Raw genomic sequence first — 72,089 nt, 5'->3', positions numbered from 1 at the left:
TACATATTTTTGGATAGCATTTNGGAACCTCTGAAGTCTGATTTTCATGGGAATGAGAATTACTACCATTGGTTTCCATTGTCTTCAGAATGAACAACAATCACCTTCTAAACTATGGTTCTGTTCAAAAGCAAACAGTATAGAGGAAGAGACCATCTGACAGTCGATTCATAAACCCAAAAAAAAAAAAAAAAAAAAAAAATGATCGCATCTAATAAGGCAGTAAAAGGAGTATTTCATGCAATAAAACCTAACATGTTCTTAAGAGAAATATAATTGGAGATTGAATAAGATTATTTCCGAAACTTAAAATATTAATAGTCCCAAACTCATGATTTACTTATGATATCAAAAATGAAAAATTCAATGCTTGCAGCACCTTATTACCTCAAAAAAGGTTGAATTTGTCAAAGAGTTCTTCTGTCACATCTTCCGGGACATAATTTCCCTGAAAAATAAACTCACAGATATGATCAATTATTCCAAACTGCAGAAAATTTAGGTTTTGTTCATCATCAACATAGAGATCACTGGAATGAACAACTCATCTTCAGAATCCTAAGAGCCCAAGTTTACCAATCCTTAGCTACAGTTTTCCATGTAATTCTGCAGCAACTGGCACCATGTATTCTTCACACGAGAATACTATACCTTTATAAAAATAATTAATTGAATTAAACCATGACCTAAAATTTCTGTGCCGACAAAAGTTGCCAGCTACATAGCATATTAACTCAATATCAGCTACAAATTAACGTTCCACATTTTTTAAATTAAATCAACATATCACATTTCCCATTCTTTAGTACCAAAAATCCATCAAAGCAGTTAAGACTATGTCCTCCTTAATGATCCTAAATTCCTATACAATTGTTTACATATCCTTTTGCTAAATTCACACAGTAAAAACATGCCACACTAACATGAAAGCATGATAAAATACTACCATGACAAGCTCATGCGCCCGTTACACATAAAACTTTTCCATCAACATAACAATCTCACCATCAACAACAAATATCAATACAGTTATCCCACATTAGTTCAGCTCTCTTATGATATGAATATTTATTCTATACAAAGGCCCCTCACCTATAAGCTTATTTTCTCCTGCAGAAGTCTAATTAAATATCAGAGCCAAATTCTAAACATTTGAAACACCAATTGCTAAATTATATCACTGTTCATGAGAGTTAATGATTCCAAATTCATTTTGTTTTAGGTATGACACTTAACACTTTAGCAGTGCGGCTAGTCCCAATGCGTTAACTTAAATTTTTGGGTAGAAAATTTTGTTCAAACCCAACTGCTTACAAGCAGTAAACAACCAAATACAGAAACTTAACAATCTTAAGAGCATTACCAACAAACGTAAAGACCACAGTAACAAAAACTCCTCTAAAACTAAAACCCATATAGAAAAATCAAAACTTTCAATTAAAAGGGGAAAACAAGAGCGAAAGACTGTACCTTTGGCTTCAACTTCAGGATGAGAGAAGAAGACGAAATGGGTATGAGTTAAAAGATGGAAAAACAAGTAAAACAGATAGTTTGTTCAAGTATATTGAAAAGGGTTTAAAGATATCTTTTTGAAGATTCCAGAAATTGGATAAGGCGAAAAAAAGTTAGAATAGAAATGGGAGCAGAAAAAGAAATAAAGATTCTTGACGGAAAAGATCTTGAATCTTCAGCGGTGGACGCAAGAATTTGATGATCAGAGACTCGAGTAAAGTTAAACTTTGATGAGTTCGTTGTGGGCCAGAACGAGTGATCATTTGCATAATCCGCAGTTATTAAGAGTAGTTAAATACATTTTGGTCTTAAGGTTTGGCCTAGTTATGAAAGTCCAGTAGAATCGGATGGTAATATCCTTGTATGTGATGTGAGGCAGCAGCCTTTAATTTTTTTTTTTTTTTTTTTTTTTTTTTTTAAGTCTAAAGTACCCTCACCTTTTCTTGTATAAAATTTTTTCTCATGTAGATGAAATCAAAATATTAATAGAATTATAAAAAAAAAAAAATTAATGGCTGCTAATTGAGAATTCTGGTAAGAATTTAGAAAATTCAATTATTTATAAGAAAAATTTTTATTACCAAATTAAGGGTATTTTAGCCATTCCAAACATATTTAAAAAAACTTAGGAAAATAATAGACACCGGGAGTAGTGCACCGAATCTGTGCACTGAATGACGTGAAGAAATTCTGACCGTTGATTAATATTAAGTTATAATTAATCGATGGTCAGGATTGAGTCATGTCATTCGGTGTACAAATTTGGTGCACTACTCTCGATGATTGTAGCATTACCCAAAAACTTATACCTAACAACGACCATAATGTTACTATCAGATTCTACTGGAACCTATGTAGGCCATACCACGGGGACCAAAAGGATTTAACTCTGAGTAAATTTGGAATATTAGTTTATATTATTATTAATTAATTAGTTAATTAATATACTAATGTATAATTATAGTAAATTCATATTGCTTATCACATTATTACAGTATTAGATAATTAGTGTAGTATTGTCACGTGATCTAAAACTTAGATTTCAATTTTAAATTACTAATTTTAAATAGTAAATTAAAAAAATTGTAAAACAAATATTTTTAAGATATTGAAATACAACTTAAAGAAATCTAATTTAATATAAATTTTTATGTATCACGCTAAAACATTTTTATAGTGATACTTTATATAGGAATAACCAGTAATCATATAAAATTCTAGTCCTAACTTGAGATAGTTATAAATAAGAATAAACTCTGTATTATAATAAGTTATAATTTTTTTAATTCATGTCTTAAAAAAGTTGCCTGATTACAATAAAACTATACTTATAACTTTTTTATACAACTTTTTTATATAACCTTGATGTGTCAGCTCGTGATTGATCTCTCATTTAGACAAGCAAGACCCATTGCAAGTTGACCAATCACTAACTGCCACAGCAGATTGTATAAAAAAGTTGTAAATGTAGTGCTGCTTTAAAATTATATGTATATTGCAAAAAAAAAATGCATGTTATTTTACATTAAATGTTTAAGATGAAATAAAATATTTATATAAAGTTGTTTGGAACAATAATTTATGCCTTAGAGTTGTTACAATATCTTTTAACTTGCAGGTATGAAATTTTTTATCTTCTTGTTGAAACCAAAATATTTATATATTCTCAAACATGTTTAGAACTTCTTGACACGAAAATTTTTGTATGTAAATATTAACTTGTTAATTTACTTGTGAACAATTAATATGTGTTTATGTTAAAATTAACTTTATAATTCAAGAAAATTAATATTTGAGCAATCTAAACTTAGATGAAATCATAGTTAGGCAAAATGAGAACATGGAAATAAAATAAAAGCCTTGTAAATAGCTATACCTATTGTAACACCCACATTGAGATATATAATTCTATTTATGTTTTAATGCCTTTATGCCTTTATTCTAAGATGTATGCATGAAAATTGGCTTGAGAAAAGTTTTGCAGACTTCGCCGCGGCAAAGGAAGTTTGTTGCCTGGCATTGTACGTTTTGCCCAAATTCGTGGCAGAAAAATGTAGCTTCGCTGGGGCGAAGAACTCTCTGGAAATTTTGCTGAATTTGGGGAAAACTTCCTTAAGGGCAAAATGGTCACTCCACCCACAATTAGTTGTAAATGTGGGGAGTCAAAAGTAGTAGAATTTCATGGAGAATGTAATGGAAATAAGAGTATTTTTGTAATTGAATAAAGGACAAAGATGGAATTTCATAGAAAGTACAAGGGCAAAATGGGAAAGTATAAGTAATAAATGAGATATTAAGGGTGGGTTCAAGAATGAAAACCCTATCATTCTCTACTCCCTCACACGCCACTTTCATCCCCAAATTCTCTCAATTTCTTCATCAAATTTCCAAGGCAATTTAGAGGATTTTTGGTTGGATTTTGGTAGATATTCAATCCTAAGCATCCAAAGGGAAGAATTCTAGCAATAAGATGTGAGATTAATTTTTTAAAGTGTTGAATTCTTATAGTTTATATGCTTAGGGTTTAAGAAGAAGAGGAAGTCTACCAAAGAGAGAGATTCTAATGTGGAACTACCCAAACTCAAGGTAAGTAAATCCAACCCCAGCCCTTGATTTGATCAATATTGTGTGTAGAGAAAGTTTTATATATACTTTATGTGCTTGAGTGTTGAGATTTGATGATGAAATTGATGATGGAATTGATGATGATTCATGGTTAGAATTCCACCATTAGGAGTAATGATTGTGTTTATAGAATGGAAGTTTGTATGAGCTAAGAAAGAATTTGAGTAGAGTTATGGAGTGTATTTTCCTGGCCAAGTTTGGAGTTGTTTTTAGGGAGCTTTGCTCCAAAATTTTGGTGGTTAGAGATTGTTATGGAAGTGTAATCACTTTATGCTTTATTTGTGCATGCAAAGTGTTTGATGAAATTTCATAGAGAAGTGCATGTATCAGTATGTTGAATTTTTTTTATTTTTTTATTACGAGTTTGTAGATGGTAGAGGAAGGAGAGAATGACATGTTTACATGCCGTATTGCATCTTTGCATTTAATCATCAATAAGAAAAACCCATCTATATGCATAAATGCATATAAGAATATTAAAGAGCAAAGAAAGAAAAGAGAATGATTAAAGAAAAGAAATTGAATACTAATTTCTAAAAGAAAGTTAAAAGAAAAGAAGGTTGTTATGATGGGAAACCCGTGAGTGACAAGAAGAAGAATATTCCCACATGCACGCCGCCTTCAGTGAGCGGCCTAAGAATAAGAAGAAGAATTTGTACAGTCCGTAAGAGTATATATGGATGAGGACTGTACCTAGAAGAATATACCTACATGCACGACGCCTTTAGTGGGCGGTATAAGAAGAAGAAGAATTTGTATAGTAAGTAAGAATGCATGTAGATGAGGACTGTACTCACTCACCTGGCCAGGATTACGAATCCATGCCTCAATCGAGTCCGATTGACAAGAATAGAAATAAAAGAAGAGAATAAGAAAGCAAAGAAAAGAAAAGAAAACAATAGAAAGAGAAGACTAAGAAAGAAAAGAAAAGAATAGAAAGAGAAGAATAAGAACGAAAGAAAAGAATAGAAAGAGAGGAATAAGAAAGAAAGAAGAGAAATAGAAAAAAAGAAGCACATAGAAGAAAGAAAAACAGAATAAGAAATAGAAAAAGAAAAAGAAAAATGCATATCTTATGCATTTGTGCATTTGCATCATACTTAAGCATGACACCATGCCAACTATCATGAGTAGTGAAAAGTGAGAGATTAAAACAGAGAAACAATAGAGAAAAAGCAGAGAGAATAGAGAAATGTGATGTAAGGAAAGAAATTTAGAATATGAGCAACGGAGGTGGGAGAATAGCATAATGGATTTACTTATTGAGCAACTAGTGCTCACCCCATTGTTTTCTGTACGCCCCACTTGAGGTACGTAGTTAAATTGTGTTATATTGCTTGAATGTTTATTGATTTGTTCTCATTTGAGCTTGCATGTTGTTATTTTCAGTTGGTTGACCCTTAGTTGGATTGATGAGTTGGTTTGGTTAAGTGTTTGCCCTGATTTTGGTTGAGACTAGGTGAATTNTTTTTTTTTTTTTTGATAAGTAAGTAATCATATTAAAAAAAGAGAAGAATGTACAAAGGCCTAATAAAAGGCGACTAGCCTGTTTTGGGACATGCCCCAAAAATAGGAAACAAAAGAAACAAGCCTACAAACAGCCATCCGCTCTAGGGGTTTATCTAAAACCACAAAGGGAGATAAACACCAAGAAGAAAGGAAAGAGAACACCAAAAAATCCCACCTACCATAGGACACCACCATCCTTCAATTCTCACAAGCTTTCATTCAATTTTCCAACGATTTTTGGAGAGCTTTTGACTAGAAGTTGATACAAGTTGATCCTAAGCACTTAAAGGTAAGAATCCTTACTCTAGATGTGAATTTTTATTAGTGTAAGAGTAGGATCCTTACTAAGTTGGTGTTTAAGGTTTAAGAGAAAGCATCAAGCCATCAAGAGTAGAGAGCTTAAGTGGATTCTACTTGAGTATAAGGTAAGTAAATCCACCTAAGTTGTGATTTGCATGATTGAATGATGTATAGAGTGATTAATGCTTGAGTTTTTATGTTTGAAATGAGTTGATGGATTTATGAATGAGTTCAATGTTGATTTATTGAGAGATTTCCACCATGAGAAGGGTGGATTGTGTTGATAAAATTTGGTAGAAGTATGGATAGAATTAGAAGAATTTGAGAGGAATATTTGAAGTGTGTTTTCTTTGCAGGATGTGTGATGATTTGAAGGAGTTGAACTCCAATTTTGGATGGTTAAGAAAGAAGTAGAACTATAGTTAGAGTAAGGTTTATGTATGCACACATATTGTTTGATGAAATGCCTAAGAAAAGCATGAGTAGAAGTAGAGAACCTTACTTTATGCAACATAGCATATTTGCATTTCATGAGTGCATATAAGAAAGATTCTAGGCATGAGCCATCCATATGCATATGTTTATATGTGTAATCATCAAAGAAAGAAATATGAGTAATGAGAAAGAAACATTCTAAGAATAGAGATAAAGAAAAGAATAAATTCTCTTAGAATAAAAAGAAAGAAAAAATTAGCACTAGAGAATAAAATGAATAAAAAGTGCTAAAGAAGAGAAAAGATAATAGGTTGTGCGATGGGGAGTCTGTGAGTGTAGAAATTTCCTGCATGTAAACCGCCGTGAGAGAGCGGTCTTCGCCTTGAGAGAGCAGAATGAGAATGAGAATGAGAAAAAGAATTTGTATAGCTGAGAGAATACATGCGGATGAGAGCTATACACGAGAGAGAGTACACTCACATGGTCAAGGGTTCCGAATCCATGCATCGATCAAGACCGAATGAAAAAGAATAAGAATAAGAATGAATAAGACTAAGAATGAAAAATAAAAGAAAAGAAAGAAAATGCATTGCCTTGCATTAGTGCATATGCATCTCATCCGTACATGTTATCATGATATCTCTCATAGCTAATGAGAATAGAGAGAAAGAAAGAATAGAAAGAAAGAAAAGAACAGTAGAAACAGAGAAAGAATTGAAAAGTGATACACAGGGATAGCGGAGTAGAGGATTTACTTACCGAGCGTCTTTGTGCTCACCCCGTTGTTTTCTATGTTTTTGCAGGACATAGGTGAGGACGTGGTTGGATGGACGTCGGTAAGCGAGGAGACTTGATTACACTGTCCACTGTTTTGAGAGTCTTTTTGTACAAATGATACTGTACTATGTAAAGAATGTATATATTAAGTAAAGAAAATTTTTGGGCCCAACTATTTTGATAAGTATACTTGTGTTTTCATTAATATTTTATATGAATATGATAGTAGAAAGAAGTCGTTACATTTTCAATGTTTTTGCAGGAAATAGGTGAGAAGAGGTTGGATGGAACATCGAGAAGCGGAGGGAAATGACACTACTGTCCACTGTATTTTGAGATTATGTATATGATTATTTTGTTAATATAAAGAATTTTTTGGGCCCACTATGTTGTACTGAAATACATTTATATTTTCCATGATATATTTAGTGATTTCATATTATATTTCTCAAAGTATAGTAGCTAGAAAGAGTTATTACACCTATATGCAACCTAAGTTAATTAATTAAAGAGTGTAACTTAATAAGTCACCAAAATAAATGTTTAATAAATAAGATAATAAAAAATATAATATTTTATGACTATGAGTGATAGTATATATATAAATTCCATACAAAAAAAATAATAATAAAAAATAGAGCTCTGTCACTTTGTTATATACAAATTTTACCAGTGTAGTATTACCAAACACAAGTGTATGAAAATTTGAATCAACAATCCATGGATTTTTAAATCCCTCAATCCAAACGAGGCCTTAGTCATCTAAAGATGGGACATGTTTTTCCTTTAGCTGAAAGCTATTTATTATGAACATGAGGCTTGTTTATTTTCAAAAAAAAAAAAAAAGTTTGAATATTGTATTTTCATAAATTAAGAAATAACAATATTCATCCAACTTTCTTGAAAAAAAAAATTATTAAAAATATCTATCTAGGAGGGATTTTTAATAAAATTTTGAAAACATTTTGTGTCCATAGAATATATATGTAATAAATTGGTGCAAAAAAATTCTGTTACAATAGCCTAATCCTTTAGCTTAATTGAATTATAAGTTATTAAAGTGTATAAAAGCACAATCTAACAAATCCTTATAACTTATATTGGAATATTTGACAAGGTTACATGGACATTTTGATGTTTTATTAAATAATAAAATTCTTCTATCATTAGTGAGTCATTAAAAATTATATATTATGAGTTGATGAATATTTACCTAATTTCCTTCTAACCATATATTTTAATACTTAAAACTAAATAGAATGAAGATTTTTGTTATTTTAAAAATGTCAAGAAAAATTTTGTCAATTAGGGGGATTATTATCATTAATTTTATTTGACAAATACCCAGTTTGTTTCTGACTATATGAAATGACAAATAAAGACTTCAATATCAAGCTAGGCATCAATCAATACCTAACTTGAGAACCTTTTTTACCTTCATAAATTGTTAGAGAACAATTCAATGAAAAAAAAAAAAATAAAAAATAGAAGGATGTTTTATTATTCTTAGAAAGGGAGATTCTCTTATACTACCCTTAAGGTTTCAAAATTTATCATTTGGATGATAACTTTCGCACTTTTTATCATAGACTACCCTTAAAGTTTGAAACTGTATCTTAAATACCCCTTTTGTGTTATCAAATACTCTTAAAATTTAAATTTTTTATCACAAATATCCCTTTGTACTAACTTGTCATGTTGTTGTTAGGTTTACAAAATAGTTTCTTATAAAACCAAAGATACCATTTTATACTAGCCACTTTCTTATACTACCAAAGTTACTATTTTGCTCATCTGCCACAATTGACAACATAACGGAATTAAGACAAAGGGGTATATGTGATACAATTTCAAACTTCGAGAGTAGTTTTGATAAAAATGTGAGAAAGTTATCATATGAATGATAAATTTAGAAACCTTAAGCGTAGTTTATGATATTCTCCCTATTAGAAATACTGTAATTATCTAAACCCTCAGGTTTCTTGAACGTACTAAACTCTATGTAGAATTGGTATTGACTCTAATCCCCTTCCCCTTTTAAGATTCACATCTCAGAAAAGGACAATAATGTTTATATTATTACAATGACAAAAAAGGACACTATGGAAACCACTTTTAAGATTGGTTAAAAATGTCTTTTTCAATGTTTCTTCTTATCTATTTATTATTTAGTATTTTTAATGTCACAAAGGACAATCACGGGTTCTCAAGTTTCTACTATCCAATTTGGATTTGATAACATCATAAGATTTATATCGATTATGGCCCATCTACAAAAGGCCCATAAAGTACCAATTTGGAATCGCCAAGCCCAATCAAAATCCTTTTTTCTTTATTTCTTTTTCAATTAATTTAAAGTCAACTGAACCTTATCTCAATTAATTAAAATTTATATACAGTAATTAGTTTAACTAAACATAATTTATTTAATAAAACATGTCCTTTTTATATAAGGACATATATTTTCGACAAGATCAAGACTTTTTGTTCTTCGTATGGAGAGAAATAGAATCGAAGTAATTAAAAATGAAATAAAAAATTGATTAAAATGATCTTATTTTGTGTCCTAACCATCAAACAAATTTATATATTGTACATAAAATCTAGAGATTGTGGCCCAAGTATGAGTAAATGACATCTTCCCACCCAAGGTTCGGCGAAATCCCATGTTCCCACCCATGGTTTTATAAATTCCAAATTCTTACCCTTAAATTAACAGAAATCGATTAAACTAACAATTAAAAGATAAAATGGTCATTTTATTCTTGAAACCAAAAGGTGGGCGGCTAGCACATTAGCAAAAGTCATTGCCCGCGTTTTTAGCATTTTTCCAGCTACCTTTCCTCCTAAAACAACCCCCTCCCTCTTCCTTGCTTCCTCCTCACATTTCCCCACCCTCATCCCACACTGGAGCACCTTCTATTCACCAAAAAACGGTGACCATTCGACTTTGCAAACCTCATCTTTACAACCATTTTTCGATCGCCTCACTCATCGGAAATTCACCCAACCACCTCCATTCGAACCCCCATTCTCCCCTCTTCAAAACCCACCCTAACATCAGCTTCCTCATTAACCCTTTTTGGTCCACCGGCCTTTCTTTTGTGCCCAGTGGGGGCGTTCAACTTTGCAAACCTCCATCTTTGCAGCCATTTTCAAATCGTCTCACTTATCAGAAATTCACCTAACCACCTCCATTAGACCCCCCATTCTCCCCTCTTCAAAACCCATCCCCACATCAGCTCCACTCACTCACCATTTGCCGTCCACCAGCCTTCCTTTTGCACCCAATGGGTGGGGCGTTTCATTGAGCACTTGGTATGCATTTGGGCGAGAAAGCAACTTGAATGAGCTAGGAATGACAAAAATTCCAGAAATTTGCATCAATAAATCACAATCAATCTAAACCTCTCAAAGCTACACACAATCAATTATCAACATTCCCCAAATCTCCAAAATCTACCAATAAAAGCAACTCCACAATTAAACAAACCAAGCTTCTCCAAACTTGCGGTTAGGACGGCGACGGAGGTGATGGTGGGTGAATTCACGGGAAGAGGGTGAGGTTTTGGTGGTTGATGGTGTTGAGGAAGGCCACTGGCTCCAAGAAACGACCAAATCGGCTTGAAAATCTAGGGTTTAAAAAATAATTTTAATTTATTTTTAATGGTAGTTTGGTAATAACAGTATCTATATTGTTATCTAATTCAAAAATCATAAACGGAGATAATTTAAGGGTAGTAATTTGAAATTTATGAAACTAGAGGTGGGAACCTTGAGGTTAGCTAAACTTTGGGTGGGAACATTGATGCGTGTTTACCACAACATGCAATATATAACAAATATACTAGTCGCACAAGTAATAGAGTGATGAGTGAGTATCGTTCCCACGAGGATTGGTTGCTAAGCACTAAGTTTTTCTACTGTTTTCAAGTTGGAGCAATCAAATTGTTTGGATTTATGGGAGAATTTTAAACTGAACTAAATCAAAATTTCTAAATATTCAAAACTAAATTATGAAAGCAAGATTTAAAACACAGATAAAATCAATTCAAACAAACAGGTAGGGTTTTGACTTCATTCGAACTCTCTAGGTTAAACCTAAGGATTATGCTAATTCCATATTCACATGCATTGATTGTAAATCGAACTCTCTAAAGTATAAAATATACCTTCTCAGGCTATATTTCCTTACTCTTCCCTATTAAGCTTCCGTACCCAACAAATTGAAGACTAATAGTTCAAAGTTCATTAAACACAAAGAACCCTAGATTGATTTCATTGATTCTTAAATCTATCTCTAGCATTTAATACTACAATGGTGATTACCCAAGAAGCTTAACATGAATTATTTCTCAATCTCATCATGTTCATCACATAAAAACAATAACTTCAGAATAATCACACAATCAAAGCAAAATCATATGAAAATAATAATCATCAATTACTTAACCCATTAGAATTCGAACTACATCAAAACCCTAACCCAAAATGGGTTAGTTCATAGCTAAATCAACAACACAAACAAAAGAAACGAAAAACTCAATGTTCAACATAATGAAAATAAGAGAAAAGACAAGAAATCTCCCAAAGATGACGAATCCACTGGTTTCAATCTCCATTCTTCACTCTTTCCAATCAAAATTCGCCCAAATTAAACCTAAGAGAATGAAAATAGCTGCTCTCTCTCTATCCATGAACCTCTACAAAAATGACTAAGTTTTTCTTTTATACTTAGCCCAAAAACCTAGGAAAATGCCTAAATGAAACTGTGGATTTTTTGGAATTCGCAGACTTCACCGCGGCGAAGGAAGAAATGAATTAATCCCTCGTGTGCAACTTACTTCGCCACGGCGAACCTTCATGTGGAATTCTAAATTTATAGAATTGCCTTCCGCTTGCTTCTTTACTTAAATCTTCGATCTTCGTCACTCTCCTTATGGAAACAAGCTTCGTAGTGCATCCACTCTGCTTCAGAACTTTCCCAACTTCTGAGATCCGCTCACTTCTGAGTCCAAAAACTCCAATTCACTCCTTATTTGCATAAAATGCCCATTTTAGCCTGAAACACAAAATATAAAGAATTAAGTAGCAATTAAGGTCAAAATGAACTAAGAAGTATCTGAAATCCGACTAAAAAGTCTAATAAAAACATATAATCCACGGATTATCAAACATGTCGTTCACTCCCCAAGTATTAATAAAAGAGAAGGTCCAATTGCAATATATTTAATATGGACCCTTTAAATCATTTACAAAAGGTCTCTTAATTAAGTGTCGGTGGAACAACTATTTATATTCCCATTTTTCAATCATTTGATTTCTTAAATTAGGCTTGTATTAATGACACTAATCCTCTTGTGCCTGATTTAATCAGCATCCAAAGCCTAATTTAATCAAATACTTTAGCATCTAATGATCAATCTAACCAACGTTTAAAAGAACTACAACAAATCTCTCTTTTTTAAAAGAACTACAACAAATCTCTCTTTTCTCTTTATTAAATTTATGTATATAAATGATCAATTTTTATAATAAAAAATTCCCTAGTTAGGATCGGCCTAATATTTCGTGCTTAAATTCTGTTGAATTCACTAATTGAATTGAAATGACATTGTACATATAAGAATCCAACGATAATTATATTAGGCTAGTCCTGACTTGAGAACTACTGTTTTTTATAGTTGTCGATATTGTTAAGATTTTCATAATATCGTGTGAATCTTTTGTAATCAGGTAAATATTATGTAATCTTTTAGTTATGTTAGGTATACGATCTCAAAATATTCTAGAGATTATGTAGTGATTTTTACTACAAGATTTGGGTTATCAGCATAATCAACAAATCCAATTCTATTGTGACAATAAAACAATATGTGACATTGCTCACAATCTAGTTCAACATGATCGTACGAAGCACGTTGAAGTAGATAGATTTTTCATCAAAGAAAAACTGGATGAAAAGATTATTGAACTACCCAAGATTCGATCAGAGCATCAATTGGCCGATTTTCTTACCAAGGCTATCTCCAAACGTATTTTCTCATAAGTGTTAGACAAGTTAGACATGTGTGACATCTACGCACCAACTTGAGGGTGAGTGTTAAGATTTTCATAATATTGTGTAAATCTTAACAGATATTGGTTTAAATATATTTTATGAACAAAATTGAAACATTAATTTACATTTTCAATTTCTTTCTCATTTAACTGGAATTGTTGTCGGATTCAAGCCTTTTGAATGATCCAATAATAATGAAGTAACAACTTTTTTGGACTATTGTTTGTATTAAAATTAGATACTATACTTTAATGCCACCACCTCTTTTATTTATTTATTTATTTGATCAATTTGATGTTATTTATTTAATGGCTGTTCCATCAAAGAGAGATGCGTAAACATATCAGGGGTTCCCCCTAGGAATGACTTGGCTCATCAAAAGCTCGCACTCGACTCGCAGCCAGTCGAGTCGAACGCGAGATCGAGTGGCTCGTCAAAGGGATCGAGCCGAGTTTGATCTGGGCTAAGGTCGGCTCATAGCTCGCGAGCTCGGAGGACTAATTTACAAGTTTTGAAACTTCATTTTATTTTCAAGTTTTGAAAATGAGAAACAACACCCTTTCACACAATAAACTCAAAATCGATTTGGGATTTTTCATTGTAAACCCTAACATCGCAAATCAAACCTCTCCCCAGAAATTGATCATGCCGTCATGGAGTGCATTGTCAAGTGTCTACCCTTTTGTAGTTGTGTTTGTGCAAGAAATGCATATTACATCCAACAAATGGATCAAACAATTGTAATGCATATTTCATCCAAGAACTTTAAACTTGTCATTTCATTGTTGTTTGGGAAGATTGTTGGTGTTGGAAATGGAAGATTGTGTTGAATTATGGGTGAGTTTGGCCTTGAGAGATGCAGCTTCTTTTAGGTTCATGAGCAGCCATCGAGCTCAAGTACACCTCAAGACTCGTGAGCCCAAGCTCAAACACTAATATTTAAGCTCGACCAAGCTCAGCTCGAACTTGAGCTCATCACTGTTCATCACGAACCAAGCTCGAGTACCAAGATACTCGGCTCGGCTCGGCTCAACTCATATACACCCCTAGTTCTCCCACTTGGGATGGCAAAGTTATTGATAAATTGTTTTGGGTGCACATAGAAATCTGGTTAAATTAATAATGTTTTAATGTAATTTTTCAATCAAAATAGATCATTTGGTTTTGGAAATATAAAGGTTAATTTTAGAAACCACTCCCAAGATTTCAAAAAGGATAAGAGGGGTTTTGTAGAGTGGAAGCTGGTGGATTGAACGATAGTGATTGATTGAATATTCGCCACCGAAATCAACATGAAATAAGCTAAGAACAGAAAACCATAATTTTGCAGTGATCGGCAATCGACAAGAAATCAAATGTCGGAGTAAAAGGGGTTTTATAAAAAAGAGATCGAAGATTCAAATGATGGTGACTGACAGAATTTTTATAACCAAAATTGACTTTGGATAGTAACGAAATATAAACTTTAGGTGGGAAAGTTGTTTTGAAACTTTTGAGTGGGAAATTGTCATTAAGGCAAACTTTGCATTGGAAAAAGTCGTTTACTCTTATAATACTCACATCTCACAAAAGGAGAATAATGTTTATATTATTATTTTGACAATTCACAACAAACCACTTTAAGATTGGTTTAAATTGTCTTTTTAATGTCTCTTCTTATTTATTTATTATTTTTAATGTCACAAAGGACAATCACGGGTTCTCATTTCTCAAGTTTCTACTATCCAATTTGGATTTGATAACCTATTAACATGTCGGTCTTTTTCACCGATAGTGAAAGCTCCGTCGTTTTAAAGTATAAATTTTTATCAAATATCATAAGATTATATCGATCAAGGCCCATCTACAAAAGGCCCAAAAAGTACCAATTTGGAATCGCCAAGCCCAAGCCCAATCATTTTTTTTTAATTTCTTTTTCAATTAATTTCAAGTCAATTGAACCTTATCTCAATGGATTATAATTTATATAAAGTAATTAGTTTAACTAATCAGAATTTATTTAATAAAACATGTCCTTTCTATATAAGGACATATATTTTCGACAAGATCCAGACTTTGTGTTCTTCGTATGGAGAGAAATAGAATTGAAGTAATCAAAAATAAAATAAAAAATTGATTAAAATGATCCTATTTTGTGTCCTTACCAACAAACAAATTTATATATTGTCCATAAAATCTAGAGATTGTGGCCCAAGTATTAATAAAAGTGAAGGTCCAATTGCAATGTATGTAATATGGACCCTTTTGTTGGAGTCCCACATCGACTAGGCACGCTTAAGCCTATTGGGTTATAAAAGGGAGTAATCCTTCCATTCAACAAGGCCTTATTGGGTAAGGAGTCAGGCCCACCTCAAATTCTAACATGGTATCAAAGCCCAGGTTTAGTTGAGCGCTTGACCAGCGGATGAGGAGTTAGAGCCAGCAACTACCTCCAATAACAGGCATGACCCAACATATGGGCTTGACCGTGAGGGGGAGTGTTGGAGTCCCACATCGACTAGGCACGCTCAAGCCTATTGGGTTATAAGAGAGAGTAATCCTCCCATTCAACCAGGCAAATTTAAGGTGGGCCTGACTCCTCACCCAATAAGGCCTTGTTGAATGGGAGGATTACCCCCTCTTATAACCCAATAGGCTTGAGCGTGCCTAGTCGATGTGAGACTCCAACACTCCCCCTCTTGTAACAGGAATGATGAGGGAGGGTGGCTCTGATACTATGATAGAATTTAAGGTGGGTCTGACTCCTCACCCAATAAGGCCTTATTAGGTGAGGAGTCAGGCCTACCTTAAATTCTATCATGGTATTAGAGCCCAGATTTAGTTGAGTTTAGCGCTTGACCAGCGGGTGAGGAGTTAGAGCCAGCAACTACCTCCAATAACAAGCATGACCCAACATATGGGCTTGACCGTGAAGGGGAGTGTTGGAGTCCCACTTCGACTAGGCATGCTCAAGCCTATTGGGTTATAAGAGAGAGTAATCCTCCCATTCAACAAGGCCTTATTGGGTGAGGAGTCAAGCCCACCTCAAATTCTAACACCTTTCAATCATTTACAAAAAGTCTCTTAATTAAGTGTCGGTGGAACAACTATTTATATTCCCATTTTTCAATCTTTTGATTTCTTAAATTAGGCTTGTACTAATGACACCAATCCACTTGTGCCTGTTTTAATCAGCATCCAAAGCTTAATTTAATCAAATACTTTAGCATCAAATGATCAATCTAATTAAAGTTCAAAGAACTACAACAAATCTCTGTTTTCTCTTTATTAAAATTATGTATATAAACCCTAAGAGGTTAGCTTGGCAGTCAAGAATGTTTGCTAAATTCCTTGAGTTTTTAGGTTCAAACCTTAGGGTCACCTATCACATTGTGGTTTACCTGGTTCTTTAGACATGTTGGGTGTTTAATGTACATTGGGGATTAATTGAGATACGCACAAGCTAGCCTGGACAACTCGGTTACCCAAAAAAATTGGGCTTGTAGAGTGTTCAATGGACCCGGAGATTAGTTGAGGTGCACGCAAGCTAGCCTATACATCCCGATTACCAAAAAACTTTAGCTTGTAAGGTGGAATTAATTAAAGTACGTACAAGTTGGCTAGGACACCTCAGTCACCAAAAAAACAAATTATGTATATAAATGGTCAATTTTTATAATAAAAAATTCCCCAGTTAGGATCACCCTAACGTTCTATACTTAAATACTATTGGATTTATTCATTGAATTATAATGATATTTTGCATATAAGAATTCAACAATAATTATATAGGATAGTCTTGACTTGAAAACTACTGTTTTTTATAGTTGTCGATATTTGTTTAAATATATTTGATGAACAAAATTTAACGATTAATTTACTTTTTCTGATATCTCAATTTCTTTCTCATTTAATTACAATTGTTGTCGGATTCGGGCCTTTTAAATGATCCAAGAATAATGAAGAACAATTTTTTGGACTATTGTTTGTTTTAAAATTAGATACTATACTTTAATACCACACCTCTGTTATTTATTTATTAATTGATTTGATCAATTTGATGTTCTTTCCTTAATGGCCGTTCCATCAAAGAGATGCGCAAACGTATCATAGGTTCCCCCACTTGGGATGGCAAAGTTATTGATAATTTTTTTTGGGTGCACATAGAAAGCTAGTTAAATTAATAATGTTTTGATGTAATTATCAATCAAAATAGATCGTTTGATTTTTGGAATATAAAGGTTAATTTTAAAAACCACTCCCAAGATTTCAAAAAGGATAATGTAACGCCCACATCAAGGTACGTAGCTTTATTCATGCCTTAATACCCTTAGTTGAATTTTGTTAAAGTTATCTTGAACAAGTGTGAAAAATATTCTTTAAAATCTTATTAGGGGTAAAATGGTCATTTCACTCATATTTAGATGAAAGAGTGGGGAGTGAAAAGAAATAGAATAACATGGGGAAGATAATAAAAAATGAGAGCATTTTTGCAATTGATTAAGGGACATAGATGAAATTTTTAGAAAGTGCAAGAGTAAAATAGGAAACTATATATATATTATTATGTAATACGAGTTCAAGAGGAGAAACCCTAGCCACTTTACCCCTCCATTCATGCCATTTCTCTACCCAAATTCTCTCAAATTTCTTCACTAAATTTCCAAGGAAATTCATAGGATTTTGGCTAGATTTTGATATATTTTCAATCCTAAGCATCCAAATGTAAGATTCTTGCACCAAGAAGTGAGATTAAATTTTAAAGTTTTGAATTCTTATGGTTGTATATGCTTAGGGTTTAAGAGGAAAGAGAATTCTACCAAAGAGAGATTATAGTGCTGGAGTTGCTTAAATTCAAGGTAAGTGAATCCAACTTTAGCCTTGATTTAATCACAAGTTGTGTAGAGAAATTTATTTTATGTTGTATGTGTGTTTGGATGATGAGAAATTATGGATTGAAAATTGAGGTTGTTTGATATGTGAATTTCATGACCATGATAAGTAATTTATTAGTATACGATGGGAAGTGAATTAGTAGTATGCGATGAAAAATTGATTCATTAGTATGTTTAGAGAATTGATTTATTAGTATGGGATGAGAATTGATTTATTAATATGTGATGAGAATTGATGTATTTGTATGTGTTGAGTTGATGGAATTTTGGATGAAAAATGAAAGTATGGATGTGGAAAGGTGGAGGATAAATTTCAGTTAGGTTGATTGTTGGCTTTAGGGAGTTCTTACTCCTATTTTGGTGGCTTGAGAAAGATGTGGAAGTGTAGTCAACTTAGTATTTGCATGTGCATATGAATTGTTTGATGAAAATCCCTAGAGAAAACATGTTACCATGGTTGCTCTGTCAAATCCATGGCTTTTTGAGTGATTTTTGAGCATCTTACATATCGAACTGGGTTGAGACCTAAACACAAAAGTTGTAGCCCTTTCTCTAAGCTTTAAAATGAGACCAAGACTATAGCAATCCGATGTGTATAACTCGAGATATGCCTCCTTAAATATGACCTGTGCAGAATAACTACCTCAAAAGTGCTTCCAATTTATTAGTTTATTTTTAGTCTAATAATCTATGATTGATTTCAAGTATGGGAATATTGTTGGTAGAGAATACTAGTTCCCTAATGATATCTTTATATGCCATAATACATTCTCACATTCTCACATTTGCATTTAGAAAGAATAGAAAAGAATGAGCATATTTCCATGCACATACACATGTAGGAGAACATTAAAGAATAAAGAGAAAGAAAGAAAAGAAATAAATTGTAGAATCATCCTCTAAAGAATATAATTAAAGAAGTTCAAATATGAAATTTTATTTAAAGAAATGTAAAAAGATAAGAGAAGAGAAGGTTGTTGCGATGGGGAACCCGTGAGTGACCGAAAAGAAGAATAGCCCACATGCATGTCGCCTTTAGTGAACGGCCTCAGAATAAGAAAGAAGAATTTGTACAGTCCGTTAGAAGTGTATGGATGAGGACTGTACCCAGCAGAGCACACCTACATGCATGCTGCCTTTAGTGAGCGGACTCAAAATAAGAGAGAAGAATTTGTACAGTCCGTTAGAAGTGCATGTAGATAAGGACTGTATCCACTCACATGGTCAGGGTTCTGAATCCGTGCCTCAACCGAGTTCGATCGACAAACAAGAATAGAAAAGAAAAGAAAAGAAAAGAAATAGAAAATAAAAAAAGAAAAAAGAAAAGAAAGAAAAGAATAGAAAAAGAAAGAAAGAAGAGAAAAGAAAGAAGAGAAATAGAAAAGAAAGAATAGAAACAGAAAAGAAAGAAGAGAAATATAAAAGAAGAAGAGAAATAGAAAAAGAAAGAAACGTGGAAAAAAGAAAGAAAACAAAATAAGAAAATAGAAAAAGAAAAAAGAAAATGCAATGCATAGAAAAAGTTTATGCATTTGTGCATATGCATCATGCCATTTCTACTATCCTGAGTTAGTTTCCCTATTTGTGCGTACATATCGGTAAGTGAGAAACTAGAATCTTATAAAGGGTAGGGAATAATTGAAAAGTTTGGTGTAAGAAAAGAAAATCTAGGATCTGAGTAACGGAGAAAGAATAGAAGTATTGTGGGTTTACTTACTGAGCAATTAGTGTTCACCCCGTTGATTTCACTATTTTTGCAGGTAGTAGATGAGGTGCGGTCGGATCGGACGTCAAGTAGCGGAGGAGAAAGGCAACATTGTCTAACTGTATTTTGAGTTTATTTTTGTGACTATGGTATTTGATGTAGAGATTTGTATATAAAAGTAATGTTATTTTTGGGCCCACTATCTTATACTTATGTACATATATGTTTTTTATAACATATTTAGTGATTTTATAATATATTTTCTCAAAGTATACTAGCTAGAGAGAGTTATTACAAATAAGTTAGGATGCTAAGTTTATGTAATTATTTAAAAACTACCCGTAATTAATGAAGCCGTTATAATATATGAAATGCCTATTATATCCTTATTATCATTTACTAAAATTAAGCTGCTTTTGTGTTATTTTTTAGAATAGTATTTTATAATAAAATACTATTTAATCAAATAGGATAGGATAGGGTTCTGAGAATATGTTTTGGAAAATATTTAGATTATTTTTAACCCCTTACAATAAAAGTTTATAAATTAACAAAAATACCCTCACCCATCCAACTATTGCCAGAAACAGTAATATCGGTGCACAACCAGCTAAATTTAGCTGGTCGTGCGCCATTCCAACGACTTTCAAGCCACTGTCCGACAGTGGTGGCCGAATGTCGGCAATAGTTTGGTGGGTGAGGGTATGTTTGTCAATTTATAAACTTTTATTAAGAAAAATAATTGTTAAATGTTTTAAGTTGAATAGAATATGATTGGATTTTGCGTTGAATAGAAAAATAATTATTTCATTGGATTGGATAAGATAGGATAGTATGATAGAATAGTGTTAGAATATTAAAGTAATCACAACCTAAATAATTCTTTTTTTACACTTCTTTTCTCTACAATTGAAAAAAAAAAAAAAAATTCATGTGCATCGTAATTTTGTATTAATAAATAATGAATGATGTATGAGTAATTTTAGTCTCTATACATTCTTACCATTAAATGAAACGGTATCTAAAGGGTGCCTGTTAACTAATTCCCAAAACTTCAACAAATGCACCCAAATTTAACAGCTATTTAAAAGTTTTGAAAAATTGAGGGGGGTATTTGAATTACTCCATCACTTATTGGATTAGTTGAAGGAGACTAAAAGTTGATAAGATTATAGGGCCAATTAGACATCATCATTAACCTAATAATAAGGATAAACAAAATGATTAAGAGGAGTTACTTCTCTTAAATGCCAATTGGTGTGAGATATTTGTCAAGGAATAAACAGTATTAATTTCGGACATATATTCCAAATTCTAACGACTTTGTGTTCCTTCAATTAGTACAATATCCAATTATTAAAGGCAATAACACAAAATAAACGTGCATAGTATAAAGCTTTATTTTTTAGGGATCGTATATTAATAAATCGATGACACGTAGTATCTAAATTTTCACCTAAAAACTTAATGTGACATAAATTAATAGTGAAATAGTATAAAACTTGGTACCAACTTAGTGGTTTTGAGGTAAAAATAGAATAAAAGCTTGAAATTTCACCTCAAATCCACAAACTTGCAGCAATTTCAATTAATGGTTAATATTAAAAAATAGTATTAAAAACTTCCTTCCAACAATTTTGAAAAGGAGAAAAGATGTTTGATATCATAAATTGTAGACAATAAAATCTACGGTTGATTCGAAAGAGAAGAATCCTATGAGGAATGATCCACTGACAATCGTATGGACCTGTAGAGATAAAGAGAACAAACATGAAGGCTTTGGAGACACTGATGTGGTGTCTGTCATAGGTACTCCGACACTTAAGTTAGTACAGTTGAAGGCAATTTAGTGAAGGTTGAGAGCGGGAAAGGGTTTACTATAAGAATGTGGCTAGGACAAGACAATCGTAAAATGGTGGGAGCACGACTTTTCGATGGCTAAAAGAGGTAAAGTTAGTTGGAACTAAGCTTTACGACAGGGAAAGATGACAGATCTTAAGAGCAAGAACTTTGAGAACTAAGTTATGAGTTGTCTATAAATGAATAATGAGAGGCTTGACCATTGTTTATACAATGAGCCAGGGAGACTTGAGTCCTAGTAGAATTCAAAGTTCTAGTTTAGAAGTTTTAGTAAATAGGAAAGACGTAATGTTTATCCATGTAGAAATATGGATACTAGTTCATGTAAGATTATGAATCTTGATGAAGTAGGAAGCAAGTAGGACTTTGAGTCATTTTTTTGGAATGCATATGGACTAATAAGTTGGAGTCCAATTTAGCTTAGCTTCTAGAAAGGCCTAATTCATGGAGCAACCTAGAATATAAATTGGTCTAGTTCGTAGGGTGACTCTAATCGTAGAGGGCCCAACTTGTAAAACAATCCAATTTGTGGAGAGGGCTGACTCGTAGTATAGTCCAACTCGTAGAATAGATTGACTCATAGAATGAATCTTCTTACAAATTATTGGGCCTGATAGGTCCACTTAATTAGACCTTTTTTTTTTTTTGGTAATTTTTGTTAAATTAAACGTTGTACCAATGGATTAATGTAAAATTTATAAACTAAAAACATAAAACTGACAAAGATTCTTGTCAAATCATATCAGATTACAAGTTTAATTATATGTTAACATTAAAAACCAAAATGTATTGGATTAAATGTTACTTTAAAGAAACAAAATACAGTACTAAGATTAGTAACAATTGATTAGAAGGGGCATTAACAGTGGGTCTAAAAGCAGAAGAAAAGAGCCAAAATATGTTACGTAAAGGAAGAGGAAAATGAATATGAATGTACGTAAAAACGTACCTATAATCTCCTAATTTGTCGGCACGAAGGGCCAAATGCTACCTCATTTTCTGCTTGGCCGACACAACAGTGTGAAGTTAAATTTAACACTGATTTGGTGATAAATAATTTAGTCTAAAAAATTAGCCCCATATTGTTGTTGTAGCAGGGAGAAGTTGTCGCCGTGTCGGTTTCATTTATTTATCGATTTAATTGTGCTTTCTTTTCAATGAAGAAAGGGATCCGTTAATTTTGATTTTCAGTCCATGATTGTATGTACGTCTTTCTTACAACTGTAACTTTCAATATCATGGCTTCTTGGCCACAATTTTGAATCTTTATCTGTCCCCTAAATTAATTGAAGTTTCCCGTGGAGACAGAAACAAACAGTGAAAGAACCGACTTTGACTTTCCTTTTCCCCAGATTAAATGATTAAAATTGGTGATTAAGTTGGTGGATTGAGATTTTTAAATTTATTATTTAATTATGAGTAATGTTATATTTATATCATTATTTTATATAATTTTTATTATATTATAGTATAATATATGTTATAATTACATAAAATTTTAATTTTTTTAATTTTTTAATATTATAATAAAATTTATGTGTTTGTAATATATGCTACATCGTGATGTTTACAAAATGATGTAAGTGTAGTATTACTCTTTAAGAAGACCCGAATTTAAGTTTTTTTTTTTTTTGGTTAATAGGGATAACTATGAAACTCATATCCGATTAATGATTTTAAGGTTTCAAAAATTACTTGAGTTATACGTAAGCTGACATGAATACTTTCGATCATAAAAAAAAAAAAAAAAATGTGAAAGATAGAATAGAGGTCCGGGCGATTGTTTAGATACATGAATTATGGCGTAGGGGTGAGTTTGGTATTGTTTTAATATACAATAAAAAATCAACTTAAATTTATAAAATAGTGTAAGGATATTGTTTAACTGAGTGAATTATGGCATAGACTTGAACCAAAAATGGTATAATAATGAATGAATAAAAAGAGATATTATAAAGAAGATAACGGTCTTTAATCTCAAATTCATCACCACATAAAACTTTTATGATTATTAATACAATATTATTCCATTTGATGAGTGAATCAATGGCAAGAATAGGATCATAATGAAATCAAACACGAGGGCCCAGATGGGAAACTTGATGACCCACTTTGGTAATGAAGCTGCGAGGATGAAATATATATCATTACTCACAAAAAATTGACTGTATCAGCATCTGATTCTGACCCACATTGATCCTCTATGCCCTGGAAGAAAAATGGAATGGTAAAAACTAAAAAGCACAATATTTGAGAGTAATAAGACAATGTTTGCTTTAAAGAACCAGACAAATTTTTATGTAGCTTTAAATGAGGAAAGAAAACTTGACGCCAACTTCTGTGCAGAAAGTCCCAACCCTAAAGTCACAAGTAACTTCCAAGATCCAATACTCTTCAAAGTTACAGTTATCCAGGACTCTCCAAGCTTTTATATGGGAAAAGGGTATTTGAACTTCCATCTAAAATACAAATAGTTATCTGAAATCCGCACCCAAAAGGAGATGTAAGACTTAAAACAATCACAAATGGGTAGAACTCATCCTTAAAAACGGCTTGTAATGGGAGGGTGCTTAAATGGTTAAGGGTTAAACTAACTTTAAAGGGTTTTTGAATTTCAATCTAAAATACAAATAGATATGTATCTGAATGAGTTATTTAAGGTTCGTCTTCACCAAAAAGGAGATTTAAAAGATGCCCATCTACCTATATTCTACATTCATATTATTTAATCCTATCTTTCCGCAAGTGAACATGTTTCTCATAAAGAATGGGAATGGGAGTAGTTGTGAACTTCCAATGGGGAAAAACACGTATTAAGTATTTTCTACATTTTACACGGTGGATAAATATTCTGGTTTTGTATGTGATAGAATTTGAGGTGGGTCTGATTCCTCACCTAATAAGACCTTGTTGAATGAGAGAATTATACTCTCTTATAACCCAATAAGTTTGAGCGTGTTTAGTCGGTGTAGGACTCTAACATTCTTCCTCACGGTCAAGCCAATATGTTGGATCATGCCTGTTAATGGAGGTAGTTGTTAGCTCTAACTCCTCACCTATTAATGGAGGTAGTTGTTAGTTCTAATTCCCCACCCGCTAGTCAAGCACTCTACTCAACTGAATTTGGGCTCTGATATCATGATAGAATTTAAGGTGGGGCTAAATCCTCATCCAATAAGGTCTTGTTGAATGAGAGGATTACCCTCTCTTATAACCCAATAAGCATGAGTATGGCTAGTGGATGTAAGATTCTAATAGTATGACCTTTCAATTCAACAACTGCAATTTGTATAATTTTTTTAGCCTATTTACTTTTCATCAACATCTTCTTTACTATTCTAAGGAGGGTCTGGGTCCACTAATATTTTTATTTATAGCAACTGTACTGCCATACTCTTTTGATCATTCACTCACTCACTCTCTCATTTTGCATTTATATTCACATAATCTTCCCACTTCTCTTTGCTCAATCTTCTTCTTCTTCTTCATGGCTCAGCTCTTCCTCTTCCTCTTCTCTCTTCTCTTTCTTGTTCTTCCTTTCACCAATGCCTATTGGCCACCCTCTCCAGGCTACTGGCCAAGCTCCAAATTCAGGTCCATGAGCTTCTACAAAGGCTTCAGAAATCTCTGGGGTCCTCAACACCAATCTGTTGACAAAAATGCATTAACAATCTGGCTTGATAACACTTCAGGTAATTTAATTTCAACTCAAAGTTTTATTACTTCCAGAAATCTCTTTCTTCTCTTTTTCTGAAATCCCTTTTCATGATCTTTGATGACAGGAAGTGGGTTCAAGTCAGTTAAGCCTTTCAGGTCAGGCTATTTTGGAGCATCCATTAAGCTTCAACCTGGTTATACTGCAGGAGTCATTACAGCATTTTATGTGAGATTAATTGGACTGACCTCTGTTAACATTTATTTTCTTTAATATGAAATGAATTTTCAATACAATGTTTTTGCAGCTTTCAAATAGTGAGGCTCATTCAGGGCAACATGATGAAGTGGACATTGAGTTTCTTGGAACAACATTTGGGAAGCCTTATACTTTACAAACAAATGTTTACATTAGAGGGAGTGGAGATGGAAAAATCATTGGGAGAGAAATGAAATTTCATTTATGGTTTGATCCCACCAAAAATTTTCACCATTATGCCATTCTATGGAGTCCTAAAGATCTCATGTAAGTTTTAGTTTGCTTCAATAATTTTCAACATAACATGTGATAAAAAGTCATTAAGTTAATTAAAAGACTAAAAAGGGTTTGGTTACTTTGTTTTTGATAATTAAATAAATAAAAGATCTTTGAGAAATGAAGAAAAAATGTGTTAATTTAGTGTTAAAATTCGTAGCCAATTGACAGTTTTTTTTTTTTTTTTTGCATGAAAAAAGTTAAGCAAGTGATTTGACATGGTAATAATAAATACAATGTATATCACATGGGTGACAGATTGGAACTAGGATATATAATAAATCATTTAATAACTGTTCTTAGAACATGATAAAAATATTTATCATATTATATATCAACAATATAATATATTGTGAATTTACAAGAATATATTGATTCTTAAAATCTGAATCCATTAAAAGTTATTTTTAGTATGAAAAAAATAAAATAATGTGCTTGGAATATTGTTCACTTGTATATTATTCTCTTTGGCTGAGAACTATAGTTTCATATTAAACTTTAATCGTTAATAACTTGACCAAAATGTATAATAATCTTTCAAGGGCCAAGTGACTTGACATGGGCGATAATTGAACTAATCATCTACTATTTACATAATTATTAGAATTTACAAATTTATTAACTTAATGCTTTGATTGAATTATTAACTTATTGATTCATATCATTTTCAGATTCTTTGTGGATGATGTGCCCATAAGGAGGTATCCAAGGAAGAGTGCAGCAACATTTCCCCTAAGGCCAATGTGGGTATATGGTTCAATTTGGGATGCCTCATCTTGGGCAACAGAAGATGGAAAATACAAAGCTGATTATAGATACCAACCATTTGTAGCTAGATATACCAATTTCAAAGCTACTGGTTGCACCGCCTATGCACCTGCTCGGTGCAACCCTGTCTCTGCCTCTCCGTACCCGTCCGGCAGGTTAAGCCGGCAACAATATTGGGCAATGAGATGGGCTCAAACCCAACATATGGTATATGACTATTGCAAGGACCCCAAGAGAGATCATTCTTTAACACCAGAGTGTTGGAAGTTGAAGTAAAACTCGAAATTTGTAATTTTTTTTTTCTTGGCTTGTTATTTATTTTCTCTCTATTTTTGTTTTGAAATTTTGAAAAGGGTGTTTTGAAATGGGTTGAAATTTTTATTCTTGTATTGGTGCTATTTGTGTACCAAAATATATTAGAAAAAAAAAATACAAAATTGTGAGAGCGAGAGAAGTGAGCAATAAATGAGAGAAAAGAATATCATGAGGTGGAGAATGTAAGTAAAGAAGAAATGGGTTCACTGGGCCACCCAAATAAAAAAAAAAAGAAGGATGGGCCATTGGCCTTGGTGTTTGCCCTTGTCATATCCAAAATAAAGCAAAAGTTTTTTATTGTTCAAGTCATTGTCAAATTGAGGAGCCATGAAAATGATTTATGAATATTATGCCTAAAAAGTCACGCTTATATCAGCACAATAAATGTTTTTTTGTACTAATTGTTAAGGCCATATCTTCTCAAAGATATTCATACCAACCCTATTTTATTTCAAGAGATGAATGGACGAGAGCCTTCCATGTGTCAAGGCAACTTGCAAAACATTCATTACACTGAGTTCAAAGGTGTATAAATTGACACTTCTCTTCCCGACAAGGGGGGTTGGGCATATGAGAGCTAGGCATAGATTTGAGCTCAATTCTTTCTCTCTGTAAACACTGTATTTCTTCATCTTTGTATGCCTTACGGGCAATATCATAGAAATAGTCAGAGATCAATAAAATAACAGTGGATGTAGGAGTCACTTGTTTGAGCATCCGAACCACTATAAAAACCTCTCTTGTTAGCCTATTATTTATGTTTTCTGCAACATATATAATCTCAGCTCCATATTCAAATCTCATAGATCCATCACGTGTAATTTCTAAGATCCTCTTAGCACTTTGCACGTGCGAGTCGTTAGCATCCAAAATCAAGTGTCAACAGTTTGGTGGCCTATGCAGGTCTCAAACCTGCGTCCAAGTTCCTTGATGGCATGCTCAGATCGTCAAAATTCTCCAAACGTGTGGCCAGATCGTAGATCGCACGCGTTAGAATTCTCCAATCGCGTGGCCAAATCGCAGATCGCACGCGTTAGAATTCTCCAATTGCGTGGCCAGATCGCAGATCGCACGCGTTAGAATTCTCCAATCGCGTGGCCAGATCGCAGATCGCACGCGTTAGAATTCTCCAATCGCGTGGCCAGATCGCAGATCGCACGCGTCAGAATTCTCCAATCGCGTGGCCAGATCTCAGATCATACGCATAAGAATTCTGTCGATCGCGTGGCCAGATCGCAGATCGCACGCTCAGGTCGACTTGATCTTCGGCTTCAGATCGCTGATCTCTTGATCTCAGGTCGATCTCTCAAATTGAGCTCGTTATGCTCTCAGGTCGAGCGGTGGAGCTCGTTATGCTCTCAGGTCGAGCTCCTATCAAATCGTTATTAACTTCTAGCTCCCAGATCGCGATCAGCTCCTAGCTCTCAGCACTCGATCGTGCCATGAATAGTTCGAGTTCTTCAGTTCGAGACTACAGCCTATAGTCCAACAGCCATTCAAATCAAAGACCTTAGTTTCTGAAGCGCCATTACGCACTCCAAAAACTATAGGGCTTCTGTTATGCCTAAAAAATCACGCTTATATCAGCGCAATAAATGTCTTTTTGTACTAGCTGCCAAGCCCATATCTCCTTAAAGATATTCATACCAACCCTATCTCATTTCAAGAGATGAATGGACGAGAGCCTTCTATGTGTCAAAACAACTTGCAAAACACTCATTACATTGAGTTCAAAGGTGTATAAATTGACACTTCTCTTCCCGAAAAGGGTGCTGGACATATGAGAGCTAGGCATAGGTTTGAGCTCAATTCCTTCTCCCTGTAAACATTATATTTCTTCATCTTTGTATTGACTATGACATGAATTTTCAATACAATGTTTTGCAGCTTTCAAATAGTGAGGCTCTCAGGGCAACATGATGAAGTGGACATGGTTTCTTGGAACAACATTTGGGAAGCCTTATACTTTACAAACAAATGTTACATTAGAGGGAGTGGAGAGAAAAATCATTGGGAGGAAATGAAATTTCATTTATGGTTTGATCCCACCAAAAATTTTCACCATTATGCCATTCTATGGAGTCCTAAAGATCTCATGTAAGTTTTAGTTTGCTTCAATAATTTTCAACATAACATGTGATAAAAAGTCAATGCTAATTAAAGACTAAAAAGGGTTGGTTACTTTGTTTTGATAATTAAAATAATAAAAGATCTTTGAGAAATGAAGAAAAATGTGTTAATTTAGTGTTAAAATTCGTAACCAATTGAAGTTATTTTTGTATGAAAAAAGTTAAGCAAGTGATTGACATGGTAATAATAAATACAATGTATATCACATGGGTGACAGATTGGAACTAGGATATATAATAAATATTTAATACTGTTCTTAAACATGATAAAAATATTTATCATATTATATCAACAATATAAATATTGTGAATTTACAGAATATGATTCTTAAAATCTGAATCCATTAAAAGTTATTTTTAGTATGAAAAAAAAAAATAATGTGCTTGGAATATTGTTCACTTGTATATATCTCTTGCATGTACGTCTTTCTTACAACTGTAACTTTCAATATCATGGCTTCTTGGCCACAATTTTGAATCTTTATCTGTCCCCTAAATTAATTGAAGTTTCCCGTGGAGACAGAAACAAACAGTGAAAGAACCGACTTGACTTTCCTTTTTCCGAGATTAAATGATTAAAATAGGTGATGAATTGTTAGAATTTTAAGTCTATTATTTACGAAGTCTTTAATTTAAGTTTTTTTTTCTACTGTTAATAAAATAGTTATTAAAATCATTATCTAATTGATAATTTTAAAGTTTTAAAAATTAGTTGATGTACACATAAACTAATCTAAACACTTTTGATCATAAAAAAAAAAAAAATGTGAAGATAGAATAGGGGTCCGGGCCATTATTTAGATACGTGAATTATGGCATACGGGTGAGTTTGGTATTGTTTTAATATACAATAAAAAATCAACTCAAATTTATAAAATAGTGTAAGGATATTGTTTAACTGAGTGAATTATGGCATAGACTTAGAACCAAAAATGGTATCATAATGAATGAATAAAAAGAGATATTATAAAGAAGATAACGGTCTCTAATCTCAAATTCATCACCACATAAAACTTTTATGATTATTAATACAATATTATTCCATTTGATGAGTGAATCAATGGCAAGAATAGGATCATAATGAAATCAAACACGAGGGCCCAGATGGGATACTTGATGACCCACTTTGGTGATGAAGCTCAGAGGATGAAATATATATCATTACTCACAAAAAATTGACTGTATCAGCATCTGATTCTGACCCACATTGATCCTCTATGCCCTGGAAGAAAAATGGAATGGTAAAAACTAAAAAGCACAATATTTGAGGGTAATAAGACAATGTTTGCTTTAAAGAACCAGACAAATTTTTATGTAGCTTTAAATGAGGAAAGAAAACTTGACGCCAACTTCTGTGCAGAAAGTCACAAGTAACTTCCAAGATCCAATACTCTTCAAAGAAACAGTTATCCAGGACTCTCCAAGCTTTTATATGGGAAAAGGGCTTTTGAACTTCCATCTAAAATACAAATAGTTATCTGAAATCCGCACCCAAAAGGAGATGTAAGACTTAAAACAATCACAAATGGGTAGAACTCATCCTTAAAAACGGCTTGTAATGGGAGGGTGCTTAAATGGTTAAGGGTTAGTTTTTGAAGGGTTTTTGAATTTTAATCTAAAATACAAATAGATATGTATCTGAATGAGTTATTTAAGGTTCGTCTTCACCAAAAAGGAGATTTAAAAGATGCCCATCTACCTATATTCTACATTCATATTATTTAATCCTATCTTTCCGCAAGTGAACATGTTTCTCATAAAGAATGGGAATGGGAGTAGTTGTGAACTTCCAATGGGGAAAAACACGTATTAAGTACTTTCTCCATTTTACATGGTCGATAAATGTTCTGGTTTTGTACGTGATTTAGTTTGAGGTGGGTCTCACTCCTCACCCAATAAGACCTTGTTGAATGGGAGGGTTACCCTCTCTTATAATCTAATAGGCTTGAGCGTGCCTAGTTGGTGTGAGACTCCAATACTCCCCCTCATGGTCAAGCCCATATGTTGGGTCATGTCTGTTAATGGAGGTAGTTGTTGGCTCTAACTCCTCACCCACTGGTCAAGCACTCTGCTCAATTGAACCTGAGCTCTGATACTATGATAGAATTTGAGGTGGGTCTGACTCCTCACCCAATAAAGTCTTGTTGAATGGGAGGATTACCCTCTCTTATAATCCAATAGGCTTGAGCTTGTCTAGTCGGTGTGGAATTCCAACGGTATGACCTTTCAATTCAACAACTGCAATCTGTATAATTTTTTTAACCTATTTACTTTTCATCAACATCTTCTTTAGTATTCTAAGGAGGGTATGGGTCCACTAATATTTTTATTTATAGCAACTGTATTGCCATACTCTTTTGATCATTCACTCACTCACTCTCTCATTTTGCATTTATATTCACATAATCTTCCCACTTCTCTTTGCTCAATCTTCTTCTTCTTCTTCTTCATGGCTCAGCTCTTCCTCTTCCTCTTCTCTCTTCTCTTTCTTGTTCTTCCTTTCACCAATGCCTATTGGCCACCCTCTCCAGGCTACTGGCCAAGCTCCAAATTCAGGTCCATGAGCTTCTACAAAGGCTTCAGAAATCTCTGGGGTCCTCAACACCAATCTGTTGACAAAAATGCATTAACAATCTGGCTTGATAACACCTCAGGTAATTTAATTTCAACTCAAAGTTTTATTACTTCCAGAAATCTCTTTCTTCTCTTTTTCTGAAATCCCTTTTCATGATCTTTGATGACAGGAAGTGGGTTCAAGTCAGTTAAGCCTTTCAGGTCAGGCTATTTTGGAGCATCCATTAAGCTTCAACCTGGTTATACTGCAGGAGTCATTACAGCATTTTATGTGAGATTAATTGGACTGACCTCTGTTAACATTTATTTTCTTTAATATGAAATGAATTTTCAATACAATGTTTTTGCAGCTTTCAAATAGTGAGGCTCATTCAGGGCAACATGATGAAGTGGACATTGAGTTTCTTGGAACAACATTTGGGAAGCCTTATACTTTACAAACAAATGTTTACATTAGAGGGAGTGGAGATGGAAAAATCATTGGGAGAGAAATGAAATTTCATTTATGGTTTGATCCCACCAAAAATTTTCACCATTATGCCATTCTATGGAGTCCTAAAGATCTCATGTAAGTTTTAGTTTGCTTCAATAATTTTCAACATAACATGTGATAAAAAGTCATTAAGTTAATTAAAAGACTAAAAAGGGTTTGGTTACTTTGTTTTTGATAATTAAATAAATAAAAGATCTTTGAGAAATGAAGAAAAAATGTGTTAATTTAGTGTTAAAATTCGTAGCCAATTGACAGTTTTTTTTTTTTTTTTTGCATGAAAAAAGTTAAGCAAGTGATTTGACATGGTAATAATAAATACAATGTATATCACATGGGTGACAGATTGGAACTAGGATATATAATAAATCATTTAATAACTGTTCTTAGAACATGATAAAAATATTTATCATATTATATATCAACAATATAATATATTGTGAATTTACAAGAATATATTGATTCTTAAAATCTGAATCCATTAAAAGTTATTTTTAGTATGAAAAAAATAAAATAATGTGCTTGGAATATTGTTCACTTGTATATTATTCTCTTTGGCTGAGAACTATAGTTTCATATTAAACTTTAATCGTTAATAACTTGACCAAAATGTATAATAATCTTTCAAGGGCCAAGTGACTTGACATGGGCGATAATTGAACTAATCATCTACTATTTACATAATTATTAGAATTTACAAATTTATTAACTTAATGCTTTGATTGAATTATTAACTTATTGATTCATATCATTTTCAGATTCTTTGTGGATGATGTGCCCATAAGGAGGTATCCAAGGAAGAGTGCAGCAACATTTCCCCTAAGGCCAATGTGGGTATATGGTTCAATTTGGGATGCCTCATCTTGGGCAACAGAAGATGGAAAATACAAAGCTGATTATAGATACCAACCATTTGTAGCTAGATATACCAATTTCAAAGCTACTGGTTGCACCGCCTATGCACCTGCTCGGTGCAACCCTGTCTCTGCCTCTCCGTACCCGTCCGGCAGGTTAAGCCGGCAACAATATTGGGCAATGAGATGGGCTCAAACCCAACATATGGTATATGACTATTGCAAGGACCCCAAGAGAGATCATTCTTTAACACCAGAGTGTTGGAAGTTGAAGTAAAACTCGAAATTTGTAATTTTTTTTTTCTTGGCTTGTTATTTATTTTCTCTCTATTTTTGTTTTGAAATTTTGAAAAGGGTGTCTTGAAATGGGTTGAAATTTTTATTCTTGTATTGGTGCTATTTGTGTACAAAAATATATTAGAAAAAAAAAAAATACAAAATTGTGAGAGCGAGAGAAGTGAGCAATAAATGAGAGAAAAGAATATCATGAGGTGGAGAATGTAAGTAAAGAAGAAATGGGTTCACTGGGGCACCCAAAGAAAAAAAAAGAAGAAGGATGGGCCATTGGCCTTGGTGTTTGCCCTTGTCATATCCAAAATACAGCAGTTTTTTGTTGTTCAAGTCATTGTCAAATTGAGGTGCCATGAAAATGATTTATGAATGTTATACCTAAAAAGTCACGCTTATGTCAGCATAATAAATGTTTTTTTTTACTATTTGTTAAGTCCATATCTTCTCAAATATATTCATACCAATCCTATCTCATTTCAAGAGATGAATGGACGAGAGCTTTCCATGTGTCAAGACAACTTACAAAACACTCATTACATTGAGTTCAAAGGTGTATAAATTAGCACTTCTCTTCCTGAAAAGGGGGGTTGGGCATATGAGAGCTAGGCATAGATTTGAGCTCAATTCTTTCTCTCTGTAAACACTGTATTTCTTCATCTTTGTATGCCTTACGGGCAATATCATAGAAATAGTTAGAGATCAATAAAATAACAGTGGATGTAGGAGTCACTTGTTTGAGCATCTGAACCACTATAAAAACCTCTCTTGTTAGCCTATTATTTATGTTTTCTGCAACATATATAATCTCAGCTCCATATTCAAATCTCATGGATCCATCACGTGTAATTTCTAAGACCCTCTTAACACTTTGCACGTGCGAGTCGTTGGCATCCAAAATCAAGTGTCAACAGTTTGGTGGCCTATGTAGGTCTCAAACTTGTGTCCAAGTTCCCTGATGGCGTACTCAGATCTCAAACCTGCGTCAAAATTCTCCAATCGCGTGACCAAATCGCAGATCGCACGCGTAAGAATTCTCCAATCGCGTGGCTAGATCGCAGATTACACGCGTTAGAATTCTCCAATCGCGTGGCCAAATCGTAGATCGCACGCATCAAAATTCTCCAATCGCGTGGGCAGATTGTAGATCGCATGCATCAGAATTCTCCAATTGCGTGGCTAGATTGCAGATCGCAAGCGTCGAAATTCTCCAATCGCGTGGCCAGATCGCAGATCGCACGCTCAGGTCGTCCTAATCTTCGGCTTCAGATCGCTGATCTTTAGGTTCAAATCGCATGTTCAGATCGCTGATCTCTTGATCTCAGGTAAAACTTGTTATGCTCTCAGGTAGATCTCTCAGATTGAGCTCGTTGTGCTCTTAGGTCGAGCTCGTTATGCTCTCAGGTCGAGCTTGTTATGCTCTTAGGTAGATATCTCAGGTAGAGCTCGTTATGCTCTCAAGTCGAGCTCCTATCAAATTGTGATCAACTTCTAGCTCCCAGATCGCGATCAGCTCCTAGCTCTCAGCACTCGATCGTGCCAGGAATAGTTCGAGCTCTTCAGTTCGAGACTACAACCTATAGTGCAACAACCATTCGAATCAAAGACCTTAGTTTCTGAAGCGTGATTACGCACTCCAAAAACTAGGGGGCTTTTGTTATACCTAAAAAGTCACGCTTATGTCAACACAATAAATGTCTTTTTGTACTAACTGTCAAGCCCATATCTCCTCAAAAATATTCATACCAACCCTTTCTCATTTCAAGAGATGAATGGACAAGAGTCTTCCATGTGTCAAGGCAACTTGCAAAACACTCATTACATTGAGTTCAAAGGTGTATAAATTGGTACTTCTCTTCTCGAAAAGGGGGGCTGGGCATATGAGAGCTAGACATAAGTTTGAGCTCAATTCTTTCTCTCTGTAAACATTATATTTCTTCATCTTTATATACCTTACAGGCAATATCATAGAAATAGTCAGAGATCAATAAAATAACAGTGGATGTAGGAGTCACTTGTTTGAGCATCCGAACCACTATAAAAACCTCTCTTGTTAGCCTATTATTTATGTTTTCTGCAACATATATAATCTCAGCTCCATATTCAAATCTCATGGATTCATCACGTATAATTTCTAAGACCCCCTTAGCACTTTGCACGTGCGAGTCGTTTGCATCCAAAATCAAACGTCAACAATGAAAGTTAGTACACTATATGGTATTGATAGGTCTCATTATCTTGATCACAATTCACATAATATAAGATCAATCAAAAAAGAAATTGAAAAATGATTCATAGGATGAGAAGTACAATAAAATTCCTCAAAATAGTAACATTTTAATAATTCTAATACTTGTCATGAAACTAACACTTGTCCCAAATCTCAAAACTTTTATTCTATTTAAATAAGTTCAACCCACATTGACTATTGAAATACTTGTTTTACACTTACTAATTATTATTTGATTAATTTATTTTAAATTAACTTAAAATCAATAAAAATTATTCAATTAACCCATATGTAATTCATAAATTATAAAAGATCTCCTAATTTTTCAACTATTTTCAATAAACACGAGTAAAATCATAATCATACATCCACTAGAATCCATAATAAAAACATAATAAAAAAAAAAAAACGTAAAAAAAAAAAAAAAAAAAAAAAAACCATCCAGATCGGAAGTCATAATGTCAACGGCTACACGACGTTGGTGAAGTAGCAATGGCCTTATTTTTTTGTGTATTTTTCATTCTTTTTTATTTGTTGGCGTTTGAATTTTGGAGCGAAAATGGGTGGCACATCGTTAGTTTTCCAAACGAAGGATGGAAAAACTTCTTTCACAAAGATAGGGGATCAAAATGTTATTCAGCCAAATTTTTGTACCACATAATAGTCATTGCATTATTGGTATATTTAGACTGGAATCTATAGCCGTGAAGAAAATTTAACAGCTAGTAATTTCCGTCGCATTAGTTTAGAGTCGGGATTTCTAATTCAACAATTGCACCAAACTTCATTTAAGAATTGGGTTTGTGATCTCGCATTTTTCTCCTATAAGATCATTTCAAATAAAACGTTTTTGCTTATCCGCTGAATTTTTTATAATTTTGAAAGAGGGTGTTTGATATGAATATCTTTAAGGGGTTTATACAATTTTTTTTTTTTTTTTAATAATTATAGAGGAGTTTTTGATACTTTGAAAATGAAGCGGATGAATTTCATTTTATGCGATATCATAGAAGAAAAAGAAATAAACCCATGGGAACTCCTTATACATATAAATGGATGAGGGGATTGAAAACACTGATAGGAACTTTGAAAGTAATGTAAGGAATCCATATCACATTGATTAAAAATACTCTAAATTTTCATCTACTTGTTGTCAATGGTTGGATATGATTGGGACCAACCAATTGACAGAAGAAAACATATGAGGATAATACATAACACATGCAATGGCAATAATAAGCACAAACGTCCATCATGATAATAATGGAACTGAAAAAGAAAAGAAAATTGTCCACTTTCTGATTAAATCTTGAAAGGTATATGATGAAATGCAGCAACAATAATGCAAAAGCATAGCCAAATGAAAGAGATGGGGTCGTTGGGGGGCAGCTTTTGAACTTAAATGGATTGAGAATGATTGAATGGTGACAACCAGAAATAGTATATGGCTACACTCAAGTCCAGATGGTTCTTCTCTGTTTTAAAATTTTGGCAGAATTTGATGATTGAGAAATTCATGTTTTCAAAGGAGGAGTAGTAGTTGGTAACTGTTGTTAATCAATCTGTTTCTTGAATATTCATGGTAAAATTGAGTCGTCAATTCATATAATCCCTCCAGAACAAATCAATAAAATAGAAAAGCCGTGCATGATGAAATAAATCAACCAAGAGATGGTGAAATTGTAATTTAGTAGGGAAAGCATATATATTATAAAATAATATTACATTTACAAAAAAATATTAATATAAAGATGTATATACAAAATATAGTATAGTCTACAATATTGCGAATGATTGAGAGAGGGACTTCTAAGGTTGTTATGGATTGAATGTTAGTTAGCAAAGCTTTAATGCAATGAATTGTAAAAGATTTAAGAAAGTGAATTTGTTTCACAATTATCAAGTTATTTATTTAATTCGCTCCCCCAAATGAATATTAAAATCTTCCTTAAATTACCAAAAACGCCTCAAATTCATCCCAAAGGTATTTGATAGTTTTGGGTGTGTTTGTTTTATTATTTTGAATAGTAATTTAAAAAAAGTTGAATTAGGTTATTATTACGAGGATATGATTTGAATTTGAAAATGTGTTTGGTAAAATTATTTTTTAATCCCCTATATTTGTTAATTTATTAAACACCTTCTATAATAAAAGTTTTAAAATTAACAAAAACACCCCCATCTACCAATTAAATGTCGACAATCGGCTATAGGCTATCGAGAATACGTGTATGGTTGGAGGTGTTTTTGTCAATTTATAAACTTTTATGTGTTTAGTTAAATTAAAAAACTTAAGGTTAAAAAAATCTAAATATCTTAAGTTGAATAGAATATGATTGAATTTTGAAAATAATGAAATAATCATATATTATGAATAAGACATGATAAAAAAAAAAAAAAACACACCTTTTTTATTTTAAGTATCTGTTATGGAGATATTAAACTGTGTAAATCATAAACCGACCTTAGCTCAGTTGGTAGAGCGGAGGACTGTAGTTGATAGCAGATGATCCTTAGGTCGCTGGTTCGAATCCGGCAGGTCGGATTTTTTTGTCTTCAACTATTGGGAAAACTTTTTACTCCCCTACTTTATTTATTTATCGGAAGGCATGTGATTTCAAACCTATTTTATTTATTTATTGTAATGTAAGGCATCGGACTCAAAGTGGAATATAATGAACATCTATGACCATTGATATAGAATGCCTCTGTAATAATACATGTTTATAGCAATTTTTATTTGGGATCTTTTAATTCAAAATATTGATTTCGAAATCATAAAGAAATAAACACAAATTTTCAATCCTAAGATGCATTTAATATTACCAACTCAGAAATCTTATTGCACTAAAGTTTTGAGTAAAAAGATCCCACTTCTTTCTACTTGTAAGTTGTACCCGGCCAAATATACTCATGAATCATATAAGATGAAGCCTCAAAGTTCCCAAAGAAATGAAATAATAAACAAAAATCAACTCGGAAGACAGCAGAACGCAAGGATGTGGATTAGATACCTTTACAATTTCAACAAACAAGAAAAATGAACTGATATTCTACACAACTAAATGCAGCTACAAATACAAGACAAAATCTTCTAACTTAAGCAGCTATCTTCAAATATCATTTAACTTACCCTAATGGCTTCATCTAACCATCTTACTCCTTATGGAGATGTTAGAATACAATTTACAAGGCGCTCTTTCGTATCCACAGAAACAAAAACAAAAACTTCTCCAGTATTTTTAAGTAATGTGGGTTCATGTTACACAATAAACAGGTCGGTTGATAACCTATTATAAGTTGAGAAACCTGCAACAAAATTCAGTACAGATGCACAAAAATCAATTAATTTTACTCCAAAACCTATCACCAAATTCATAACTATCAACAATGACTCCTAAAAGGCCCCAACACAATATTAGTGCATAAACATAACAGGTAAAGCAAACAATAGACACATTGATACAACAATATCATTCCAACATGTGAAAAATTACCAAGAATTTACTACTTGAGCAGAAGAAGATAATGAGATGAGGATGATAATATTTGCACGCACTAGGACTTAAATAAATGTTATAAACTGTGATTATACACCTTGTATTATTTACCTTTCTACAAGACGTTAGTTCTGAAAAGTTGTAATTCATCCTCACTTAAACAGCTAAGTAAACCTTGGCCGTAGGCATTTATATACTTCACATCACGAATAGGATGATTCTGTGATTGAAGGCATTGGACAACTGAAAAAGATGGCAGCTTTTGCAACATCAATTCACATGTAACTTCTTCCCCAGATGCAAACAATCGTTTCTCATCCTCTAAGTTTATAATTGTAGACTTTGGCAATCGAATATCATTCACTGTTGCAGACGAAAAACCTAAATTCTGATAGCCATTGCTGCCTGCTTTCTTCAGAAGAAGTCGGATGCCTGGTATCCCGTGTCTAACAACAGGGGGAGTTGATACAGATTGAGAAAAAGTTATATCATTGGACCTTTCAACTCTCGGGCGAAAGGAAGCAACGATTTCATCGCTGCTGGGACAATGAGCAAGAGAAATACAAACTCCTTTATTCTCTGTTTCAGGAACCAGAGATGACCTTCATCACAGATGATAAAATTGTTAGAACTACAACTTCGCAAAAATAACATCAACCTTGAAGAATTCAATAAAATCATTCAATAAGGTTGCCAATAATTGCATTTCAATTCTTATCTCAAATAACTAAACTTTAAATCTTGAAACAACTTGTCAAACAAGTTGTGATGACCACTGGATATGACAAGTTATACGAAAAACAAAAAGGTTAATTCATTGCTCATCTCAAATGAGTTTGTCAAAAAGATCAAGATACTTAATTCAGCACATTAGTGAAGGTTTAAGATATTCATCTCAGGACTTAAATCAATTGAAAAGTTTACATATCCCTATCATTTGAAAAATGTACATATCTCTTACTTTCAAGTATAGATTATGAGATACTCCAAATGTTGAAGAGGCAAAGAACCTTAAGACATGGTTATCTTTCTTTTTGGGTTTCCTTTAGCACAGGGTAAAGCTTTAGACCCTCTTTAGATGAGTTATTTTTGTAGTAGCAGATAACTGATCCACTAAGTAAGTTCTTTTTACAATAATATACATATCTAAGTTTCCTATCAAAAAAGAAAAAAAAAAAAGCGCACCTTGATAGACCTCCCATTAAGCATGTACCAATACAAAGGGCATAAGGGACAATAGGGACAGTAAGGGGTTAAGAGTGTGAGGTGCTTTGCTGTAGGTTGTTAGAGAAGTGGTTACAGCCACGTATGAGAAGGGAATCAAAGTTGTTAGTGGAATAGGTAGTCATGAAGGTAGTATAAATAAAGGGTCTGTTTTGGTGAAGGGATACAGATCAAATAGTGTCATTGTGGGAGGCCCCCAGCTCCTCGAATTGCTGGGATCTATCTGTTGAGTTTATCAAATATTTTGATTGTTTCTTTTCCATTCTCTAGTAATATAATTGGTTGAGGCCTGCTTGAGTGAATATATTATGTTATCTTGCACTATTTGTGCTGTTGTTTGTTATCAGTGCAGGGAGTCTTATCAAGTGGTATCAAAGCTTCGTTCGGGTAATGGTTAAATCGAAGATAGAGAACAGAGTTGAAGGTTTGGAAAAAGGGATAGGGAACGTTGAAAAAGAAATGGGAACTGTAAGGGAAGAGCTAGGGAGTATTAAGGGGTACTTATCAGAGTTGCGCAAGTGGATGAGACGGAGGGAAGAGAGGGATGCAAATCTGAATAACGATAAAGGAGAGGCATCTAACTCTGATCCTGCAAACAGTGGTGACAGTAGGGGAAGTGATAAGAACAAAGGGGGAGAGAACTCGAAGGTTAAAAAATTAGAACTACCCATATTCAATGGGGAAGATCCGTATGGATGGACATTCAGAGCTAACCGGTATTTTTCGGTGAATCAATATGAAGGAGGAGAAAAAGTAGCAGCAGCCACAGTGTGTATGGAAGGTCGTGCCCTAAACTGGTATCAGTGGGTAGAGTCCAGAGCACCCATTGGTTCATGGACAGAATTTAAGACGGCAATGGTGGAGAGATTCAGACCATCATTTAAAGGATCAGCTTACGAAGCCTTGGTAGCTTTGAAGCAGACTGGTACTGTGACAGAGTAGAGGGAAAATTTTGAAGCTCACGCAGCTCCTTTGCGTGAGGTAGGGGAAGATATACTGATAAGGGTATTTACAAATGGGTTAAAAGAAGAAATCAAAGCTGAAATTCGTCTGACCCAACCCATGTCCCTGTTTGCATTAATGGACCAAGCCCATTGCGTGGAGGAAAGAAATTGGGTCTTAGACAAAAACAGACCTAGGTTTGTTAAAGCCCAAGGACACAAGCTGGACTCTTACACTAGGGTCACCCCAAGCCCAAGCCCAGAACCCATTCGCCCAAATTGGACTAACCCAACACGAAACCCAGATCCAGGTCACCCATTTTCCCCAAATCGATTTCACGACAGAAATCGATTTAGCGACGCGACGACGCAGAACTTTCACGGGGATACTTTCCGACGAATGTCTGACGCTGAGTTGCAACAAAAACGAGAAAAGGGCCTTTGTTTCCGCTGTGATGCTACAGGAGCAAATCAATCCAGATCTTGCTGGTCACCGACGACTAAGTGACCGAAAACGATGAAAGCACACCTGAAACTACCTTAGAAAACGACGACAAAGGTAATCCCTTGGCCCTGTCTATGCACTCAATCGTTGGGGTAACCACCGATAAAACCTTAAAGTTGAAAGGGGTGATTAGAAGTACAGAGGTGATTGTGCTGGTGGACAGTGGGGCTTCCCACAATTTCATTTCGCATGACTTGGTGCGAAAATTAGGTTTAGCAGTGGAAAAGGGAAAATTGTTTGGAGTGATGGTGGGAAATGGGTTTACTGTCAGAGGGGAGGGAATCTGTAAGGGAGTAAAATTGAGGATACAGGGGATTGAATTGTGCCAGGACTATTTTCCATTTGAGTGAAGAGGGGCAGATGTCGTATTGGGGGTTTCCTGGCTCAGTACGTTGGGTGATGTGTGTGCAAACTGGAGGAATCTGACAATGGCCTTTATTAGTGAAGGAAATTGGGTGGTTTTACAAGGGGATCCATCATTAGTCAAGACGGTTGTGTCCTTAAAAGCAATGAGCAGGAGGATGCGGGATATGTGATTGAATTTTGTTCCATTGGGGTCAAGGAAGAAGAAGCAGAGGAACCTATGGATCCGGTAGTAGCAGCAATTGTAAATAGGTTTAGCCATTTGTCTGAACAGCCTACTCCACTCCCACCCAAGAGACCCACTGATCATGCCATAGTCTTAGCAGCCAATGCCAAACCTCCTAACATTCGCCCATACAAATACTCCTACTTCCAAAAAAAATGAAATCGAAAAGTTGGTGGGTGAGATGCTGGTGGCAGGGATAATACAACCCAACACTAATCCCTTTGCTAGTCCTGTATTGTTGGTTAAGAAAAACGACGATAGCTGGCGTTTTTGTGTAGACTATAGGGCAATTCACTATACCCGACAAGTTTCCAATTCCCTCCATTGACAAACTGTTGGATGAACTATCAAAGGCAACCATTTTCACGAAATTGGACCTCAAATCCGGCTACCACCAGATTAGGATGAAAGAGAAGGATGTTCCCAAAACAGCTTTTAGGACACACGAAGGGCATTATGAATTCCTGGTCATGCCCTTCGGATTAACCAATGCCCCTTCCACTTTCCAAGCTTTGATGAATACCATATTTAAACCAGTCTTGCGGAAATTCATACTTGTGTTTTTTGACGACATCCTTATTTACAGTCCTGATTTGAAGACTCACCTGAGCCACATGAGACATGCTTTTCAGATCCTCACCCAGCATGAATTGGTAATCAATTACAAGAAGTGTATATTTGGCCGTCAGAGATTGGAGTCTTTGGGTCATTTAATTTCAGCGAAAGGGGTAGAAGCTAATCCACAGAAGATTGATTCAATGTTGAATTCGCCTGTCCCATGCACAATAAAAGGTTTACGGGGGTTTTTGGGTTTGACTAGGTACTATCGCCGTTTTGTGCAGAATTATGGTTTAATCGCGCAACCGTTAACACAGTCGCTGCAAAAGGACTCTTTTGCATGGGATGACCAAGCACAACAGGCCTTTGAAACTCTTAAAAGGGCAATGACTTCAGTTCCGGTGTTGGCAATTCCGAATTTCACTCTTCCGTTTGAGGTACACATAGACGCATCAGGTTAGGGAATTGGAGCTGTCTTGGTCCAGAATCAGCGACCCATTGCATTCATTAGCCAAGCCTTCTCCCACCAAGCCCGACAGAAATCAGCATACGAGAGGGAGCTAATGGCCATTGTGTTCGCTGTCCACAAGTGGAGCCATTACCTAAGTGGACGCAAATTTATCATTAAATCTGACCAATGCAGTCTACAGTTTTGGACGGATCAGCGTGTTAAAACACCCGAACAATAGAAATGGATTTCCAAGCTCTTAGGATTCTCCTTCGAAATCCACTACCAACCGGGAAACTCAAACCAAGTGGCTGATGCCTTGTCGAGACGCGGAGAGGGTGCTGAATTAGCAGCCATTTTGATAGTACACTTTTCCGAATGGGATGAGTTAGCGACTGAAGCACAACAAGACCCAAAGCTACAAGCAATCATCAAAGACCTTTTTGACCCTACCAGTCACCCTTTGTATGGTTTTCGCCGTGGTTGTCTCATTTACAAAAACAGGTTGGTTTTGCCCAGAAATTCGAAATTCATTCCTAAACTTTTAGATGAGTTTCACAGAAGCCTGGGAGGGGGCTATTCAGGCTTTTTCAGAACATATAAGAAGCTGATGAATATAGTATTTTGGGACAGTATTAAGAGGGATGTGCAGGAGTATGTCCAACGGTGTTCCATTTGCCAATCACATAAATATTCTGCTCTCAACCAACAGGTCTTCTTCAGCCCTTACCCATTCCATCCCAGGTTTTTGAAGATATCAGCATGGACTTCATTGGAGGATTACCAAAAGCAAAAGGACAGGATACCATAATGGTTGCAGTGGACAGACTCACTAAATACGACCACTTTATTCCGTTGTGTCACCCCTACAGCGCTAAGGATGTTGTAGCCATTTTTGTCTCTGGAATTGTACGGCTCCATGGCTTTCCCAAGTCTATAGTTTCTGACCGCGATAGGATTTTTATTAGCAACTTCTGGCAGGAACTTTTCAAGGCCGCTGGCACTTCGCTGAAGTTCAGTTCGGTATATCACCCCCAAACCGATGGCCAAACGGAGGTGGTCAACCGATGTTTAGAAACTTACTTGTGATGTTTTTGTAGTTCGCAGCCAAAACAGTGGGATAAGTGGTTGTCTTGGGCAGAATATTGGTACAATTCCACACATCACAGCTCCATTAAAATGACCCCTTTTAAAGCTCTCTACGACAAGGATCCACCCACTCTCCTCAAGTTTTCAGATTAACCCTCCTCGGTGGAAGAAGTCAACCAACAAATGGCTGCCTGAAATTCCATATTGGCTGAACTAAAGCATAACTTGTCTGTAGCTCAAGCACAAATGAAGGAAACTGCTGACCTCTGTCGTCGGGATATTAGTTTTCAACCAGGGGACCAGGTATATTTGAAGCTCCAACCGTACCGTTTCAAGTCCTTGGCTAAAATACTGAATGAAAAACTCAACCCTCAATTTTATGTTCCTTTCCCCATACTAGAGAAGATTGGGCAGGTGGCTTACAGGTTGGAGTTGCCTCCTACGGCCAGAATTCATCCCGTCTTTCACATCTCTCAACTGAAACGAAGTTTGCACCCTTCGGTACCCATCCAACCCCTGCCACCCTGCCTCACCGAGGATATGGAACTCCTTGTTCAACCAGAATCGTTATTGGATGTCCGCACTTTATTAAATGGCTCTCGGGAAGTACTTATCAAATGGAAAGATTTAGCTCCTTTTGAAGCATCATGGGAGGCTTACGATGTGATCCAGCAGCAATTCCCTCATTGCCACCTTGAGGACAAGGTGGTTCTTCATTGGGGAGGGGGGATGGTATTGATAGACCTCCCATTAAGCATGTTTACCAATACAAAGGGCATAAGGGACAATAGGGACAGAAAGGGGTTAAGACTGTGAGGTGCTTTGCTGTAGGTTGTTAGAGAAGTGGTTACAGCCACGTATGAGAAGGGAGTCAAAGTTGTTAGTGGAATAGGTAGTCATGAAGGTAGTATAAATAAAGGGTCTGTTTTGGTGAAGGGATACAGATCAAATAGTGTCATTGTGGGAGGCCCCTAGCTCCTCGAATTGCTGGGATCTATTCGTTGAGTTTATCAAATATTTTGGTTGTTTCTTTTCCATTCTCTAGTAATATAATTGGTTGAGGCTTGCTTGAGTGAATATATTCTGTTATCTTGGACTGTTTGTGCTGTTGTTTGTTATCAGTGCAGGGAGTCTTATCACACCTCAAGACATCAAAGGTCCTTATAGTAATCGACATAACTCTGTAATAAAAGAATGGATGAGCAAAGTAAAACAGCCCAGAATGAAGGTCCAAATACCCATTAAAAAAAACATAAAATCATATGATTTTTTTTTTATTTCTCCTGAGCTTAAATTCTCTTAACCAGAAAAAGAGTTGACCTCAACAGAAACACCAAGAATCATATGTTTAATAATCTTCATTAACCATCTGCATATAGAGTAAATTATAATCATGCATTCCATCATCAAGAAAAAATATCAAGAAGATAATATGCAGCATGAAAATTGAGAGCCATAGAAGGAAAAAAAATTACATGATATAAATGAAAATAACTAAATCAGATAGTTTTTTAAATAATGCTATCATAAAATCACTAGCCACTGGTTTTTACTCTAATGCTCAGACATCTTCAGATCACAACATTACATTATCTGTTCCATCAATGCTTTCAAATTACTTGAGGTTCCTAATAGTCTCTAAATGTTTCTGGAGATTTCAGCTCCTTTAGATAAATGAAGATTTTTGTGCTAATTGTACTCAGCTGCACAATTCAGTTACAACGAAAGAAAAGCAGAGATAAATTTCAGGATCAAACCAGATATCCTAGTTTGGCAAATTATTTGGATGACTCCCTCATTTTATGGTTGAATATGGAGATTAAGAATTTGCTTCACAAGTAGTAAAAAAATCAGTGGAACAGTTTTAGGCCTACCTAACCAGTTGTTAAGTTCTATTAACTAAGAAATGCTTTTGCTAAATAAATATTATAAATTCCATCAACACAATGCATATTTTCTATAGGTTAAGCAAGATTCCATATTAATAGCTTGTGTTATTTGTTTTAGCTTGGTAAAACGCCGATCATAAAATCTGGATTTAGTCATTGGCAGATTATTTGATCAAAATTCAAAGATATAGGGCAACAGATAGCTAAAATTACTCTTCAATGTAAATGGCAGAAAGTAAAACAATCAATGATATCCATATAGCTTTGGTTATAAAGAAGAATCAAATAAATATTAAACTAAAAACACAAAAAGACACCAGCTCACCTTCCTTCAGCACCATCAAAGTTCCACTGACACACACCAACTGAAGAAGCAGACAGGAGGGTTCTGACACCAGATGGATGTGAAAGAGACTGTATGGTATGAATCGGGTTGCATGATGGCCCATTCAAGGATTCCAACGGCCTTACAGTTTGACGGATATCAAACACCAAAAGTGATCCGTTCTGGACGAAAAGGAAAAGGTTAGTACAACCTACCCCAACTTAATGTATAGGGAACAATAAGGGTCACACCTGTAGTCCAGCATACATATAATGTGCACTGTCGACCTCCCATGAACATGACCAAGCAGCAACCTGGAAGTACATCATCAATATTTTGAAAACTGAGTGGAAGACTTGAAACCAAGTCTAAAAGATTCTTTAATTAACATAAAAGTAACTTCCAGCGTGCAAATAGTGGATGTAGATGGTGCATGAGAGTTAGACGAAACTTGTCCGCAAACTCCAAAGAAAGATAGATTTTACATCATTTGTTTTGCTATAATGAGACGCAAACCAATTGGGTTTTTTCATATGAAAAATCTAGATACCTTGAGGATTATTTCAAAACTTGTTCTACTTATCAATATTAGGGGATCATATTAAAGGTACTTCAGAGTTAATCATTTAGATGTAAACTGAGCTCACAATACATATACAATATGATTTTTTGCAATGTTATGTATCATTTCTACACGATAAAAATCATGTTATATGTAACAAAATTGGTGAGGGTCATGTCAGAAATGTCACAATAAAAATCATGTTATATGTACCAAAATTGTCATTTGTCAAAAATTCCACATTCCTCCTTTTCTAACACATTTATAAACAACCTCTTTGAACAACTGTTGGAAATTTTGGTAAATACAATAAAATATTTTTAGGGAAAAATACAGTGACATCCCTTTCGATTTGGATAAAATAACGTTACAACCCTAATGTTTCATGAATAGCATCAATCTTCTCTTGAATTTAGTCAACTAAATAATTTGAACCATGAAAATTCCATTAACAACCCCCCCCCCCCCCCAAAAAAAAAAACACACAAACACAAACACATGCAACATTGTTTAAATTAAATAAGAGAAAACAAGAAATTCATAGCTCTAACTATTTAGTCAACCAAAACATGGAATGTTTGTTAATATTTCTAAAATGTTGGAGGAGCAATTGTAGTTTCTCCAAATCAAAGGGGAAATTAGTGTAATTTAACCCTTATTATTGCTTACAACCACATGGGTAAACAAAAAAAAAAGGTCTTAAAACTTCAGATATATTTATAATTAGAATCAAAAAGGTATTTATTAGTGCTTAAAAATATAAAACAAAAGTGGATGCTGGGCCAGATATGCACTACAAATAGAAAATAGCTTATCTATATATCAGGGTATAAGGCTTTACATGGACTACTGAATATGTGTAATGTGAGAAAAAAAAAGAAAATTAATATGGAGTCAATCCATAGCCCTAGAACAATTTAGATTTATAAGAAAAAAGGAAGTATATTCAAATCCTTTTGAAATCGACAGCCTAAGGATGCTAATAACTTAATTCTCCCAGAAAACAGTGACTTCTCCTCCACTGTCATAAAAAATCCTTTTATTTCTTTCACCTCAAATCACCCACAAAGGAGCTAGAACCACACACTTTTGAGAGTCTCAGCCTTTTCCTTTCCCAAAGATAGAAAAATTCTCCACAAATATCCAGAACAAGTTTTAAGGATAGCCCACCGAAGATTGGTTTTCATTGCAAACTTTAACCATAACAAAGAAATGTAACTTCTTCAAGGCAAATAAATAATCTGTTTGACACTACTTTAGATTAAAATGAAATATTATATATTAAACATGAGAAACAAAAAAAAATAAAAAATAAAAAAACAAATTCTCGAACTAATGTCAAGCTTTTTAATCAATAAAACCAGAATGGATAGACTGTTTACCGGAAGATCATAATTTAGAATGACATTGTTGCTTTCCATGCTGTGTAACAAATGAAACGAAAAAAGTAATTAGACAAATAGAAACCAGAAATTCTGAAGAAATGGTACCATAGTTTAGAACTAGTGCCACCTGAGAACTGATAATTTCTTGCCTAACGAAGAAAAAAGGGCAAGATTATGGTTAAAAGGGGAAAAGTGCAGGTCCTTGACAGCCTTTGTACTGGAAGGAAGTAAAATATCCTCACTTTCATGTGGATGTATCAAGCTAACCTGCAATAGCATGTGTAAAGTAATTCTAAGAGCAGCTTAATATAAAAAAATATGAAATGTTATTGAAATCATATTTCTGTTAAAGCCAAGAAAGTTACTTTAGTAAGTAGATGTGTTCCACTTCCACCAATTCCAGGCAGCCTTCGGGACATTAATATAATTTGACTGGAAGGATCAACATCAAATAAACGTGCACCATCCACCCTTAATGCTTTCTATAAGGGATGAAAACATGGATTCAATTACATGGGCAACAAAAGATGATTAAAAGACTAGTGGCTAGTTCTAGCATGTAAAACAAGAAATTGCATGAGAACTGAGAAGAAAATCAGAGAAGTAAACATTAGCTCAGAAAAGCACACTTCGTAAGTACACTAGAGGACATGGCATAAAATTGGATAATATAAAGAAGAGCAGCACAGTAACACTAGCCAAAAAAAGAAAATATATCCAAATGTAATGATTAGAATACTGTTAAATTAACAGGAAAGCTTTGCAATAACATATAAACCCAACTAGCCATTAACCTAAGACTGGATCCATGTTTCGGCCAAGATTACTAAAGCACCAACAAACTTCCCAACAGAGATTAACGAAAACGGTACATTTGCAACTCATGCTTCAAGAAATTGTTGTTTCAACAAACTCTTTCCAACCCTATGTGTTATAAGCATATTAAAAAGAGCATTTACTTTCTTCCCTTCCCCTTCTCTCTCTCTTACACAAGGCCAACTATTGAAGGATTCAAATTTGAAAACAAAACACCATGAAAGTGACAGCATCTATAATAGCTGCCTCCATATACTTTGGAGTAGAGATTGTAAAGGCTTTTTGATTTGCAAAACATTCTCTTTAACCCCCTTATCTCATCTCTCTCTGTAAAATTTCTAAACTCCTTTGATGCTTGCTGCTCTCTCAGTTTTATAGCTCATCACATTAAAATAACCATGATTTTTAGATTACGTTACAACAGTTTACTTTATACCATACAGTATGAAGAGTTCCAAGAAATCAGGAAAAGATGATGTCCCAGGGCATCAAGCGAAGCACCTTCTCTCAATTGAATATCCTCAAATGAAAATAAACATAGGCTGAATCCCACACCTATAAAACATATCTTATACACATTTAGAACTGTGCGGATGCATGAGAAGTAAGAGGGGAGAACCAAGGAGTTAAAAGCGTTTTACAAATAAATAAATAGATGCAAAAAATGGCACACCTGTAAGATGAATATACAAGATGATCCTTCTCTGCATATCTCTGAGCTGAAGTTGGAACCTATAGAATATGTCAAAATTTTCGTGCAAACAGGAAAAAAGAAGAAGAGAAAATGGGCTTGATCATTTCATGATACTACAAAAAAAAAAAAACCTCAGAACCACAGCGAAAAAAGAACTCAAAACCCTAAAACACAGATCTAGAAAGAAAATCAAGTGAAGTTCATAAGTAACATAATCATAGTATAATGGACAAAAAAAAATAAAGAACATAAAGAATAAAGTCTTTCTTAGTAAATTGTCTTTCATCTGAAAAGAAATTACCAGATACAAATTGTCCTTGGCAGCTTTTAGTAGAAGCAGCAAATTCAGATGGCCTGCTCTGAGTCTCTCCCAATAAAAACTCCAAAAAGATTGTCCTCTATAATGCCAAAAGTTTTAAAACCCAAAAGTGATAAAAAAACAAATTAATATATTCTCTCCCACCAAAATTTCAGGTAGCTCAAAGTATTATGCAAATTTATCCACATTAAGAGTTATAATTTTTACACTCGAGTTATTTTCTTTTTAGATCTGCAATTAGAACTAATCATACTTGTTTAAGCTGATGAACTTCCAAATGCAACTCAGCTTTTCTCTTTTGCCACTCAGCTTCTTTCTTACACCATTCAGCACCCTACAAGAACAAGTGAAACCATATAGTTGCTTAAAAACTGGCATGAAATTAAAACAACATTAACTCCTTTAAAATCAATACCATTTTGATGAACAAAAATCATAGATATAACAGAAAAATGCCTTGAACCCTACTGCAACAAAAGAAATACCAAATTACACGGCATGTAAGAGCAAAAAGTCAAGTTAGCTAATCCCTAAGAGAGGCGTGTCACTTCACTTATATTAGAACACACAACTCTGTGGATAAATCAGGCCAAATCAACAAACGAATTTTCTTCCCACCGGTAAAGATTCTTACCTTCTTCTCAAGAGACATACACTTAGACTCAAGAGATCGAATTTTCTGCAAACAAGAAAGGTGGTCATTAGAATTAGGTTCCGGACCCAAGCTTTTTAATAAAACCAAAGTAAGGAAATTTAGTATGACCTTCTGTGATTCTTCATCAATAGCAACAATCCGTGATGCAAACAGTTTCCTAACATCCTTCAAAGAGCTTTTCCTATTGCATTGAGGACACTAAAGAGAACAGGAACAATTACGACCAGATAAAAAATAATAATTAGTTTTGAACGATTATAAAACAATGACAAGAAAAATAACAACCAAGCATACCTTTCCCGAGCTTCGACCTTGTTGTAACCATCTCTTGATGCAAGAGAAACCATATACATGCCCACAAGGAAGACAACTGTAGTTTTCAGGGGAAAAAAGTTGATTTGAGTACAAAATCAGTGATAAATGAAGCGAAATTGAAGTCACACAACCTAATAATTTCAAGATTTTCAAAATGAAAAATCAACGGAGATTGACAAAGAGGAGATAAATAAGCTAATTACACGCACCTAATGTGATGGTCACCGCTATTTGTCCACGCGTCCATACAAATAGGGCAAAACAAGCCATCAACCTCAGTTCGATTCCACTCACTCCCTTGAGAACAATCTCCACTCTCAATTCCACTAAACGAGCACGATTCTCCCCCTCTATCTTCTCTTCTCCGCTTCGTTCTATCTTCAATTACCGCTGGATTAGAACTTGAAACCCTAGGCGGTGATTCCACGGCCGCTATTAACACTTCTTCCTCCTCCTCCTCCTCTCCCTCATCTTCCTCTTCGTCGGTTTCTTCTTCAGTTTCGTCTTCTTCGGTTTCTGTTTCTTCTTCTTCAACAAGGAGTTGTTCGGTTGGCCTTCCGAACTCGTCTTCGAGGAGCTCGTTGAAATACGGAGAGTCAGGGTTTGGGTTTGCCATCACAAAGCGGGAAAGTTGTATCTCTCGGTTAGTACTTAAAATGTAAGATACTAATTACCGGCACTGTGATCCTCCTGTAAGTACCGTCTTTGGTAATTCCTACACGTGTCCCATTTAAGTCCAAAAACAAATTTCCCATGTAATTGAAAATATTACTTGAGTATTATTAAATATTTCCTAAAAAAATAATAATGTATATATATTAACATTTTGCTTGTTTTTAGTTAATATGATAAAAAAGGGTTCTTAAAGTTTATTTACTTTATTAAAGAAATTATCTCAAATCGCTTTTATTACCTCATTTGTTGATTAAGTGAGATTGTTGATTAAGTAATTGTTTAATGTTATATCAATAATTAGGGATATAGCCAGAAATGATATGCAAGGGTCAAAGTTAAAAAAATAATACAATTTTAAATTAAAATAAATCGTATTTATAAAATCCTCATTAATTAATACATTTATAATTGTCTTCGATAGGTTTCATTTTTTAAAAGTATTGTATAATGACTTAATTCTTAATATTATCAAACACATTTTTCTCTATATACACAATTAAATTATAATTCAATCATTGATTACTCATTCTATTTTGCAAATAATTCTTCACAAAATTCATTTTTGAAAATGCTCTTTCTACACTAGCAGTGGCAACGAGTATAGTCATTACTAATTTCATCAACAAATAAACTAATAAAATTTTTTTAACAAAAAATAGATTAAAGTAATAGAAATAGAATAGAAATAGATCTTAATGTAATATTTTTTAAAATAGATCTTACATTATATACATTGGCTAAAATTAAATTGATATATATAAAAAAAAAAATTATTCAAATAACCAAATACTTGTACAATTAAATCAACATTTTTATAACACTTGTAAAACAATTAAAGTTAACTCTTATTTGAATCAATCACTTATATAACAAATATAAAAAGGCTGAACAACCTGCACCCATCCATAGTTTGCCATAAAGACAATTTGGTACCTAAAAGGTTTGAAAATGACAATTATCCACTTTCTGTCCAAATCTGTTAGTAAAATCCGTTTAACTAAGGACAATATAGTAATTTTATATCCATTAATTTTAAATTAATCCATAAATCCCTATTTTTTTATTTCATTTTTCTCCTCTCTCTCTTATCTTCTTCTTCATCTCTCCCTTCTCTTTCTTTCTTTTTCTCCGTCTTTTCCCTTTTCCCCTTCTCTTTTTTTACTTTTCTTCTCCCTCTTTTCCCTTGTCTTTCTTTCCTTTCTTCTCAGTCTTTTCCCTCCTCCCCCAATATTTTGGACCCGTATATTTTTACCCGTATTGGACGCGTACCCATTTGACCCGACCCATACCCGGTCCGCCCACTCGTTTTGCCAGGTCTATGCACAGATCATCATCATCCCGTCATCACCACCGTGATAACGCATCTCCACCACAAATCACGCAGCGTTTTCCGGCGACGCTTCGCATTCCAGCTGTGTTGGGCCATTTTCCGGCGACGTTTGGGCTCCCCAAGACTTGATCTTCCTTCCCCGCGGCCGGATCTAGCACTTCCAAGCTTCAGCCACCGCAAAAACCGTCGGAATCTACCATCTTGCCACCGTGCCTGTTCATCTTCCAGCCGAGATCTTGCTCATTTCCAATGACCTTTCACCTCCCCAAGATCTGATCTGAACTCCCCATCATCAGAGCTTTCCATCGGTACCTTCGGATCCCATTTCCGCCAACATTTTCTGGCGAGTGCGACTATTCATATTCTAGGCTGTCCGTTAGTCGTTTTCGCCACTTCTTCGCATCATATCGTTGTCGGTTACTTTCTCTCTGCCATGATCAACTTCATTTCCACCGTTTCAGCCTCCGTCGACACCACCATGAGTGGTTGAGTTCCCGGTTGTCTGTTACGGTGTAGGCGAGATCGAGATTAACTCCATTGCTCTCCTTATCAGCTCTCGACTAGTTGGATGAGCCCGAATGTTGGACATTTGGTTAAGTTTCTTGTATTCATATTATATTTGTTTTCGTTTCAGTTTGTTTGCGATGCTTTAATATTATTCTGATGCTCGACGTGCTGAATTGATAATGTCCATTGAGAACGTTTATTGATGTATAACTTTTCGCATAATTGAATATTGGTTTGAGATTATTGAACGTTGATTATGACTTTAAACTGCTTCGGTACTGATTGCAATCAAGTTGTATTAGCGTTTAATATCATTTCTACTAGGAATGCATTTGTTTTGTAGTTAGTTGATTGGATGATACAAGTTGATAGGTTGTACTTGTTAACGTTGTACCAACTAGTGGTGGTTAAGGGTTTAGCATTTTTCGGTTAGTCGATGATAATCTTTCCAATCGATATGTAACTAAGACGATGGGGAGACAGGATAGATTATACATAGATTGTCAGGAGATATGTTTATTGATTTGCCTAGCCTTGTATGTTTAGGAAATTGAAGAGCGAGGAGAGGAATTGTGAGAGTTGGTCTTGAGCCGTAGCGACAACGCTTTTAATATTGTGTTTTAGTTAGCAATTTATTTGATGCTTTTAATTTCTTGCAATTAATTAGTTTCCTTAGTTTTAATCAATCATTTTGCCAATTTCTCCTTCGTTAACTCAAATATACATTAGGTCATTAGTCTTGCTCTCTGTGGATTCGACCCTGCTTACCGCTAACTATTGTATTTAGGTTTAATTTTTTGGCCATGACGACCGGTCCTACAAAATTTTGGCGCCGTTGTCGGGGAGCAACGTGTTTTTGACTTTTTGTGTGTTTGGGTTGTAAATACTTTTAAGTTTAATTTTTTTGTTATGTTCTTGAATTTTTATTAGGACAATTTAATTCGTGTTTGTTTTTATTTTGCAGGAGGATCTCAATTGGGGAAGTGCTGCAATGTGTCATGTGCATCAAAGTTTAAGCGTGACCCGATTGTGATATTTTCTAATCTTTTTAGTTTTAGTTCTTTTTAGTTCTTGTTAATCATTTGTGTGATGTTTGTGTTAGAGTAGATACCCTAGAGACAATCAATTATTGTAGAATTGACTCTTTGTAATAATGTTCATTAATCAATAAAAGACATTTTATTCTATATCGCGTAAATCATTATTATTGCAATATGTATTGATATATGTCCTTAGAATGGTAGAACCGTGACGAGGGTATCAAGTGTTTCAAATCTTGATAGTGAGAACCCTATGAGCACATATGGTGGCCATTTAGAAATGTCCGTAGCCCTAGTTATTATTCTGAAGTAAGGCACAGATAATACGTAAGGCTATCATAGTGTTGAACGACCTGTCGAAAGTCAGTGACTGATCTCACTTGTCAAGGTTGTTTGGTGACAACCTGGTGCAACACATGGGTGCTTGCTGTAGGCGATTACACCGCAGCAAGTTCACTGGACTGACCCACCAGAGGATTCCATATGGATGGTACCCCAGTGTCTATGGAACAAATCCTCTAACAATGGTGATGCATGTGATCCTTAACTTGAGATCACCGGAGCGCCTTGTGCACCGATTGGTGTAGTTTGACACTAGCCTAACGCAGTTCTTTTCAGAGTTGTCATACGGTGGTGATTGGCTGCATCAGGAGTGTATCAAGACTATGTGGTATGACAGAGGATTCATCACTCCGGGTATGGGAAGTATCTCACGGCGCAATTTAATATATGGCAATGACGTTAAACGTGGCCACAGTGGGATTGAGTTGTTGTTCTATCCAGTTTATAATACGGGTCATTGGTCCAGAAATTGAATACCTAATATCGAGAGTAATCGAAGATTGACCTATTTTTATGCCTTCGTCTCGTCGAGATAATGATGATGAAAGGATCAAATTGCACGGTAACCATATCGTTGACAGGTAGCTACTTTGCTGAATCCGAATCTATTGGGTGGCCATGATGCCTTGCTAGGGCCAATCTTGGTCTTGTATTAGTGAGACGTATTGTGTTAATCACGATACTATACATTGCCGATATGATAAGGAGCCTATGGGTCACACACATAGAAGACATTTAGGTCCAAGATGAAAGAGGTGTTTTTCGTCTTTTAAGGCGAAAGGTATTTTGTAATTTCACAGTGCAATTAAATTTGCTGGGTCGTAGCCTTTATTAATTTGTTAGAAAAATTAAATAATGAAATTACGTTTAAATGTTGTGTTCGCACATATTTAAATATTATTTCATTATTGTTAAATGTTATATATATATATATATATATTATATATAATATATATATATATATATAAATTGATTTTAATTGAGATAATGATGGAAAAATAAAATATTAAATTAGGAGTGTTTGGCAACATCGGGCGTTTGGGTTGGAGCCCAAGCCTATTCCATATGGGATCAGGGCAAATTGATTAACTATAAAAAGAAAAATGTGTGTGTTAATTGATAAATTAATTGATTTCTTTTAGAAATTAAAAAAAAAACACACAGCCGCCCTCTCAATCACTCCCACGGCAGAAACACCCTTTGCCTAAAATCAATTCAATTGATTTGCTTTCTTCCTAATCTTGAAACCAAAGAGGATCTAGCAAATCCCTCTTTGGTTCTTTTTGAGATTATCTTCGTGTGGACTACGCAGGTTCGATCATACACTTGGATCGGTAGCAAAACATTCGTCAACAAATTTAGAGGAGCCTTCAACGTGCGTTTGTTTTCTTTAAACTCGGATTTATTTTTCCTGTAGATTTTATTTAATATGAATTGTAAAATTATATCCTTGATCTTGGCTCATGTAAACGATCCCTGAATTATAATTTTTGTTTCCACTGCGTGTATGGGACCGTTTACTAACAATTTGCATGTTTCGTGTTCATTTAGTTTGCGTGTTTGTATTAGTTTTGCATATTTTGTTTTTATTCATATGATTTAGTTTTTGATTTAGTAATAATTTCTTTTTGTTTGACTGTTAGTTTTAGTTTGTTTATTGCGTGGATTTTTTTTTTAGGGTGTTGTCATATTTAGCTTTATTTTTCTTTATGTGTGGTTTTTGAATTTGCTTTTAGTTCTTTTTCTTTCTCTTTTTCTTTTAATTTTGATGTTGTGGTTGTTAGTGGAACCTTTGGTACACTTGTGATGAATGCTTGGTAGATAGTCGTATCAACCAATTTTAGTACCCTTGGATTTGAAAATAGAAAGTACGTAGGGTGGATGATAGCCTTTATTTCATGCACAACCATCTAGCTTCTAGGATTCCTATCATAGGGCAGCCGCTGAGGAATGGTGGCATTCATGAGTTTTCTCCTTTGGACGATATAGACTCCAAGTTGGAGTCGTTAGCCTATCAATTTGACACGTTCATTGATGCGTGTTTCCTACAACATGCAATATGTAGCAAGTATACTAATCGCACAAGCAATAAAATGATGAGTAAAGTATCGTTTCCACGAGGATTGTTAGCTAAGCACTAAGTCTACTAATGTTATCAAGTTGAAGCAAATGACTTCTTTGGATTGATGGGAGCTAATTGCAATTAAACTTAACAATAAATTTTAAACTAAAATTTAACTAAGATTTCAATATTAAAACTCGGATAATCAATTCAAGTAAAATAGGTAGGGTTTTGACTTCATTTGGATTTTATGGGTTAAACCTAAAAATTACACTACAATCACATTCATACGCAATGGTTGTAAATCGAACTCACTAAGATGTTAACATACCCTCTTGGGCTATGTTTTCCTATTCATCCTTATTAACCTTCCGCACCCAACAATTTGAAGATTAACAATTCCGAACTCATTAAGCAAAAGAATCCTAAAATGATTTCATTAATTCTTGAATCTATCTCTAGCATCCAATATTATAATGGTGATTACCCAAGAAGCATAACATGACTCATTTCTCAATCTCATCATGTTCATCACAATATCCATTAAAACTCAGAGTAAACACACAACCAAAGCATTCTCATATGAAAGTAAAACAATCAAACACTTAACCCATTAAAATCCAAACTACAATCAAAACCCTAACCCAAAAATGGTTAGTTCATAGCTAGATTAACAATACAAAAACGAAAAACAGAAATAATCAAGTTCAACATAATGAAACTGAGATAAAAGATAAGAAATCTCCCCAAAAGATGAATCCCTTAGTTAGAATCGAATCTTCACCCTTGTTACAATCCAAAATCGCATCAAAAACTCATCCAAAGAATATGTAAAAGCTGTTTAACCTAAAAACGAAGACTCTTGGACAAAAGGCTTAGTTTTCCTTTTATACCTTGCCCAAAAACACGCACAAAATGAAACTGTGCGTTTAACAAAACTGCAAATAATGACCATCGCCGCGGCGAAGAAAGAAACAGATCTGGAGCGTCTAGCGTACTTCGCCGCGGCGAAGGAAAAATCTTCGCCGGGGCGAAGCTAATTTACGAGTTCTGAAATTACAGAACTGCCACTTTGCTTGCTTCTTCGATTCCTTCTTCGATTTTCAATGCTCTCCCTTTGGAACAAGCCTCATCGTGCTTTATCCTGCTTCAAAACTCTCATAACTTCTGAGATCCGCTAACTTTTGAGTCAAAAACTTTCAATTTTGTCCTTATTTGCATAAATTGTCCATTTTAACCTGAAACACAGAATGTAAAGAATTAAACAACAATTCAGGTCAAAATGCACCACAAAGTACTTGAAATCCGAATAAAAAGACTAAAGAAAACTGTATAATCCACGGATTATCATTCATATCCATACAAGGGCAAGCTTCTAGGTAACCACCCCCCGATAGGACAAGTCAGGATGTCTTTTTTATGCCTTCAGACCTTTTAGCTGTTGAGTACACATTTGAGGAACTAGCTCTCTACAATTTTGAGGAGCAAGTGCAAGATGCACAAGGTTTCCAGAGATGGAATGATCCGTATTCGAACACATTTGATAGTGTGTGGCATAACCATCCTAATTTTGCATGGAAGCAGGAACAATCTCAAAATGTCTCCCATAATATGCCATATAGTTCTTCCAATCAACAAGGCAATTATTAGGACATGTATTCAGTCCAACCACCTGCCCAACCTAGGATCCCGCCCCCCGTCCAGTAGCCTCCAGTGCCAAGTTCATTGGAATCAATGATGGCTCAAATGCTCCAAACCATGCAAGAACAAAAAGATGACATGAATGCTAGATTCAATGACTTAGAGCAGCATTATCAGATATTACATTCCCAATCTATTAGTAAGCTAGAGACCCAAATTGGTCAAATAGCTGAAGTGGTTTATAAGAAATAGGAAGGTCATTTGCTGAGTCAAGTTGTAAATAACCCAAAGGTGCACCTCACCAAATGGGGTGTCATGAACAAGCTAGGCTTGAGAGGGAATTATATGCTGAGTTTGGAGAGAAAGAGAGCTTAGAGGGAAACCAAGCCGAGATGAGTGAAAGAGAACCAACCATAGAGTTACGTGTGCCAAGACATGAAAATGAGGAAGTTGGGGAGAAAGAACCATCCCCTGCATCTGACATGCCAATAGAATCTTGTCCTCAATACCTAGAGTCAAATAATGCATCCAACTTTAAGAAAACTACTAGGATGGAGGAAATAGTCGAGTTGTTTAGACAAGGGCTGATTGGTATTCCACTTCTAGATGTCATTAAGCTCATACCTGCCTATGCTAAGTTCTTAAAAGACTTGTGCACATGGAAATGGCGTATTAAATTCAAATATGTCTTCTTGGGACCTCGTGATACCCTACTTGTTGTTGAATAGCGAGGGTCATGTAAGGCACTGCCAATGTTTCAACCACCTTGAACTTTTATGTTTACACCAAGTCTGGCTGAAGACTTTAAACTTAGCCCTTGTGAGAGGCAACCCACCTTTTTAAATATTTTTATTGCTTTTATGTTTTTGTTGTTTTTGTCTTTGCAGGAATTGCCATGTCTGGAAACTCATTAACTAGTCCAAGGCTACGCTTATGCATGCTCCACAAACTCCGTTGGTGACAACCCCACCATTGTTTCTCAGGTTGTATCTCTCCACCTTATATGCTGTTATTGTTAGATTTCGTGTTTTTTAAATATGTTGAACAATTTTAATGTTATTGATCATATTGCCATTTGAGATCATTTGATGCTAAGTTGGGGAGGATGTTTGTAGTTGTGGGTCATTGAGGACAATGACATTTTAAGTTGGGGAGTGTTGATTGATTTTTATTTTGTGGAGTATGTTGTTGATCATATTTTTGGGAAGTGTTGTTGATGATGCTTTTGTGGAGATTGTGATATTTTTGTGAAGTGTTGATGATGCTTTTGTGGAGATTGTGTGTTGAATGGATTGTGCTTAAATTTTTGTGGCATGATGATGTTGTTTTTTGTTGAAAATATGTTGAATCTTACTCTTGTAAGTCCAAAAGTGAACTAAAGTGAGTTATTTTTAAAAAAATTCATGAATTCATGCATAATCACCATTTTAGAAGCAATTGAGGTGCTAATTGAAAGGTTTTGTGAGGTTTTTGAAAATGGTTTGTTACAACATGTTTTTAAACATTGAACTATTGGTTCTATTTTGTGCTAGGTTTGTCCATAATTGTGGTTAGACACCGTTTTGTGTAAATGTCATGGGTTTTAGTGTTTATGCAAGTCTCCCACATACTTTACATGCCCATAGAGCAAATTTTCATTTATTATCTTGCATGTGTTAAAAGTGTTTAAATCCTGCTTGATGATTTGGTTTTGATTTGTAACCTAGTTGACTCGAGTGAGTACGCCCGAGGGGTGTTCTACACCCAATCCCCTAAAGCTATCTAGCTTGGGAGCTGTTGGCCTAAAGCTTATTACATGGGTCCTCTAGAAAGCTTAAGAAGTCATTACATAGATCATGAGCTTTATAAAAAAAGAAATAAAGAAAAAATAAATAAATATAAGTCTTGGCTTTTAGCTTAGTTGGTTCGGGTGAGAAAGTCCGAGGAGTTTTTTACATTTAGTGCCCTATAGCCGTTTGGTTTGGGAGTCATTGACCTAAAGCCTGTTACACGGACTTTCTAGAAAGCTTAAGAAGTTAAGACAAGAAAAAAAACAAAAAAAACAAAAAAAAAAAAAAGGGTGATGAATGAAAAAGAAATTATATCTCAAAATCTTGTGTGGAAAATGAGCATTATGTTGCATGTACATAAGTTGGGGAGTTTTGCATGACATTTTAACATTGTGATATGAATATGAAATATGTGTTTGAGAAGCTTGAATGGAGATAGACAAATCTTGACAAAAACTTTAGTTCTTTATTTAGGGTTTGCTTGTTGTGTTCAGATTCTTCACTTTACCTTTTGAATGCCTTGGGTGTTGATGAATATGGTTGTGTATGGTTTGGTAAGAATGTTGAAAGAGTTCCTTTTACTTTACTCGAGGACGAGCAAAGAGTAAGTTGGGCAGTGTGTTAGAGTCATGAAAGTGACTCTATTTTATTGATAAAAAGATCCCATATGTAATTGAATTGAAGTTATATAGAGACAATTAAGAGAAATTATGAATTTATGTATAAAAATCATATTTTGAGTTTTTCTTACTAATTTAGCATATTTGGGATGAATTTGGAAATGGCGTGAGTTGATATTAGGTTGTGGTTTATGGATTAGGGGTGATTTTATCTCATTTATGCTGTTTAGGGGGTAAAATGTCATGTTTCAAGGGGCTAATTTTGTCATGTTTCAAGGGGCTGATTTTGTCATGTTTCAATCATGCAAGGACCAAATGGAAATTTGCCATATTTTGTATAAAAGTGCAGTGCAAAGACACAGATTGGGGGCTGCCGACCACCAAAACCCTTCACCTTCTTCGATCAGATTCTGATGAGCTTCTCTGGCGACGGTTCATCTTCCTCGTGCACAGATCATCACCATCTCGTCATCACCACCGTGATAACGCATCTCCACCGCAAATCACGTCGCGTTTTCCGGTGATGCTTCACATTCCAGCCGTGTTGGGCCATTTTCTGGCTACGTTTGGGCTCCCCAAGACTTGATCTTCCTTCCTTGCGGCCGGATCTAGCACTTCCAAGCTTTAGCCGCCGCAAAAATCGTCGAAATCTACCATCTTGCCACTGCGTCTCTTCATCTTTCAGCCGAGATCTTGCTCATTTCCGGTGACCTTTTACCTCCCCAAGACCTTATTTGAACTCCCCCTCATTAGAGCTTTCCATCGGTACCTTCGGCATCGGTACCTTCGGATCCCATTTCTGCCACCATTTTTTGGAAGACCTGCCGAAAAATTAACGTTTTTTGGCGAGTGCGACTGTTTGTATTCTGGGCTGTTCGTTAGTCATTTTCGCCCCTTCTTCGCATCATATCGCTGTTGGTTACTTCCTCTCCGCCATGATCAGCTTCGTTTCCACCGTTTCAGCCTCCGTCGACACCACCATGAGCTGTTGAGTTCCCGGTTGTCTGTTACAGTGTAAGCGAGATCGAGATTGACTCCATTGCTCTCCTCATCAGCTCTCAACTAGTTGAATGAGCCCAACTGTTGGACATTTGGTTAAGTTTCTTGTATTCATATTATGTTTGTTTTTGTTTCAGTTTGTTTGCGATGCTTTAATATTATTTTGATGCTCGACGTACTGAATTGATAATGTCCATTGAGAACGTTTATTGATATATAACTTTTCGCATAATTGAATGTCGGTTTGAGATTATTGAATGTTGATTATGACTTTAAACTGCTTCGGTACTGATTGCAATCAAGTTGTATTAGCGTTTAATATCATTTCTACTAGGAATGCATTTGTTGTGTAGTTAGTTGATTGGATGATACAAGTTGATAGGTTGTACTTGTTAACGTTGTACCAACTAGTGTTGTTTAAGGGTTTAGCGTTTTTCGGTTAGTCGATGATAATCTTTAACCAATCGATATGTAACTAAGACGACGGGGAGACAGGATAGATTATACCTAGATTGTCGAGAGATATGTTTATTGATTTGCCTAGGTTTAGGAAATTGAAGAGCGAGGAGAGGAATTGTGAGAGTTTGTCTTGAGTCAAACCAAACCCGTAGCGACAACGCTTTTAATATTGTGTTTTAGTTAGCAATTTATTTGATGCTTTTAATTTCTTGCAATTAATTAGTTTCCTTAGTTTTAATCAATCATTTTGCCAATTTCTCTTTCGTTAACTCAAATATACATTAGGTCATTAGTCTTGCTCTCTGTGGATTCAACCCTGCTTAACACTAACTATGGTATTTAGGTTTAATTTTGTGGCTGTGACGAACGGTCCGACAATGGTGACGTTGATCTGTCCTAGTGTATACGATTTTGATTCTCCTTGTTGCAAGTCCCAAATATTCATCTTTTAGTGAGAATTATGGCAGTTGGAGTCAGGGACTTGAATTCTTTCCTGCAATATTTCAGTTTGTAGAAATGAATAGGTAGTTTCACTAATTTCATTAGAATTTGTATACCTCTGTTGTCATGTATAGTAAGCAGAGCAACGATAGTGTGATATATTACTTGCACGTTATATTTTTTGCAAACTGCAATCAATAGTTGTAATCCCATATATGTATCATGTTCGATGAAGAACAAATGTGTTCCCAATAGTAGCAAAGCTTGTTTATTTTCTGCTTTTGCAAGTGTCTTCAGAATTGAAAGTCTCGCTTTTGTTATTGTTGGCAGTTTGTTTCGTTGTTTCGAATGTCCATTCTTTGTAATATTTGTTTTATGTTTGCTTGTTTTTTCAGAGATTTGGACCTATAAATTGTATGGTAAGTAATGGTTTCGAAGCACAAGATTCATAATAGTTAAAAAAAAAAAAAAATCCATAGTCTGGAATCACAAAACCATTACCTTATGATTAAGCAATTAAGAATAAATAAGTGTGCCAAATATGACTCAGTTAAATATGGATCCTAAAACGCATTTTGTTTTTTGTGTATTAGAAAACTATTAATAACTAAAGATGCACATGGTTCGGCAGAGTCATTTGTATGGTTAACCATTATTGTTATAAGACTACTGCAGAATAATCCACTATCTTATTGTTATTAGTTGTATGTTTAACCATTTTGTATAATATCATTTTTTGTATGACTAAGAAAATAATGAAATCAATAGATTAATGAAATACACTAGTTTTAGTAAAACTTATGTTAACCGTATTGCTTGTAAAGCGGTGTCATCTTTGACGGTTGCTTTTACAATGATTCGTTGTAGAATTTGTGATGGTAATTGTAACAGGCTTGTAGGCTGTTTTTTTTTGTTCTTTTGTAAGGAATCATGATGTTTTGGTGCTGTTTTTTGGGTGCAAGTATATGGAAATTATGTTATCGATATGGTATCTGTGGTTTATATAGTTCGCTTGTGGGTACCAAACATTTTTTTTTTTTTTTTTGTATTTCAACTGGTTAGATAATGTTCTGTTAATTATTAATGAGAGTCAACGTTGTTATTTGAATCTGGTTTTTAATAGTTTTGTAAATTAATGATGGTTGTATTAATAATTTAATGTTAAGTATTACTTATATTTAAATGTAAACAGTTTGCATTACTGTAAATTTCTATATAGTTATATTAAGCATTTGAGACATTTGATTAGTACGAATTTTTTTAAACAGTGGGAAACGGATCGTGTTTCATCAAAATAAATGTCTTCTTTTATGAATTCCATTAATATCTTATAAATATCTACATAAACAGTATCATTTATTTGATCAACACTTTAACAAAAGCTGTACATTAAGAACGATATTAAATATCACAATACGACATATCATCAAAATATTAATCACATCAATAAAAAGGTAAGTACATTAACCCATAATTAAAACTAAATTCTAATATCCTGATTTTTAATAGTAATGTCACATCAAAAATATCATTTAATAGTACAATGCACCGCTCAACAATAAATGAACATGGCGATCTAATAATAATGATATCGTATTAGCATAGTTTTAAAGGAAACGGTAATAAATATTTTGTTAAATATTCAAGTCAGAGATGTTGTGATGATGTGATAATATATCAAATAATATAACATATTTATACGGTTCGGCATTTGTCTTGATTAATTGTTTATGTTTTATTGAGTATCTTAGTTTGTTAATTAAAATTTTGTTGATTCACATCAGAACATATTTTGATTTGTTTTGTTTAATTAGGAGTACAAAAGAAACAGTTGGAATACGAATAAAGATGTTATAATAAATAAACATGGTTGTTTAAGAAGAATAAAATCTAATTGGCATGAGTTTAATAGAAAGGATAATAAGAATAAATTGGAAAAGGCGGTAAAAATGTATATGCATGAAAATATGACATCGAATATCAAAGACATGTCTGCAAAAGTAGTATCAATTGTACGATTAGACCATATAATATTCAAGTAGTCTTCTCAACTTGCATGAGTGATTTAATAACATCTGTGTACAATTGATATTAATAATTGTAGAGGTATAATTATTAATTTTATCTTAACACATGGTCAATGACTTCTCTGAATTTGTGTTTGTATCACTTTAATATTATGTAAATTATTTATTTAAAACTTAAAATTATTTATTTATTTTTGAGAATACAAAAGGTGCTTTGGGAAAACGAATAAATGTCTCGTAATAAGTAAACACGTTGATTGAAAAAACGTTAATAACTTTTTGGATAAGAAGATACGAAACGGTAGCAAATGTAATAAATATTTTGTTAAGTATTTAAGTCAGAAACGTCATGGTGATATTATAATATATCGGTTGGATCGTGAATAATGGTTCGACAACTGTGCTCCAAATGGATGTTATCGTTCAACGTGTGATTTATTTTGGTTGATAAAAAAATTATTTATCTTAACCTTTGGTCATGACTTCTCTGAATTTGTCTTGGTAGCACTTTAATATTATGTAAATTATTTATTTAAAATTTAAAATTATTTATTTGTTTTTTGAGAATACAAAAGGTTCTTTGGGAAAACGAATAAATGTCTAGTAATAAGTAAATATGTTGATTGAAAAAATGTTAATAAGTTTTTGAATAAGAGGATACGAAACAATAGCAAACGTAATAAATATTTTGTTAAGTATTCAAGTCAGAAACATCATGATGATATTATAATATATTGGTTAGATAGTGAATAATGATTCAGCAACCGTGCTCCAAATGGATGTTATCGTTCGGCGTGGGATTTAATTTGGTTGATAATAGAATGGAAGTTTTTTTCGATGTGTGATAGGAATGTTTATTTATAGATTTTGTTAATTTACATTCTAATATATTTAGATTGATGTCTGTCAAACATGTGTAGACAATCCAATGAGTTTTAATTTCTATTTTCAGAATAAATTAAAAAGCATTCAAATTTTTACATGTGTAATAAATCATATAAGGAACTCACTAAAAATTATATTTCATGCATTCTATTTGGTAATCTACGTTACATCTTGGACATGTGATATTTTCTGGCAACGTTGATCTGTCCCAATGTATACGATTTTGATTCTTTTTGTCGCAAATCCGAAATATTCTCCTTTTAATGAGAATTGTCGCAGTTGGAATCATGGACTTGAACACTTTATTGCAATTTTTCAGTTTGAGGAATTAATTGGTTAGTTTCACTAATTTCATTAGATTTTTTACACCTTTACTGTCATGCATAGTGATTAGAGCAAAGGCAGTTTGATACATTGTTTGCTGGTTATTTTGTTTGCAAGATGCAATAAGTAGTTGTAATCCTCTATTTCTATCATGTTCCACAAAGAACAAATGTGTTCCAAGCAGTAGTGAAGCATGCTTACTTTCTGCTTTTGCAAGGATCTTCAGAATCAAAAGTGTTGCCGTTGTTATTGCTGGTAGTTTGTGTCATTGTTTGAAGATGTTTCTTCTATGTAAGACTTCCTTTACGTTTGTTTGTTGGTTTGGAGATTTGCACCTATAAATTGTAAGGTAAATAATGGTTTTCAAACACAAGATCCACAATAACAATAATAAAAAAAAGTGTTTTCCAAACACAAGACAACAACAAAAAAAAAAAAAAAGTGTAAATAATAGTTTCAATAGTTGGTAATCATAATATCATTACTTGTATGATCAAGAAGTTAACAATAAAAAAGTGTGAAAAATATGGTTCAGTTAAATATCGATTCTAACATGTATTTTGGTTTTTATGTATTAGAAAACTATTAAGAACTAAAGACACAAGTGATTCGGCATAATTCGTTTCAATTGTTGGGAGTCGAAATACGGTTTTTTGTATGACTAACAAAACAATGAAATCAACACATTAATGAAACATGATGATATTAGTAAAACTTATGTCAACCATATTGCTTGAAGACTGGTGTTGTTATTCTGAATTACTTTTGCAATGATTCATTGCACAATTTGTGATGGTAATTGTAATAGATTTGTGGCTGTGTTTTCATTCTTTTGTAAGGAATCATGATGTTTTGGTGGCGTTTTTGTGTGTGTAAGTATATGGAAATTATAATGTTGTCGCGGTCTTAGTGGTTTATATAATTTTTGTGTAGATATTGGATAGTGAACAGTTTTCTGTGTGTTTGGATTTGGTAGATAATATTGTGTTAATTATTAATGAGAGTTAGTGTTGTTATTTGAATCTCGTTTTTCGTATTTTTGTAAATTAATGACGGTATTTTTATTTTGTTGAACATTAATGATTTGATTTATATATATATCGTTGTTTCATTGTTGATTCTATTGAGAAAAATTGATTATTCTATTCAACGAATATAAACTTTTTTGGTCATCATCATTTAATGTTAAGTATTAATTTATCTTAAATGTACACGGTTTGCATTCATCTATATCTCTACGTAGGTATATTAAGTATTTGATACATTCAATTAGTATAAATTCATATAAATTAATGTATTGAATGATATTTTGTGCATTGTACAAGATTATGTGGATATCTTATGCAGGTGTGCTGATGCTGTGAAAGTTCTATGAGATAATTCGGCAACTGGTCAAATGAAAGAGGGTGCCTCTGTTGTAAGAAGATGGGAGGATATGGACACTGACATATTGGTGAAAATCTTTCTGTCTCTTGATGTCTTCTAGTTGACTTCAGGGATTGTACATTGCCTTCTTGTAAAAGGTCCACTGCTTCCTCCACTGATGCCCGGAATTTTTTTTTGAGAAGCTAGATAAAATTATCTTGCAGAAGGCTACTCGATTACGTGAGTTCCTAACATGTAATAAGCACTTGTGCATCATGTGCCAGCGTACTCGAAGTGATGAAGGCTTTATGAGGTGGTACAAGTATGAGGAAGGCCTATGGAAAATGGATGAGGCGAGGTCTCTTGCTCTTTGATTAGAACACTGTAGAGACTATAATGTTAACATCTTGTTTTCCTTGTATGTAATATATACATAATATGTTGTTGAATAACATATATAGAATCAGTCCATTGTGTTTTAGGTTGTCATCCTCCTAACGCTTTCGTTTTAGGTCGTCAACACTGTAATACTTGCATGATGATCTTCTCCCATGGGAAAAGTATTATTCGTCTGCATAATTATGTACATATGGTAAAATTTCACTTTCTGTTGCTTCAAGTTGATCTTTTGTTGTCCATTAATGTTATTTCAAAATGAAGTGGTTTCAAAGTAATACACAATTGAGTATTTTATCTATCATTTACGTCGTTACAATTAAATTATAAAGATTTCTCTATTTTCAATATACTGTTTCCAATTCATGTTATTTTATGTATGGAATCATTATTGCTTATATTATTGAATTTGAAATTCTATTGATTTTGTAATTGTTAGTGTCAAATTCATTTCCAGTGTCAGGTTTAGTATTTGATAGTGAGATTTTGAAGGAATATTTGATTTGCCCTTCTTTTATACTTTTATGTTAAGTTATAGTGACATTGTTCGGCTGAAATGGTGATATTAAAGTTTTACAGTGCGTTGTTGTTTTGGCTTTGTAAAATTCGTAAGTGATGAAAAACGTTGTCGTTTAAAATGTTGTTGATATTTAAAGTAAATATGCGGATTTAATGTTCAGTATTTTACTTGAAGTAAATTTGGGGATTTATGGTTTTCTCTGTCAGTTTTGGCATAAAAGGCATTTGTTCTAGTTTGTTTGTCGTGTTTTCCTCGTCCGTCTTTTCTCGTTGACTGAAGTCGAGATAAGTAAAGTTAATTTTCTTTAGTTACAATGATAATGCCGTTTTTTATTTTACATTGGTCTAATTAATTTGTCATCGATTTTAACTTTGATTAAAGTGCATGTTATTCTTACGGAGTTCTGAGATTGTTATTATTGTTATAAGAAGTTGTTGTTAGATGGTTGTGCTGATAATTTGTTGTGCTCAGGTTGTTTATTGGTTTCTCTGGTAGTCATGTTGCAAATTATTTTCTTGGTAAATTTACTCCTGAAATTGGTGTCTTTCTTATTACGATTTTATTTGTTCAGGTTAGGTTGTTTATTTGTTGTTCTAGTAGTCACGTTGCACATTATTTTCTCAGTAAATCTACTACTGAAATTGGTATTTTTCTCATTATGATTTTGTTTATTATCTTGTTGTATTTAGTGTATATTGTAATGCTATCGTCTTTTTATGAATTGATGTTATGAAATGCCAGTGATATAAATGCTTCAGAAGTTACCAGCATTGTTATCATCTAATTATCTATTTGTTTTTTGAAACACTTGCCAAGGTTTTGGTGCTCTTTGTAGTACATCTGAGATATTGTTGTTTTAATGAGAATTGTGGCAGTTGGAGTGATTTATGGTGAGTATATCAATAGCAGTTTGATATAGTGCTTGCATGTTATTCTATTTTCGAATTAGAATCACCAGTTGTAATATTGTGTCTCTATCAAGTATCACGAAGAATAAATGTCTCCCAAGTAATAACAAAGTCTTACAATTTCTATTAAGTTGACTGATTGTCTGTTTTCTCTATTTTTTTATTTGATGATATTTTTTTTTCATTGTAGTAATGCTCCCAAAAACTTCATGAAATTTATTTGAAGACTTGATTCTTAAGTTTTGTATAAAGAAGGATCAAGCAGTGATTCCAAGTCAGAATTGTTAACGCCTTTATAGACTCCTATTTTACCTGCTTCAGTCTCCAAGTTTGTGAAACCTGATTCTGGTTCCTGCCATGTTAAATGGATTGAAGAAGAAGATAATCAGTAAGAAGAAATTCCATTACGTAAATTGGTGAAATGGTAGAAAACCTATCAGCAAGAGCGTTCAAATACGAATTCTGAACGAAAATGGAAAAATCTTTCTAAAGAAGAGCTAGACAGCAAAACATTCAGCCTAGAGAAAGAGGTAATGTTTTTTTCACTTTATCATACGAATACATACTTTATTTGGCATGGCGTGTTAATGTGGTTTCATTGTTTTTGAAATAGGCTTATGAAGGTTTCTTAGAAATCAGAGAACGTTGGCTTGTTTCAGAAGATGTGATCTCAGATTTGAAAAAACAAAATGAAGATGTGATTTCCGAGGTTTGCAGATTGGAAGAATAGTTGAAAATATCAAAGGAGGCGTTTGAAAAGGTCAAAACCGAATTGAAACACTGTCAAGAATCATTTAGAAATGTTGAACAGTCTTTTGCAAATAAGCGCAGCAAAAGGAAGTCTTTAAAAAGAAACGTAATGAATTGTCTAAAGGAAATGATAACATCAAATCTTTAATTGCACGAGCTGAGAAAGATAAAGAAGAGGCTTATGATTCGGTGTCAGAAATGTTTTTGGCCACTAGAAAAAGCTTGTGTCAAAGAATTTAAGCACAGATTCCCAAATGAAGATTTTAGTTTTTTAGAGACAATTGTGTTGAAAAATGAGAAGATGCCACCTAATAGAGATTATATTGACTGCAATGTTGTTGTACCTTTCTCTAGTCCACTTAATGTTAATATTTTGATACTATTTGCCAATATTTGACACACAAGTGTTTATAGTTGTGTTATTATTACGGACGTGGATGTATTCAGTTGATGCTAATTTTTGTGTATGTAAAAAAAGTCTCCACCCCATGTAATGTTACTTTTGTAAATATTTAAACTGTTTAATTGTAATATTGATGTTAAATATCTTGATGATGTCTGTGGTGCAAGAGTTTGTGGTTTACTTGCATATGTATAAAATATGTATTCATAACATATAATACATAGAATGTAGCATTCACTATATCTGACAATAATAATATAAAACATATAAATATCTTTGTATCAAGGAATTTATGTTTCTGTATATATTTAAACATTTAATGTGACCTTTTCATATTCATATAGATATCTTTAATTTTTCACATTAATCTTTCATAAACAATGTCTTATATTATATACGATGTATCAATCCTTTCTGTTATAAACAATGCTTTATATTATATATAACATATCAATCCCTTTAGTTAAACACTTCTTTGAAAACAATATTTGTCAATGTCTCTACCGGTTCATCTTGTTGCAGGGCCAACAGAATCTTGATACCTTATCTTGAGGTTACTCTTGATAGTACGACGTATAATTGACCATGTGTAAAGACCTGATGTTTCATATACAATCCTACTTTTTTGAGTGATTTACCCTGGCTTTTGTTTATTGTCATACAGAAGTTAACTATCACAGGTAACTGTCTTCTCTTAAACCTGAAAGGCCAATTCATATCTACATTCGACATTATTATTCTGGGAATTGTAACAATATCCCCAATATTTGACCTAGTAATAATCATTGCTTGTATGGACCACTTTCCTAAATGGGTTATAATCAATTTGGTTCCATTGCAAAGACTATCAGATTGATTCAAATTACGCAACAACATAATTGGAATGCCAATTTTCAGATGCAATTCATGTTTGGGCATGCCGGAGCACATAAGAGAATTAAGAAATTTGGTCGGATAGAGAAGGTCATCATTGTTTGAGATACTTGTTGCTTTACAAGTGTTGTCTGAGCTAAAATACGTCTTTCCATCTGTTGGCTGACTCTGGGTGATATAGTCGTTCAATTTATATACTGTCTCATTTTTGGGTGTCAATATTTCTCTCTCTCATATAGTCAATATTATTTATCTGAGCAGATAAATCTGGAAAAACAACATTCATAATTGTTTCTTCTTGATTGGTATGTTGATCGATTTTCAAGTCCTGAGGTATTTGGATGTAACTCTTATTTTCTACAACGTCCCTTCCTTTTCCAATATCAAGTAACCATTTGTCAAAAGTCTTCAAGTTATCCAATTCTATTGGGTTTACCAAGTTTG

General features: G+C 34.0%; 4 protein-coding genes, 1 long non-coding RNA gene and 1 other non-coding gene across 6 annotated transcripts in view; 4 read left to right on the top strand and 2 right to left on the bottom strand.

Moving 5' to 3' along the window:
- Window positions 1-28, top strand: part of LOC116137266 (MLO-like protein 1) — a gene marked incomplete at its 3' end in the record, with an annotated part of 3,405 nt that extends 3,377 nt beyond the window's left edge. Inside the window, exon 10 of the mRNA XM_031422951.1 lies at window positions 1-28. This exon is cut by the window's left edge and continues 7 nt beyond it. Coding sequence (XP_031278811.1) covers window positions 1-28 — 28 coding nt within the window.
- Window position 29: 1 nt separating this feature from the next.
- Window positions 30-1,824, bottom strand: LOC116137294. Its single transcript, XR_004129164.1, has 3 exons — window positions 1,471-1,824; window positions 388-448; window positions 30-120 (listed from the first exon to the last, which is right to left on the bottom strand). It is a non-coding gene; the product is annotated as an uncharacterized LOC116137294 (long non-coding RNA).
- A 23,257-nt stretch (window positions 1,825-25,081) lies between these two features.
- LOC116137292 (probable xyloglucan endotransglucosylase/hydrolase protein 32) lies at window positions 25,082-27,235 on the top strand. The gene is made up of 4 exons (XM_031422978.1): window positions 25,082-25,350; window positions 25,441-25,541; window positions 25,621-25,838; window positions 26,519-27,235. Exons 1-4 carry the CDS (start codon window positions 25,146-25,148, stop codon window positions 26,889-26,891), a joined length of 897 nt encoding a protein of 298 aa, XP_031278838.1. The 5' UTR covers window positions 25,082-25,145; the 3' UTR covers window positions 26,892-27,235.
- Window positions 27,236-31,504: 4,269 nt separating this feature from the next.
- Window positions 31,505-33,376, top strand: LOC116137296 (probable xyloglucan endotransglucosylase/hydrolase protein 32). Its single transcript, XM_031422982.1, has 4 exons — window positions 31,505-31,713; window positions 31,804-31,904; window positions 31,984-32,201; window positions 32,882-33,376. The coding sequence occupies exons 1-4, from the start codon at window positions 31,509-31,511 to the stop codon at window positions 33,252-33,254; spliced, it is 897 nt and encodes a 298-aa protein (XP_031278842.1). The 5' UTR covers window positions 31,505-31,508; the 3' UTR covers window positions 33,255-33,376.
- A 4,578-nt stretch (window positions 33,377-37,954) lies between these two features.
- Window positions 37,955-38,040, top strand: TRNAY-GUA. Its single transcript is given in 2 exon segments — window positions 37,955-37,991; window positions 38,005-38,040. It is a non-coding gene; the product is annotated as a tRNA-Tyr (tRNA).
- Window positions 38,041-38,406: 366 nt separating this feature from the next.
- LOC116137265 (E3 ubiquitin-protein ligase RFWD3) lies at window positions 38,407-51,925 on the bottom strand. The gene is made up of 14 exons (XM_031422950.1): window positions 51,519-51,925; window positions 51,289-51,364; window positions 51,103-51,192; window positions 50,974-51,018; window positions 50,593-50,673; window positions 50,322-50,418; window positions 50,000-50,058; window positions 48,876-48,992; window positions 48,638-48,777; window positions 48,508-48,547; window positions 46,815-46,877; window positions 46,564-46,745; window positions 39,107-39,597; window positions 38,407-38,804 (listed from the first exon to the last, which is right to left on the bottom strand). Exons 1-13 carry the CDS (start codon window positions 51,923-51,925, stop codon window positions 39,111-39,113), a joined length of 1,884 nt encoding a protein of 627 aa, XP_031278810.1. The 3' UTR covers window positions 38,407-38,804; window positions 39,107-39,110.
- Window positions 51,926-72,089: the final 20,164 nt, after the last annotated feature.

The sequence above is a fragment of the Pistacia vera genome, unplaced genomic scaffold (assembly GCF_008641045.1).
Source record: "Pistacia vera cultivar Batoury unplaced genomic scaffold, PisVer_v2 Contig322, whole genome shotgun sequence".
Classification (NCBI taxonomy): domain Eukaryota; kingdom Viridiplantae; phylum Streptophyta; class Magnoliopsida; order Sapindales; family Anacardiaceae; genus Pistacia; species Pistacia vera.
Note: the sequence above shows the minus strand (reverse complement) of the source record. Positions and strands in the feature narration are given on the sequence as shown.

Excerpts from the sequence above, each read along its gene's own strand:
- LOC116137292 (XM_031422978.1), top strand. The coding sequence starts at position 25,146 with ATGGCTCAGCTCTTCCTCTTCCTCTTCTCTCTTCTCTTTCTTGTTCTT. Across the intron at positions 25,351-25,440 it reads CTGGCTTGATAACACTTCAG|GAAGTGGGTTCAAGTCAGTT; the intron begins GTAATTTAATTT and ends CTTTGATGACAG. Across the intron at positions 25,839-26,518 it reads TGGAGTCCTAAAGATCTCAT|ATTCTTTGTGGATGATGTGC; the intron begins GTAAGTTTTAGT and ends TATCATTTTCAG.
- LOC116137296 (XM_031422982.1), top strand. The coding sequence starts at position 31,509 with ATGGCTCAGCTCTTCCTCTTCCTCTTCTCTCTTCTCTTTCTTGTTCTT. Across the intron at positions 31,714-31,803 it reads CTGGCTTGATAACACCTCAG|GAAGTGGGTTCAAGTCAGTT; the intron begins GTAATTTAATTT and ends CTTTGATGACAG. Across the intron at positions 31,905-31,983 it reads GAGTCATTACAGCATTTTAT|CTTTCAAATAGTGAGGCTCA; the intron begins GTGAGATTAATT and ends ATGTTTTTGCAG.
- LOC116137265 (XM_031422950.1), bottom strand. The coding sequence starts at position 51,925 with ATGGCAAACCCAAACCCTGACTCTCCGTATTTCAACGAGCTCCTCGAA. Across the intron at positions 50,674-50,973 it reads GTATGTCTCTTGAGAAGAAG|GGTGCTGAATGGTGTAAGAA; the intron begins GTAAGAATCTTT and ends TTGTTCTTGTAG. Across the intron at positions 48,778-48,875 it reads GAACACATCTACTTACTAAA|GTTAGCTTGATACATCCACA; the intron begins GTAACTTTCTTG and ends ATGCTATTGCAG.